Source organism: Rutidosis leptorrhynchoides, chromosome 4 (genome assembly GCF_046630445.1).
Source record: "Rutidosis leptorrhynchoides isolate AG116_Rl617_1_P2 chromosome 4, CSIRO_AGI_Rlap_v1, whole genome shotgun sequence".
Lineage (NCBI taxonomy): Eukaryota > Viridiplantae > Streptophyta > Magnoliopsida > Asterales > Asteraceae > Rutidosis > Rutidosis leptorrhynchoides.
In genome coordinates this window covers 262,173,299-262,245,387 of record NC_092336.1, presented here as the reverse complement: position 1 = coordinate 262,245,387, position 72,089 = coordinate 262,173,299, and the positions used below count along the sequence as shown (strand labels likewise).

Sequence of the window (72,089 nt, the reverse complement as noted above, 5' to 3'; positions counted from 1 at the left end):
TCAAACACAAAAATGAAACCCTAAGCTAGAGAGCTTGGATTCCTAACAACACTTATGAGATTTCAAGCTAGTAAGCTTGTATCTTTTGTTTAATGAAAACACAAGTCACAAATCTAAAGTACAACAAATTAAAGAAGATCATAAGTTAGTAAACTTTGATCTTAACTAACTTTTTGTAGAAATCTTAAGCTAGTAAGCTTGTATTTCTAATGTTCTTGAAGATCCATAAAGTAAAAAGTTGGATCTACAAGTTACATGAAGATCATAAACATGAGTTTTGATCTTTTAACACAATTAAAGAGATCTTAAGTTAATAAACTTAGATCTAACAAGATAATGAAGATTCAAAGCTAAAAAGCTTGAATCCTTCATGTTCTTGAAGACTTTTCAAAACAAAGTTTGAATCTTACAAGAGTTATGAAGATTCAAGTTACAAAACTTGAATCCTTGATTATGATGATGATGATGATTCACGAAAATAAGGAAAGAAAAGAAGAAAAGAAAATCAAGAACACTTACAAGTTCTTCAAAACTTTGGAGAGAAGTTAGAGTGAGAAGCAACTAGAGAGAAAAGTGTGTGTGTTTGAGAAAATGAAGTGAAATTTGAAAAATGAAGTGGTGGTGGTGGTGTTAAATAGCCGACGGCCAAAGAAGGGGTGGGGAGACCGTTTCGACCTCATGTGGTGGTGGCATGGTGTGGTCCATGGTGGTGGTACAAAGTAGTGTTGGTATGTTGGGTGGTTTGAGACAAAATGTAAGTATTAGTACACAAGGCATGCTAGTTACTTGTCTCATTATTTACATGGGCTAACCATTAAATAAATGGCCTAATTAGTCCACTAAGTTGAGTAGGTTGGGCCATGGGAGTCCATTAAGATAAAAGTCCATTAAGGCTAACTTGTGAGCATTAGTAAACACTAAGCGAAATTAATAAACCATCAAGCCAAGTAATTGTCATTAATAAATAACAATTATGTTTACGTAGTCATAATATTCCAATTACGACAAAATTTTAACGTGTACCAAGTACGTAGCTCGTTTTAAACAATGAGTGACACTAACGGTCGTAAATGCATTCAAGGATCATGTTAAGTGATTAAGCACTTAATAACACGTTGTAGATATTAATGAAGGTAATTAACATAATTAATGATCCCAGAATAAAATCTAACTCAGTACGTACAAATACGCAATTTCGTGAAAGTAATAAATATAATTATAAGTCGAAAAAGTCGAGTCGTTACATTACCCACCTGTTAAAGAAAATTTCGTCCCGAAATTTAAGCTGAGGTAGACGGTATAGTCGTGAAGAGGTGAGGATACTTCTGCATCATTTGATCCTCTCGTTCCCAAGTAAACTCAGGTCCTCGTTTAGCATTCCAACGGACTCGGACAATTGGAATCTTGTTGTGCTTTAAAGTCTTAATCTCGCAGTCCATGACTTCAACAGGTTCTTCCACGAAATGGAGTTTGTCATCAATCGTAAGCTCCTCTAGTGGTATGACAAGTTCTGCTTCAGCAAGACACTTCTTCAGACTCGATACGTGGAAGGTAGGATGAACGGAGCTCAATTGAGTCGGAAGATCCAAACGGTAAGCAACGGGTCCAATGCGCTCCAAGATTTCAAACAGACCAATATATCGCGGATTTAACTTCCCACGCTTTCCAAAATGGATTACATCTTTCCAAGGTGCGACTTTCAACATTACGCGGTCACCCACTTGGAATTCGAAATCCTTGCGTTTAAGGTCGGCATAGCTCTTTTAACGATCACGGGCCGTCTTGAGCCTTGCTTGGATTTGAACGATCTTCTCGGTTGTTTCATGGATGAGTTAGGGTCTGGTGATTTGCTTTTCACCTACTTCGGCCCAATAAATAGGAGAACGGCATTTGCAGCCATACAACGCTTCGAAAGGTGCGGTATTAATACTCGAATGATAACTGTTATTGTAAGAGAATTCGGCTAGCGGCAAATGCTTTTCCCAAGCTTTTTCGAAATCAATAACACAAGCAAGCAACATGTCCTCCAAAGTTTGAATCGTGCGTTCGCTTTGTCCGTCGGTCTGTGGGTGATATGCGCTACTCATGTCGAGACGTGTTCCCAAGGCTTCTTGCAAGGAATGCCAAAATCTAGAAGCGAAACGGGCAACTCAGTCTGAAATAATCGATAAGGGTACACCGTGATGAGATACAATTTCCTTTATGTATAGTTGCGTGAGTTTTTTCATCGTATCAGTTTCCTTCATGGCTAGGAAGTGAGCAGATTTGGTAAGACGGTCAATAATAACCCAGATGGTATCATATCCGCCCACCGTCTTTGGTAGTTTTGTAATGAAGTCCATCGTTATCCTTTCCCACTTCCATTGCGGGATTTCGGGTTGTTGAAGTAACCCAGATGGTCTTTAGTGTTCGGCTTTGACCTTTGAATAAGTCAAACACTTTCCAACGTAAGTAGCAACATCCTTCTTAAGGTTTGGCCACCAATATTGCTCCTTGAGATCATGGTACATCTTACCGGCTCCTGGATGAATCGAATACCTTGACTTATGGGCTTCGTCTATGATAAGGCTTCGCAAATCCCCATATCTTGGCACACAAATTCTTTCGGCAAAATATCGGAGTCCAGTCTCTTTAACCTCGAATCAAGAGACGAGAATGTTCAAGTGTTCATGAGAAATATTCTCCTCTTTGAGAGCCACATCTTGGGCTACGTGGATTTGGCTATTGAGATTCGTGTGAATGGTGATGTTCAAGGCACGGACACGAAGAGGTACCATTCTCTCCTTTCGGCTCAAGGCATCGGCTACAACATTTGCCTTGCCAGGGTGGTAACAAAGTTCACAATCATAATCGTTCAACGTCTCGATCCATCGATGCTGTCTCATATTCAGTTGCTTCTGATCAAAGATGTGTTGGAGGCTTTTGTGGTCGGTGAATATAATGCTCTTGGTTCCATAAAGATAGTGTCTCCATAGTTTGAGCGCAAAGACGACAGCTCCAAGCTCGAGATCGTGATTCGTGTAGTTTCGCTCGTGAACCTTCAGTTGCCGGGAGGCGTAAGCAATAACCTTTGTTCGTTGCATCAATACACACCTAAAACCATGTTTCGAGGCGTCGCAATATGTAACAACCCGACTTTTTCCGTTTACTATCGTTAGTTGTCCGTTAAGTATTTAACGGTGGTTACTTAGACTTGTGTATTTAATTAAATTAAATACATACTTAATAGAGAAATGTTTGAATTAATATGTTATATTAATTTACGATTTATTTCGGATAACGAAAGAACTAGAAAACGTTACGATTAAGTTTATCGTCTAGAAGACTTTTCAGTTTGCGGAACTCAGAAAAACGACACAATAATTATTTTCGATAATTATTGACTTTAAGAAAATTATTTTTAATTTATTATTTATTTAATGAATTAAACTCGGTGATTGCGTTTCAATGACTAGTTAACGTTCCGGAGGCCCGGTACGGTTAACGGCACTCGAAACGAACCATGCACGTACCAAGAGTTAAGCAAAAATGAGCCCGAACAGCCCTAGAAGGGCCATTCGGCCGACCCCCCCCCCCCCCCCACATGGACACCTTAGTGGACTTGTTTGATTAAGTGGGTCATTAGTTTAATTAATTTAGGCCCTAAACTCAAGGTATAAAAGGCTAGAGCTCTTAAGGAAACCCTCATTCTTATTTTTTTTGGCCGATTGCTTCCCCCCCCCTCTTTGTCGTCGATCACCAACCCTACCACCATAGCCATCAAAACTCAAAATTAGAAGAAAGCTTGCATACGAACGTTGTTCGAATCGTCGTTCCCAACGCGATAGTATAAGCAATTTGATTGTTTGAGGTATAATTGTTAACCCTAATTTTATTAATTCAGTTTTTTGATCAATTACATGGTGTATTAGAGTCTAGTGCTCAATTAATGGTGTCTAGTATTGCTAATTGTTGATTGATTGCGAAATTAACGTTGTATGATTGAAAAACGAATTTGTTTATTGATGATCTGATTAAATTTATATGATATCTGACTTTGTAATATGTTTAATTAGAAAGATATCGAAAAGTTATTAATTTTAGACTCCGATTTTGCGTGATTTCGATATCGTATGCTCAAGAAATGCGTAATCGAAGTTTACGTTAGGGTTTGCATGAAATCCGAATTTTCTGAGTTGCATGCTATGTGTTTTAACTTATGAAAGTTGTTCTACTGTATTCCTTGTGAAAAGTTATGCAATTTAGACTAAATATTTGGGTTAAAAGGTTATGTAATGCTTACGATATGATTAAACGAAGTTTTGGTTCGTAAAGAATGCTGAATCTGTTTTTAAGTTTACATAAAAATAGAATGAACTAGGAATTGTTTTAGACTTTGAAATTCTGGAATATGCTACTTTAGATGTTTCTTGACATGTTTCATTTGTATACAAACTTGCGAGAACGTGATTTTCCATGAGATAAATGCTCGTCCAAATGATATGTTCGGTTGATGGTCAAAAACTGATGAGTCTGTAATGTTTTTCAAATCTGTATGAATTGGCTAAATCAATGCTTCTGATTATTTTATCACTTAAATTTTGAGATGTCTTGAGATGATACCAATTGGCCGTTCATTAAAATCTATTTTCTATATTTTATGAAAAATGTTTAAAAACTGATGCGCGAGCAGAATTTTCTGTAATGAACCAGAACTTGAGCCTTTCTGATATTGGACTTTTATTTAACGTATGAGGCCCTGGCCAGACTTTTTGGAATCGATTTTAAGTCTAGTTAAGATCTGGAGTTGATCATAATTTTATGAATTATGTGCTATGCGCTATGAGTGTATTTCTTTACGACGTATCATTTTCGAAGGTTTACTTTAAGATGTGGAAAATGCGATTTACTAAATTACAAGCGATAACATGTTATATGACTTAAGTATGATTCGTTGACTATATTTGCATGAATTACTGAGATGTTTGACTTTAGTTGACCTATTTGACCGAGTTGACTTTTGGTTTGACTTTGGTTGACTTTCGTTGACTTGCTTGGATTAGTTGACTTTTACATGTTTGTTGAGTCAGTCTGAGCACTAGGACTTTACGTACACTATGGGTTGACTAAGTTTGACCTATTAGTGTATACTTAAGATGATTTACTTATTTAGGTTGCGTTGTTCAGTCGAGAGTGTTCGACTACAGTACAGTTTGCTAAGATCTTTACGAGTGCTTTTGCTAAGGTGAGTCTACAGTCCCTACTACGTTTTTACAGGGATGAGATGCATGCTTTTTACAAATGTTTTACGTATTTGGCACAAGTAACTTACTAAAATTATACATATGAGTTCAGATCAAAAATCCCTTAGCTTGATTATATTAGTTACTTTGTAAGCTCGACTTATAGGGACGGTACCGTTAGGTTTGACAAACCTCACCGCAATGTTAAACAAGTGCTTATGTAGTTGTTACACGTGCACTTGATCGGTGTATTGCCAGTATAGGGTAAATGAAAGACGTGGGCTCGGCCTACGCAAAGGTTAAAGTTTTATAATCAAGTGCTCATGATAATGTATACTTTTCCTATGATGTTTTTCAAGAAAAACTTGTGGCCTAACTTACGAAATGATTTACTAAGCCTGTAGATTCACTCAACGTTTTTCGTTGACGTTTTGCATGTTTCATCTCAGGTACATAGAGCTAGTGCTTCCGCTTTATTTGAAGTTATGTGCTGTTTGCTGCTAGAACTGGACGGCGTCCAGCATGATTTCTATTTTTATTTCAAGAACAAATATTCGCATTTAAACAGTTTTCTCTGATGTTTTGGGTTCATATACTTTAGTCATTGATGTCAAATGTTTCCAGTTACAATTTCTTAAATAAATGACTTGTTTTCATGATTAATGCGAATACTTTTCGGAAACGTCTCATATAGAGGGCGTAACCGCTAAACTGTGGGACCAGGAGTTAATATTCCGTTAGGGAATTCTGACGGGGTATTACACAATACACAATGAAGTCGTCACTACCTCGGAATTCCAAGTATGGGATACACTAGCTAAAATTTAAATTATGCCACATCCTAGCTTATCACTAAATGTGAGATTCCAACCCAAATAAACACTAGACAAATTCCCATTACACTAAAACTCCTAAGTGTGGAATACACTAGGAACATTGGGGACAATGTTCTTCTAAGAGTGGGATGTTGGTATAAGCTTTTTATCTATATTAAAATAACCACATTACAAAGATTCCTAGTTCTTAAGCCAAATTTTAAAAATTTTAACAAAGGAAAGCCTTTGCGAAAAAGTACTTTCGAAAACCAAAAACGTTTGTAAATAAAAAAGGCTTAAGTAAGGTAGAAATCTTGTTGGGACGAACTGAATCTCTAATAGAGCATTGCATGACAAGGCATTATCGACCTAAATTAATTATGGTGAGGCACCCAAATAAGACCATATAAGCATTCATATTTAATGCTTCACTATTTTCCATTGAGAATGCCGATGTTTGTGCTCAGAATTAGAATTTGCTCTAGATCTGCATTTCCGAGTAACGAAATGTGATATAGGTACAATCAGAAGAGCTAGCCATTTGTCAAAGAAACCCTTCACACCTTCCACCTCCACCACATCTACCATCATTCACATCATCTTTACTATCACCCGAAAAACCTAGAAAATGAGATTCTTTCCGAAAACCTAATGTTATAAACATCTCAAGAATTACGGCAAAGGTCTTGCAAAAAATTTACCGGCAGAAAGTTTCTCGAGATAAAATCTCAATATATATATATATATATATATATATTCTTTTCTCATTGTTTCAAAAGTTCTGAGAAACGGAGCAGAACTTATAAAGAGAAACGCTGAAGAAGAACTTGACTGGAAAATGCCTCTTACTCCAAAAAGAGAAAAGTTCACAAGTGCTTCTAAAAAATTCAGCACTCCTATCTATCTTTTCCGAAATTCAGAATAAAAGACTATTTTACCCTTTCACACCCCTTAAAACAACTTCACCACCAGTCTAAAATTTCTTTTTCATCCTTACAAACTGACAAATGACCTAGAAGCTATGGTTATTTGTAACACCCCATTTTTCAGTTACGAGTTATTTCGAACGACATTCGAAATACGAGGCATGTAAGTTTATATTTGGATCCCAAATAAAGTTGGAGTTGATGTTCTAAAACCTTACCATTGGATAGTAAATCTCATTACGTTTCCAACGATATTTGATTCGTCGAAAACGGAGTTACGGTTTGAAAGTTACGACCAAAACAAGTTCAGTTTCAGACTCAGTTCATTGGGACTCCGTCCAGACTTTGGGACGCCGTCCAACAATGAAGGTCAGGACGCCGTCCAAGCTTTTTGGACGCCGTCCAGAAGGCCTGACAGGCCAGCAGCTCTATTTTACTCAAATTAAAAGGGGTATTTGGGTCTTTTCACTTGGGGTCGGTTTGGGATCATCAAAAATGATCTAGAACTCCATTTGAAGCTCATTCTCACCCACACAAAACACTCTCATCTTATTTTAGAGAGAGAGGGTTAATTTAGAGTGAGAAAGCTTGGTTTGGTGAAGAAGTTGAGCGTTTCGGGTCAAAGCTCGAGAGTTAAAGTTGTTCCTTTCGTTCACGGCTACATTTTGGTAGTATTGGTAAGTCTCAACTCCGAATTTCATTGTTATGATTCTTGTGTACATTTAGGGTTTGAGCTTGTTATTTGTAAAACCCTTTTAGATGATGAAGAGGGTTTATGGAAACCCACTATTTTGATATTTTGCGGGTTTTGGGTTGGTTAATGATTTAAGCATGTTTAAGGTTTGTAAGTGGGGTATAATCACTAGTATTAGTGATTTTAGGAGTGTTGGAACTTGTAAGACCCATTTGGGGGTAAAATGGGTGAATTTGGGTTATGTTGAGATAAGGAAAACCCTAATAGCTATGATCTAGGGTTTGGCCATGTGAATTGAAGTCGTAAGTGTTAAATTGTGTTGATTAGTCATTAACACACTTGTAAATGATGGAAGAATTGTAAATGGGTCATGTTTGGCTAAAATGGTATGTATAAGTGTTGAAATGGGTCAAATGAGTTAAGGTTGACCTAATTGGGTGAAATGGGTATGAAACACCCTAAGTTTGTGCTAATTGGTGTTAGTAGACTTACATCACTAGTTTTAGTAATTAAAGATGAGTCTTGGCCATCTTATGGGCGGTTTTGGGTGTGAGTGAGTATTGTGGTTAATTCCACAAGTTGTGTATTAAATGTGTACTTATGTATTCGGTACCTTGCTCGAAGCATACGGAAGTGCTAAATCACCACCGACGTGATAAGGTGAGTGGAATAATTATATGTGTAGGTATATAATGTATCTATTTGTTGTAGCGTGAAATGTGTAGTGTCGAGGTGCTAAGACACCATGTTTCACGTGAAGAGTGTAGCATCGAGGTGTTAAGATGCCACTCGGGTGTAGCATCGAGGTGTTAAGATGCCACCTAGGAGTGTAGTGTCGAGGTGTTAAGACACCACTCCGTAAAATAATGAGTGTTGCATCGAGGTGTTAAGATGCCACTCGAGGTGATGTGCCGAGGTGTTAAGGTGCCACCATAGGGGTTAGTGGTGCGAGGTGTTAAGTGCCCTAACGGATGTTATGAACACCGATGGCGTTTTCGCGAGCGCCGTTCCCTTGTACTATTGGTTAACCATGGTTATTTGTGTTGTAGCGTAAGCATATTATATTTGTTCATATTATATATGCTTTTGTTATGCTAGCTTGATTATTGGAGGTTATAGCTTGTAATTGTGATGATAAGCTAATTGTGTTGCTAGCATGTATGCGGTATGTGAGTAAGTGTTTGCAAGTAGGTATATTATATATCTATGTGTATAATTATTGCATTCACTAAGCCTCGGCTTACCCCTCTCATTGTTTACCTTTTTACAGGTATTTTGTTATGAAGCTAGCTAGTTGTTAGACTAGAGGCATAGGAGCGCTTGGGCTCGAAGGGGTAGCTTTTGGTTATATGGACGCGGATTGGGGATTTGGTAGTCTCCGGGATTATGCTCTTGGTATTGGGTTGGGTTATAGAGTCCTAATCCATATAAAGAGATAAATGGGTCGAAATTGCTACTTTATTTGTAAAACGGGTCATTGTGAGCCCGGGGTTGTAAAACTTATTTTTATGGTGGCAATATCTTAGTTTTACTTAATATGTCATATTGTGAAAATGGTTTCGTTGAAAAGTGTCGGGGAGCGAGTTTTTCGCTCGCGTGTAAACAATAACTGATCAGTACTTTTTAGTTCATTGGGACGCCGTCCCAAATCCTTGGACATCGTCCCAGTTGTAAAGGCTGGACGCCGTCCCAATTTCTGGACGCCGTCCAGATGGGAAGTCACAGAAATTTTTTTTTGTGTTGTGTTTTTGGTAAATCAATGTCGGGTTGTTACAAGTGGTATCAGAGCATAGTCTAAGGGAATTAGGTGACCTTGGGATAGGTGCCTAGTCTTAGACTTATTGGCGATTGTGCGTTATTTGCGGGGCTTGTAAGAGTACGGGTCGGATTGAGATTTGTTAGTGCCTTAGAGTAGGTGACTAACTAGGACTAGTGCTTGTCCAATGTGGGATTATGTGGGGCCTTATTTCGTGAGTAAATTAGTGCCTTAGATTGTTAGTGCCTAAGGTTAGTAGGCGAACGGGGACGTTGTTTTAGTGATAGTTACCTAGGCTGTAGGATGACGTGTTATTGCGGTGTACTTGTGTATATTTATTATTATGTTGTATATAGGTGTATATATACAGGTATCTTTTGTGCGGTATCCTAGGGATGAATCTATTGGGGAGATTCGTATGTTTGGCGGTTTTGAGTGATCAAGTTCACGGTAAGGACTTTGGTCATTCGGGTACTAGGAGTTATCGCGTGTTATTTTGTGTGAATGTTGCGTCAGTCCGGGTAAAGTACTTTGCGTGACCATGTGGAAATGGTAAGGTACGCATTTGTAATAGTGACCGATCACCATTATTACGAAAGTGTATCTTGACATCAAGCATGACATGACGAGTACCGAATGGAGGAAACGTGGCATGGTTGGGGTAGATTCGGGATAAATGAGGAATCTTTATTGGTTCCTAAGTGATAGTTTTCTCAGGTGATGTGCTTGTAGTCGCATCGGGTTCGTTGCGAGTCGTGAAGTGTTACGATGGATTCGGTTAGTTAAGTGAGTGAGCCAACTCACAAGTTTGGTGCGTGCTTAGCCACCCTAAGTAGTGGGTGCATTATTGAGATTGTAATTGGTTTTAGTTACCCATCGTAACTAGGATGACCGATTTACGCTTGCGTGTGTGCGACGAGGACTTGAATTCCGTAATGGAATGCGACAAGTCTAATGATTGTAGTTTTGAGTTACACTCGGTAGAGTGTGTGGGTAGAGAATCGTGTTAGGATTCTAATTGTGAGTCGCCTTGAAATTGGCGAATCGAGGAGTCTTCGGGTCATTAAACTCATGGGAGTGGGACCCATATGACGATGTTTACGATAGTGCGCTAGTGTGTTGTAGATTATAGGGCAACATTCCTAATGGAATATCCCTTGTAGTAGTGGTTTTATCGAGATGTAGAAGGGTGTAAGACTTGGTATCCCCGAGCATCTCCTTGTGTTAGATGAAGGGCCTCATTAGGCTATATCGTTTGGCCTTGTGGAAACTGCGGGTGGCGTGTGATCGCTAGGAACTTTCGATAAGACAATAAACCGTAAGGTTGTCGGGTAGGTATGACTTCGGGTTATTATTATAGAGAGATGGGTGACATCGGGTGTATGGAACCTAAAGATCGATTTTCTAAAATTCATTTGATTGTGGTGGGAGTCTGTATGACACTGCGTCAGGTGCCTTTTTATACCTGCTAGTGTAATGTTCAACTCCGGTAGTGGTGTAATCACTTTGTGTTTAGGGTGCCCGTGAGATACCCTTGAAAGCATCGGAGATTATAATAGTGATCGACGGGTGATGGTAATTCGACGGTTGCGAAAGTCGAAGTTTAAGAGCATTGTGACGAATACTTCTTATGAAGTGACGGTGAGCGAATCTTGTTGCTCTTAAGTGATAGACGGGTAGAGATGACCGGTGAGCCGGTGACAGACTTAATGGTCGGTTAGTCCGAAGGATATGATGAAGTGTTGACATTGTGGTGGACGCAATTATGGTGTCGGAATTGGTCACTCTTCTCCATAAGAGTGAGCAATTGTTGAAAAAGTTCGTTGCGTGGAAGGGCGGGTGATCTCGACTGAGATGCACGACTGAGTAAGCGGAGTGACATATGCCTAGGCTTAGAGGCATATGTAGGACTTTGGTGGAGTTTGCTTTTCAAACAATTAAGGTAGTTAGTTGTGAATTGTGGTATGAATGTGCGATGTCATCGCGTGTATGACGTCTCAAGTGATTGTGCCTGTCGGCTCTGAGAGCTTAAAGTGAATTTGAGGTGAATTGATGTTTATGACCAACGGTGACAATGGTCAGGTGTGACGTGGAATTTCAATTCCGCGGGATGTTATCATCTTGGCGGTGAGAATAGGGAGATAAATCCTAAGTGGGGGAGTTTTTACTGTCGCCCGAGGAAAACTCCAGTGGTGTTATGTATAGTGAAATGTCGGAGCATACCGTGCTAAGCCTCAATGGGTATTCGGAGCTCCTAACGAGGAAGAGTGACGGGTTGCTAATGTCAACTCGAGATCGTGCTTTACGATTGTGAGTTACAACTCGAGAATGTTATGCGTGAAGATTGTGATGATGGGATCGAAGGAAGTGTAAGACTTCCTATGTAAGGTGGTCGTGTAGTACCAATGTGCGGTATGAGACCAAATGTGAAGTTTGAGAACCCGGAGTGAGAGAATGAATTTGTCGTTGCGGGTGCTCCCGTAGTGAAAAATCTGGGTTGTCATGAAACCCGGACAGTATAATTGAATGAGAACGAGTTCGATATCGTGGCGAATATCGTATTTTCCCTATCGGGAAACGCAATCGTGAAGATTGTCAGTGGATTATTCCACTTTATGGACGAATGTGAGGCGAAGAGTGTCGATTCTGATTGTCTCACATCGAGACACGCGGATGTTGTTTGTTTGCGAGAGTGTGTTCCCTAGTAATGCGACTGTTAGTTGCATTGAAATGTCGAGACCATCTTTAACGGACGGTCTAGGTAGGAAGGTCCACCCGGCGTGGTGAATATTTTTGTAGATCGTGTGGCGAATTTTGGAATTTTTTTGATGATAATTAGCCTTGACGGGATTCTAGTATATGATTAGTCTCCATGCTAGTACTAGGAAGCCGTCTGGTGTGGTTGTGTCGTAGGGTTTAGAGGAGGAACCCTCGTCGAGTGTTGATGTTTTGCTCAGCACATGGTGTATTATTGTTGTCCTGGATTAATCCAGTGACGGATTGGTCGTGCGCGGATTAACTGATTGAGTGATATGGTTACGGACGTAGCTTGTGGCGAGTTGTAGCCGAGAGAACTTGAAGGTATATGAAGTGATTTTAGTATTTTCCTAAATGGAAACTCTGGACGTTGAGTGTATGAGTTATCGCTTGTTGCGGTAGTGCACGCTAGTGATTATTAGCGTATGGTTAGATCTTCGGATTTGTAGAAGAGGTTATGGATGTCGGGCTTGGTTGTGTTTCGTAAGATCGTGAGGCGTGACGACGATGTTTGTCGGTAAATTGTTCTACTCTTAGGACGATTGTAAAGTGGATGGTACGAGTTTGGATACTCGGCGTAGGAGCAGCGGTTACGGTTGTTTCGACTCATGGGTTGATTACCCAATATTGTTGTATTATGATGCATTAGTGCATGAAGCGAGAGTGCGGATGCAAGTACTACTTGTGTGACTCCGCATTGGAAGCGTAGATGTTCGAGGGAGAACTGCTTAACTTCTATTATAGGTGCGGATCACGAGGACGTGATCCAATTTAAGTGGGGGAGAGTTGTAACACCCCGTTTTTCAGTTACGAGTTATTTCGAACGACATTCGAAATACGAGGCATGTAAGTTTATATTTGGATCCCAAATAAAGTTGGAGTTGATGTTCTAAAACCTTACCATTGGATAGTAAATCTCATTACGTTTCCAACGATATTTGATTCGTCGAAAACGGAGTTACGGTTTGAAAGTTACGACCAAAACAAGTTCAGTTTCAGACTCAGTTCATTGGGACTCCGTCCAGACTTTGGGACGCCGTCCAACAATGAAGGTCAGGACGCCGTCCAGAAGGCCTGACGGGCCAGCAGCTCTATTTTACTCAAATTAAAAGGGGTATTTGGGTCTTTTCACTTGGGGTCGGTTTGGGATCATCAAAAATGATCTAGAACTCCATTTGGAGCTCATTCTCACCCACACAAAACACTCTCATCTTATTTTAGAGAGAGAGGGTTAATTTAGAGTGAGAAAGCTTGGTTTGGTGAAGAAGTTGAGCGTTTCGGGTCAAAGCTCGAGAGTTAAAGTTGTTCCTTTCGTTCACGGCTACATTTTGGTAGTATTGGTAAGTATCAACTCCGAATTTCATTGTTATGATTCTTGTGTACATTTAGGGTTTGAGCATGTTATTTGTAAAACCCTTTTAGATGATGAAGAGGGTTTATGGAAACCCACTATTTTGATATTTTGCGGGTTTTGGGTTGGTTAATGATTTAAGCATGTTTAAGGTTTGTAAGTGGGGTATAATCACTAGTATTAGTGATTTTAGGAGTGTTGGAACTTGTAAGACCCATTTGGGGGTAAAATGGGTGAATTTGGGTTATGTTGAGATAAGGAAAACCCTAATAGCTATGATCTAGGGTTTGGCCATGTGAATTGAAGTTGTAAGTGTTAAATTGTGTTGATTAGTCATTAACACACTTGTAAATGATGGAAGAATTGTAAATGGGTCATGTTTGGCTAAAATGGTATGTATAAGTGCTGAAATGGGTCAAATGAGTTAAGGTTGACCTAATTGGGTGAAATGGGTATGAAACACCCTAAGTTTGTGCTAATTGGTGTTAGTAGACTTACATCACTAGTTTTAGTAATTAAAGATGAGTCTTGGCCATCTTATGGGCGGTTTTGGGTGTGAGTGAGTATTGTGGTTAATTCCACAAGTTGTGTATTAAATGTGTACTTATGTATTAGGTACCTTGCTCGAAGCATACGGAAGTGCTAAATCACCACCGACGTGATAAGGTGAGTGGAATAATTATATGTGTAGGTATATAATGTATCTATTTGTTGTAGCGTGAAATGTGTAGTGTCGAGGTGCTAAGACACCATGTTTCACGTGAAGAGTGTAGCATCGAGGTGTTAAGATGCCACTCGGGTGTAGCATCGAGGTGTTAAGATGCCACCTAGGAGTGTAGTGTCGAGGTGTTAAGACACCACTCCGTAAAATAATGAGTGTTGCATCGAGGTGTTAAGATGCCACTCGGGGTGATGTGCCGAGGTGTTAAGGTGCCACCATAGGGGTTAGTGGTGCGAGGTGTTAAGTGCCCTAACGGATGTTATGAACACCGATGGCGTTTTCGCGAGCGTCGTTCCCTTGTACTATTAGTTAACCATGGTTATTTGTTTTGTAGCGTAAGCATATTATATTTGTTCATATTATATATGCTTTTATTATGCTAGCTTGATTATTGGAGGTTATAGCTTGTAATTGTGATGATAAGCTAATTGTGTTGCTAGCATGTATGCGGTATGTGAGTAAGTGTTTGCAAGTAGGTATATTATATATGTATGTGTATAATTATTACATTCACTAAGCCTCGGCTTACCCCTCTCGTTGTTTACCTTTTTACAGGTATTTTGTTATGAAGCTAGCTAGTTGTTAGATTAGAGGCATAGGAGCGCTTGGGCTCGAAGGGGTAGCTTTTGGTTATATGGACGCGGATTGGGGATTTGGTAGTCTCCGGGATTATGCTCTTGGTATTGGGTTGGGTTATAGAGTCCTAATCCGTATAAAGAGATAAATGGGTCGAAACTGCTACTTTATTTGTAAAACGGGTCATTGTGAGCCCGGGGTTGTAAAACTTGTTTTTATGGTGGCAATATCTTAGTTTTACTTAATATGTCATATTGTGAAAATGGTTTCGTTGAAAAGTGTCGGGGAGCGAGTTTTTCGCTCGCGTGTAAACAAAAACTGATCAGTACTTTTTAGTTCATTGGGACGCAGTCCCAAATCCTTGGACGTCATCCCAGTTGTAAAGGCTGGACGCCGTCCCGATTTCTGGAAGCCGTCCAGATGGGCAGTCACAGAAATTTTTTTTTGTGTCGTGTTTTTGGTAAATCAATTTCGGGTTGTTACATTATTACCGCTTTCGCATTAGTGGCAAGGATTTTAGTCTTTATCAAGCCTATGACGATGGGCGAAACATGACTGCTATGAGTGAATTCATATCTTAGATCTATAGGGAACCCTAAACACTTGTATGATTTGAGTGACCCGTGAAAGCTAGCCTAAGTCATGTAACCTCCCTGCATGCTTGCAGAGATAGTTTCAACCCTAACATAGATGACTTACCTTATTTTTCGCTCTTATAATAAAAAGCAAACCGCTTAGGCCAATAGAAAGGAAACTCCGAAAAGATTCCTCGAAGTTAAAAACGAGTGTTTGCTTGAGGACAAGCAAAGTCAAAGTGTGGGATATTTGATATCGGCTAAAAAGTCACATTTTCACCGCCGGTATTAAGGCCCAAAACAATAAAGTTTCAAGATTTATCGCCAAAATACTCGCTTTGTCGGTTAAAAATGAAGATCAAGTAGTTACAAAGACGGTGCAAAAAGAATCAAGAGAATCGGAGCTAAAAGGAAGATTCTAGAGCGAAAACGGTGAAAGACAAGTTACGACCCTGAAAATCAAATTACGATCCCGGAAACAAGCAAAATGATCCAAGCAAAACAACAAATCAGGGTTCCATACGGCCTGCCATATGGCCTGCCACATCAAAAATGGCCTGCCAGCCACCGGGCACCCAAAACGGCTTGACCTTGCCACCGGCCTGTCCATACGGCTTTCCATACGGCCTGCCAGCCATATCCCATCAAAAATTCAAGTATAAATAAAGGGCATTTCCAATTTCTACACACTTCAATTCACTTCTCTCTCTCTCTTTCTACAATATTAGTCATACTTTCTAGGTCTTCGACTCCGTGCGAGAAACCTAGTACTCGGAGAAGAATGCCAAAGATTGTATTAGGAACGGTCTGGAGTTTGAAGTTGTCACTTTTGTATTCGGAACTTGTTTAATCTACTGGTACTTCTATCCTTTGTCTTTATATAATGTCTTTCATTATTATGATTTGTGATATTGTTACCATGATTAGCGAGTAGTTATCTTTAGTGTATGATATGATGTAGTTAGTTATAATGCCGAAATAATGTTATGGTTTGTGTATATTGTTGAGATGCTTTCCGATTATGCTTTAAACTCAATCTCTTTTCCAACTAATAGAACGTAGTTATCGGCTCTGTTATTGGGAAGTCGTGAACCCTAATTCAGAGTACACTATCTATGTCACCCCTTGGTAAGAGAAGTCTATTGGATACAACGTAAGTTTGACTGAGGCACACCGATAGTAGTAAGTCCACCGAGCCTTAGATTCCGACTGAGGACTCTTTTGTAGTGAAACATCTAACTAGGCCCATAGTACATTGTCGGTCCTAGACCATGCTAGTGTAGTCACCAAGCATATAAACTTCGTGCGTGCATGCTGAAGCACAACGGTTGTTGTAAACTTCGTATGTCCATGCTAGTAAGGCCATGGAACTCGGTCAGTGCTGATTAGTACACTTCACCATAACGTGGTCTCAAGCATTGCACCCCGCTTGAGGGATTCTTAGTTAATTAAGGAACTGTTTGTTTAAACACATAAAGGATTGGACCGTTAGGATAACCAAACGTGTTCATGGAAGTCAAACCGACTTGGACATGGTGTTCTTTATGGTTGAACTCTTTTTAAGGGCCTAACTATCTTTTTAAACCCAATCATTAACAAAAGCATCGAAACACATCACGTCTCTCAGATATGGCATACCTTGTACTTCATTGTGTTTAAGAAAGTTTAGACCCTTGTGGAATGTTAATACGTCACCCAACCGAGTCACTCAATTGGATGAGCCATTTGAACGTGTATGCCTGTAGTCAGACTGCACGGGCGTCGAGGGTAAGGGACATTGCTATCTATTCAGTATCTTCAAGCCTAACACATTACCCAGTGACATGTCTTACGACAGGGGCGGTAGGACCAGTGTAGTGAATACAAGGTCACTACCTATTCATGAGCCATCATTCCATAATCTCGGTAAAGTAACTAACGAATCTTAGTATGCACTTGCTTTAACCTTATATGAATTACAAATTTTATCGCATTTACTTTATTTTATCTTATAAGCCAGAAAACCCAAAAATTAGGTATTACCCAACTACTCCTTCACTTTTAGATTATCTTAAGTTATAAATATAGGTTCGATTCTACTGATCTCTTAAAAATTCGACCCTAGGTCATACTTCCCTTACTCACCATAATAAGGAGTAATACAATTTAGGCCCCGCTAAATATAAATTTAAAACTATTGCTTCCTCTCCTGGTAGCTGATTCTAACGCCTTGCGGCCTAACAACACTGCATAAATAAAACCGTGTGTTTGGGTGATATTGTGATGACCCGAAAAATTTCTACTAATTTAAACCAATTCTCTTTATGATTTAATATTATGTAAATATACATATATGTATGTATATATATATATATTATAAGATGTACAAGTAAAAACGACTTTCCTACAGTAAAACATTAATTGCTACAGTAAAAATGAATTTGCTACAGTAAAACACTATTTGCTACAGTGAAACCGTATTTTGCTACAGTGCTACAGTGAAAACGAGTTTGCTACAGTGATTTGCTACAGTAAACACTATTTGCTACATTAAACACTATTTGCTACAGTAAAACACTATTTGCTACAGTACACTATTTGCTACAGTAAACACTATTTTGATGTCGACGAACTAGCAAACAAAAACGGAAAAGGCGGCCATGCGATCGCATGGCAAACACACTGAAAACTCATGCGATCGCATGAGCTACAGTAAATCGAAAAGTAATATAAATACGCAGTTCGTTCGACGAATTTTTTTCAAATTAAACTCTCAATATTTTTATTTATATTATAATTATAATTTTAAATTTAAGTTTAATAATAATAAGTTATATACGAGGGTGTTTTAATTCGGGTTTCAAACCGCTTTAAGCTAAGGAAATATTAGGTATTATTCGGGGTATTGTTCTTGAATCCAAGGCCAACCATACAGTCGTCTACCATCATTACGTCTACGCAATTTGCCTACAATATTGAATCGCAATATTGAACTGTGAGTTATAGTCTCCCTTTTTAAATACTTTAAATATTTTTGGGCTGAGAATACATGCAATTTATTTTAAACGCAATAAGACACAAGTACATACAAAATTCTACACTGAGTTAAACCGAAAATCCCTTAGCTTTGGTAACTAGTAGCTGCCAGTACATAGGATATGGACTGGTGGGCGCGAATAATTGTATATGGATCCATAGGGCTTGACATCCCCGTCCGAGCTAGAGCGCTAGCCTTTTAACGGACGTATGTTATTTGAGTTTAAGACACGTTGGTTTGCGTGTATTAAAACGAATGGGGTAATTATCACTATAGCGTTAAGTTTAGTTACCAGGGTGCTCTGTTACGTAGAATCTATTGATAAACTTTTGATGAAATCTTGTGGTCTATCTTTATATATGTTTATGACTCGAGCAATTAAACCTATAACTCACCAACATTCGTGTTGACTTTTTAGCATGTTTTATTCTCAGGTCCTTAGAATGCTTCCGCTGTGATGTGCTTGTTGCCTGCATGGAGTCTCTCATGCTTTGTACAAAGTTTATTGCATTCAAAATAAAACTGCGTTGTGTAATAAATAATTGGACTGTGATGTCAACCTGTAAATTAAAGACTTATGTATTTCGGGGTTTTGCTTATACCTAAGCACTTGCCCACATGTTTATAACTTTCTATGTTTAGAAAGTCACTTATTTTAATGAATGCAATATTTTATCAAAACGTATCATATAGAGGTCAAAACCTCACTGTGGAATCAATGATTAACGTGCCGCGTCAATAGCGATTTTGACGGGTCGTTACAGTTGGTATCCGAGCTTGAGGTCATAGGGAACTAGAAATTACATTAGTGTGTTTAACTGGTAATTGTTAGGATGCATTAGTGAGTCTGGACTATGACCATATCTGTTTTTACTGATTTTTGCTTATTATTTGGTCAAAAACATTATATGTGATATATTTATATGCTAACGTAATTGTTGTTTCAATTATGTGATAGATGACTTCCTCTAATCCTATCATTTTGTACGACTCGGAATCGGACACTGAATCTATTCTATCCACAACTGAAAAGGGCGTTCCAATACCTATTAAAGAAGAAATTGTGTTAGCCGGGGAATCTCAACTCCCGGTAAACCCAGAGGTGGTTCCAGCTCCACCCAGCTTTAGTTTTCCGGAGCCACAGTATCGTTGGCATGGACCCATGATCCCTGGAGTAAACGAGGATCGTCCATTTCTAAACAAATATGGACATTGGTCCAGATATACCGCCGACGGGCGGGTTGTGCCGATTACGCCTGGCAGATTTCGGTTCATGACCACCGGTACATATTCTTGCAGTTCGTCATCATATTCTCCTACACATGACTCAGACAGTTCGTCATCAGACGAGATCAGTAAGGAGGAGGATTTCGCTAATGAAATAAAAGAGATCACTAAGGAGAAATTCCAACTTGCTATAGATAATAAAAACAACCACAATAATAAAATGTCCTTAATTATTAAAAAAGAACAGGACCATTCGATCCGTAACCACCCATATTGTATTAAACCCACTGAGGCAACGGGTACCTCAAAACCCCAACTAAAAATAAAATACACTGCCAGAATGTCTGTCGGACCATGTGCACACAAACAATTGGCAGAGAGAACCAAATGGGAAGAAGTTTCTGATAGTTCTGAATAAACGACCTCGCAACCATAAATCTTCCATGCGCTATTTTATTGCTTATGTGTGCTACTCTATCTTGTTATGTAAAATAAGCATATGTAAAATATCAGTATTGTATGGTATTGTATTATTTTGGTTTATTAATAATAAATGCATGGAATGATTATTTGTATTATTACTACTTCTTATTATTATTATTACATAATAATGTAGTAACTCGCTATAATTTTTCATAGTGGAATATTATTAGGATTTTAGTAGTTAATTCCTTGTACTAGCTATTATGTATGAACTTAACGGGTAGGTAATACCCTAGAAATAATTATAAAATGCTAATAAGAAGAAAAGGCTTTTATAATAATCGGTTCATATTATTAATATGCTACGATTAACTATTGACAACTCATTTTACCTATAATATTCTATATGATTAAATTATATCTGTTGTGTTTATTGAAGAAACATGTCTCAAATGTCGGATGCTGAGTTTGAGCAACTAGTCGAGAAACGTGTGAATGAAAGAATTGCTGCAACCGAAGCAGCAAAAGCAACAGCCGAAGCAGCAGCTAAAGCAGCAGCCGTAAACACAAATTCACGAAACGGATGCTCATACAAAACTTTTCAAGGATGCAAACCACAGACGTTTAGTGGAACTGAGGGACCAGTCGGTCTAACCCGATGGTTTGAAAAGATGGAGTCCGTTTTCAAAATCAGTAATTGTGCGAACGGAGACAAGTCAAAGTATGCTTCGTGCACGTTGCAAGATGGTGCACTTACTTGGTGGAACAATTATGCTAAAGCAGAAGGAATAGATACGGCATATGATATCTCTTGGGAAGAACTGAAAAAGATGCTAATCGAGGAGTACTGTCCTCGAAACGAGATCAGAAAAATGGAATCTGAGTTACGTAATCTGAAGGTTATCGGCGCGAATCTCAATAACTATGAAAAGCGTTTCATGGAACTAGCCTTGTTGTGTCCCGAATTGGTGCCAAATGAGAAACGAAAGATAGAAATGTATATTGACGGTTTATCGATCAATATCAAAGGAAATGTTACATCGTCCAAACCGAATACGATGCAGGAAGCCATGACAATGGCACACCAACTCATGGACCAGATCACAGAGAGTTCGATTAAGGCACCAATTACCGAAGTCAAGACAACTGAAGGAAAGAGGAAATGGGAAGACTATAAGGGCAAAAGTACTCATCTGAAGAAACAAGAAACTTTTAAAGGTAAACAAGATGGGGCAACTGCAAGTCCAAACTATAAGGGACCTCATCCGTTCTGCAAAAGATGTTACACACATCATGCAGGCTATTGCCAAGTGGTCTGTGATAAGTGCAATAAGAAAGGACATGTGGCGAAAGATTGTTATGCCACCGTTTCTGAAGTAAAGACAAAACTGACCGATGTCAAGAAATGTTTTGGATGCGGGAAGTCTGGTCACTTTATAAATCAATGCCCTGATAAGGAGAAGAACAAAGAACCCGCGCGTGGGAGGGCATTTAATGTTAGTGCCAGTAAAGCACGTGAGGATCCTAATCTTGTCACGGGTACGTTTACCGTTAATAATCAACTAGCTTCTATTATGTTTGATACGGGTGCTGATAGAAGTTATATGTGTAAAGACTTTAGTTTTAAACTAAAATGTGCATCATTACCTCTAGACGATAAATATACTATTGAATTAGCTAATGGTAAACTGATAAAAGCCGATAAAATTTGCCATGGTTGCGAAATGAATCTCGCTGGTGAAACCTTCAAAATTGATTTGATACCCGTAGAATTAGGAAGTTTTGATGTAATCGTTGGCATGGACTGGATGTCCAAAACAAGAGCGGAAGTTGTTTGCGCTGAGAAAGCAATCCGCATCCCTCGTAAGGATGAAACGTCATTAATGATTTATGGGGAGAAGAGCAACTCAAAGCTGAACTTTATCAGCTGTATGGAGGCCCAGAAACTTATAAGAAAAGGTTGTTATGCTATTCTGGCACATGTAAAGAAGATCGATACTGAAGAAAGAAGCATTAATGACATGCCGGTTGTAAGAGAATATCCCGGAGTATTTCCAGAAGAATTACCGGGGCTACCTCCACACAGATGTGTAGAATTCCAGATTGATCTCATACCAGGAGCTGCACCTGTAGCCCGATCTCCATATAGACTTGCACCTTCAGAAATGCAAGAATTACATGACCAGTTGCTATCGGACCGTGGATTTATTCGTCCTAGTTTTTCACCTTGGGGTGCTCCTATTCTGTTCGTCAAGAAGAAGGATGGATCTATGAGAATGTGCATAGATTACAGAGAATTAAATAAATTAACGATCAAGAATCGGTACCCATTACCGAGGATTGATGATTTGTTTGATCAATTGCAAGGATCAAGTGTTTATTCTAAGATTGATCTACGCTCCGGATATCATCAGCTGAGAGTGAAGGAAGAAGATGTTCCTAAAACAGCGTTCAGAACCCGTTACGGTCACTATGAATTTTTAGTCATGCCTTTTGGATTGACTAATGCTCCAGCAGTATTCATGGATCTAATGAATCGCATCTGTAGACCGTATTTAGACAAATTTGTCATTGTTTTTATCGACGACATATTGATTTACTCGAAGAACAAGGAAGAACATGAGCAACACTTAAGACTGGTACTAGAGATACTCAAGAAAGAAGAATTGTACGCAAAATTTTCGAAGTGTGATTTCTGGTTACAAGAAGTACAATTTTTGGGCCATGTTGTCAGTAAACATGGAATTAAAGTTGACCCCACCAAGATCGAAGCCATTAGTAAATGGGAAACACCGAAGACTCCAACACAAATTCGCCAATTCTTAGGTCTTGCTGGTTACTACCGAAGATTCATTCAAGATTTCTCTAGAATCGCCAAACCCTTAACTGCATTGACTCAAAAAGGAAAGAAGTATGATTGGTCCACAGAACAGGAATCCTCATTCCAGTTATTAAAGAAGAAGTTAACGTCTGCACCCATTTTGTCATTACCGGAAGGAAATGATGATTTCGTGATCTATTGTGATGCTTCACGCCAAGGTTTAGGATGTGTATTAATGCAGCGCACAAAAGTTATCGCATATGCCTCACGACAACTAAAAATTCATGAAAATAACTATACGACACACGATTTGGAACTTGGAGCTGTAGTTTTTGCACTCAAAATATGGAGACACTATCTATATGGCACCAAGTGTACAGTGTACACCGACCATAAGAGTCTTCAGCATATTTTTGATCAAAAACAACTCAATATGAGACAACGTCGCTGGGTAGAGTTGTTAAACGATTACGATTGTGAAATCCGTTACCACCCCGGAAAGGCTAATGTTGTAGCTGATGCCCTAAGTCGAAAAGAAAGAGTAAAACCTCTTAGGGTCCGAGCTTTGAATATTACAATTCGTACTGATCTCACAAAGCAAATTCAAGCAGCACAGTTAGAGACTTTAAAAGAAGAAAATGAAAAAGGCGAAATGAGCAGAGGGTTAGAAAAGCAGCTTGAAGTAAAAGCCGATGGAACCCTGTATTTTGCTGATAGGATATGGGTACCAAAACATGGTAATCTAAGGCAACTAGTACTAGATGAAGCACACAAAACGAGGTACTCAATTCATCCAGGAAACGGGAAAATGTACCACGATCTCAAGAAGTTTTATTGGTGGCCTAATATGAAGACAGAAATTGCTACTTATGTAAGCAAATGTTTGACGTGTGCAAAGGTTAAAGCTGAGCACCAAAAGCCGTCAGGATTACTGCAACAACCAGAAATTCCACAGTGAAAATGGGAAAGAATAACCATGGATTTCATTACGAAATTGCCAAGGACTGCAAGTAGTCATGATACTATTTGGGTGATAGTTGATCGTCTAACTAAATCAGCTCACTTTCTACCAATAAAGGAGACAGACAGTATGGAGAAATTAGCACGCCTATATTTGAAGGAAGTAGTTTCCAGGCATGGTGTACCCATCTCTATCATATCTGATCGCGACACCCGATTCACATCACGTTTCTGGCAGTCATTACAAAAAGCATTGGGAACTCGATTAGATATGAGCACCGCTTATCACCCACAGACAGATGGTCAAAGTGAAAGAACAATACAAACATTGGAAGACATGTTACGGGCATGCGTGATTGACTTTGGAACCAGTTGGGATCGACACTTACCGTTGGCAGAATTTTCATACAATAACAGCTATCATACGAGCATCAACGCAGCACCATTTGAAGCACTTTACGGTAGAAAGTGCAGATCTCCTATCTGTTGGAGTGAAGTAGGAGAAAGACAACTTACTGGACCAGAAATTATTCAAGAAACCACCGAAAAGATCATTCAAATACAACAGCGATTGAAAACGGCCATGAGTCGCCAAAAGAGTTATGCTGATGTAAGAAGAAAACCGCTAGAATTTCAAGTGGGCGACAAAGTCATGTTGAAAGTGTCACCCTGGAAAGGCGTTGTACGATTCGGTAAACGAGGAAAGCTAAGTCCTAGGTACGTAGGACCCTTTGAAATCACCGAAAGAATTGGAGCAGTTGCTTATCGATTAAAGCTACCGCAAGAACTTAGTAGTGTTCACGACACATTTCACGTGTCAAATTTGAAGAAATGTTTAGCTGAAGAGGATGTCGTAATTCCTCTTGACGAAATACGAATTAATGATAAACTCCATTTTATCGAAGAACCTGTTGAAATCATGGACCGTGAGGTCAAACAATTAAAACAAAGCAAAATACCGATAGTTAGGGTTCGTTGGAACGCAAGACGAGGACCCGAGTTTACTTGGGAACGTGAAGATCAAATGAAGCAAAAGTATCCACATTTGTTCACTGATATCGCTCATGAAACAGGTACTACTCAAAATTTCGGGACGAAATTTTCTTTAACGGGGAGGTACTGTGATGACCCGAAAAATTTCTACTAATTTAAACCAATTCTCTTTATGATTTAATATTATGTAAATATACATATATGTATGTATATATATATATATTATAAGATGTACAAGTAAAAACGACTTTCCTACAGTAAAACATTAATTGCTACAGTAAAAATGAATTTGCTACAGTAAAACACTATTTGCTACAGTGAAACCGTATTTTGCTACAGTGCTACAGTGAAAACGAGTTTGCTACAGTGATTTGCTACAGTAAACACTATTTGCTACATTAAACACTATTTGCTACAGTAAAACACTATTTGCTACAGTAAACACTATTTTGATGTCGACGAACTAGCAAACAAAAACGGAAAAGGCGGCCATGCGATCGCATGGCAAACACACTGAAAACTCATGCGATCGCATGAGCTACAGTAAATCGAAAAGTAATATAAATACGCAGTTCGTTCGACGAATTTTTTTCAAATTAAACTCTCAATATTTTTATTTATATTATAATTATAATTTTAAATTTAAGTTTAATAATAATAAGTTATATACGAGGGTGTTTTAATTCGGGTTTCAAACCGCTTTAAGCTAAGGAAATATTAGGTATTATTCGGGGTATTGTTCTTGAATCCAAGGCCAACCATACAGTCGTCTACCATCATTACGTCTACGCAATTTGCCTACAATATTGAATCGCAATATTGAACTGTGAGTTATAGTCTCCCTTTTTAAATACTTTAAATATTTTTGGGCTGAGAATACATGCAATTTATTTTAAACGCAATAAGACACAAGTACATACAAAATTCTACACTGAGTTAAACCGAAAATCCCTTAGCTTTGGTAACTAGTAGCTGCCAGTACATAGGATATGGACTGGTGGGCGCGAATAATTGTATATGGATCCATAGGGCTTGACATCCCCGTCCGAGCTAGAGCGCTAGCCTTTTAACGGACGTATGTTATTTGAGTTTAAGACACGTTGGTTTGCGTGTATTAAAACGAATGGGGTAATTATCACTATAGCGTTAAGTTTAGTTACCAGGGTGCTCTGTTACGTAGAATCTATTGATAAACTTTTGATGAAATCTTGTGGTCTATCTTTATATATGTTTATGACTCGAGCAATTAAACCTATAACTCACCAACATTCGTGTTGACTTTTTAGCATGTTTTATTCTCAGGTCCTTAGAATGCTTCCGCTGTGATGTGCTTGTTGCCTGCATGGAGTCTCTCATGCTTTGTACAAAGTTTATTGCATTCAAAATAAAACTGCGTTGTGTAATAAATAATTGGACTGTGATGTCAACCTGTAAATTAAAGACTTATGTATTTCGGGGTTTTGCTTATACCTAAGCACTTGCCCACATGTTTATAACTTTCTATGTTTAGAAAGTCACTTATTTTAATGAATGCAATATTTTATCAAAACGTATCATATAGAGGTCAAAACCTCACTGTGGAATCAATGATTAACGTGCCGCGTCAATAGCGATTTTGACGGGTCGTTACAGATATCATTGACCAATGTTGACTTTTGTCGACTTGCATGCACTTTGTTTACTATGTGTTGACTTTTACTACTTAATCGAGTCGGTCTGAGCAATAGGACAACTAATACCATGGATCAACATCTATTTTACAAAGACTTATGTGATAACCTATATATGTCTTTAGGTTGCTTTACACGGCTGTAACCGTCTTCTTTACTTAGACTTACTGCGTTACTTATTGAGCACTCAAGGTGAGTTCACAGTCCCAGATTTACTGTTTATAAACTTTTGGGAAGAGATACATTTTGTTTTGAAACTATTTACTTTTCACGATGTTTTAGTCTACGTAATGCATGAGTTCAGACTAAAAACCCCTTAGCTCGAATATATTAAATACTTTTGTAAGCATGAACCATAGGGACGGATCTGTTAGGTTTGACAGCCTCACTACTAATAATGTGGTGCTTATTACTTCTAACAGTATACACTTAGTCAGTGTGTACTTCATAGGGTAAAGGGAAACCGTGTAGTGTATACTACTCGTGGAGTTAAGCTTCATATTTCGAGTGCTCAGGAATGCATACACTTTTAATACTTATTTTTAGATTACATATCGTGGTCTTTAAAACTATTTATAGTTTGAATACAAATCTGTGAATTCACTCAACTTTATGTTGACCCATTTTGCATGTTTTATCTCAGTTACTTAGATGATTTGCATCCGCTATTTGCTTAGAGGTCGCATGCATTATTGCTACTGGAGTCGAGCTTTTTATTCGGACATTTGTTTATTCACATTTAAACGTTTAAACTTAAATGTTGCTATTTATTATCACATGATTTATGGTTTGTAAAGATTAAACGGGATTTTTGTTTTCGAGTCAAACTCTTCAGACAATAATAAATGCGAATACTTTTGAAAAACGTTTCATATAGAGGGCGTAACCGTTACTGTGGGACTGTTAGTTCATACACCGTTGGATGGATTCTGGCGGGGTATGACACTTCAGGGCTTACGCATGACGTTGAGCGGCATGTTGTGATCGGAGAACGCTGAACGCTATACAATAAAAAATTTACTATCTACTGATACTTTGGTGCGTTTCGAGTGCTTCTTTTCTATTATAATGAGGTTTTTGTGCGTGTGACCCATATGATACACCATTATTATTCTTTTACAATCCTAACCATATCTTACACTCTAGGTGGATACTTGCCATCTCCACATAATTAATGATGATGTCATAATTAAATAATACAAAAACTCAATTTTGCAATTTAAATACAATATAACATTTATTATTTTATTTTAATTGTTGAATTAATGGCCCAATTTAATAGCTAGACATAGTAATCATTGTTACTGATAAATTAATCATTTACTCTAATACATAATCTTCGTATTATTATTTTTGTTTTTATGCACGTAACAAAATTTAGTCGGTGATTAAGAATTTTTTTTTGCTAACATGTGCATGTATGGCACATGTTAAGAAGTAATAATTAAACTTATACTCCGTAACTTTTTGAAGAAATAATTACATTAAAATAAATAAAATATTTTGAAAACTGCTATGACCGGTTATTAATAAATCTTAACGTATTTATAGAAACATTCACTCTCCTATTTATAGAAACTTTACTGTTTATTAATACATATTTTGTTGAATATCACTACATACCAACTATGATCTCTCCTAACTTTCATCCCCTACCACCATATCCACCCTCATCCTAAGTCCTCCGACCTTCACCTCCAAATACAACCATTCGTTACCCACCTTTTTCTTCCAACCCTAAACCGAATATTTCTTCTTGGTAATCTATCGAGAATGTCGTCTCATGTAATAATCTCCAACGTTTTCCATAGATTTGTAAGAATTCAAGAAATCACTTGGAAATGAGAGAGAAGTTTCACGTTCATCTAGTACGATTGCCATCAACAAGCTGTCGATGCCTTACATGGAATGAATGAAAAATACCATTTGGTAAGAGAATCTACGTTGATTTCGTTAAGGTCGATACATATTTGATTAGGGGATTTTATCATAATAAATCTGAAGCTTCTACTGGTTCCCGCTATTCTCTTGCTAGGTTAAGTCTTAATCAAAAAGTAAATGACAGATTGGAGAGGTCAGCTTTAATTGTTGAAAAGTTACACTTTTCCATTGTTAAACTATTTAACTGGATAGCAACACATCAAGCAAAGGTTTTTAGATTTAGTCTTTGGGGGAAATACGGGTGTGTATAGTTGTATGCAATGATGACACTAGTTTACTGGAAAATTATTCGTGGCCTGAAAAATGTAAGGAGGAGTTTGTAAAGGTTCCATCGATTGTCAAGAAATGGGAACTCATTCTAGATGTGGCTAGATTAAGAGGTATTTCATATGAATGTTGTTGTATGGAGAGCGTTCACGCCATTACAAAATGATTTGGCGAGGTAATATATATTGAAAAGAATTTGTATGAACTAGATCAATCATGTACGTTGTTTTATTTTAGGAAGATATTCGATCTCATACGCATTCAGAGATATTGTATTGTTAATCTTCCGGGGTATCTTCAACTTTGTTTTTGGTTTAAAGAGATAGGTGATTCCTAGAGGATTCATCCCGAACAATCTCGAACAAATATCTAAACATGTTTCCCAAAGGATTTCATCGAAAATTTGAACCCATAGGGGCTAATAAGCTTCATGAGATGGGATGAGAATAAGTCTATGGAGGATTTGGTGATCATGATCATGGGGATCAGGTTCATGAGGATCAATTTCATGACAATACGAATGAATGGGGTATCGGTATTCTTTCCACTTATGTAGAATCTTAATTTTAAAATTTAAATATAATATTAATGGGTGTGGAAACTACTTTTCCTGAGACCTGAGATTAATGTAGCATCTACCATCTACTTCCACATTCTTAATATGATTAAATATGCTCTATACATAAAAAAAGGTGTTGGGCAAACAGATGAAAAAAGCTGACTAATAGTCAATAAGGCTCCTAATAAGGTTCCCGACCCTTTATTTTACAGTGTGGAAAAAACTGGACATGGAGAAAAGGAAGTTTGGAGGAAAAGCAGTCGAGCTCATTCCCTTTGCTTCCTGGGCCCAAAGCAGTGTAGTCTTTTTTGGCCTTAAGATCGCACTTCATGCTAAAAGAGGATTTGAAGAAGTTGATGGTTGGGAAAGAAGGATTAGATGAGTACAAAATTAACCCATACATAAAAAATGGGTCCACAAATTTCGTTGGTCTACGAGGGCCCTTGCGAAGAAATTGCAGGGTACTTCTAATGATGAAGTTGGTTACGATGAACGACTCGATAAGGCAAGAAATTATCATATGTTGTTAAGGTCCAATGTAAATCGATTAGTTCTAAAAAAGTTGTGAGCAAGTATACGCAATTTCATTGAGGAGTTAAGAGAAGGAATTAAACCGTTTTGTATAAAAAGTCTTGAGGATAAGCTTTCGTGTTACGCTTATCATCTGGGTTAAAATTTGTCATTCGGCCATTCTGGTTATAATAGGTCATTACAAAATTTAAAAGAAGTTACCTTAGACAATCTTTAACCCTGATGAGCGTGTTGGCGTGTTGATGGGTATGGATGAGGTACTTGGTGAGCGTGCCGGTAAACTGGTAGATAGTGGGGTGGTGTGTTGAGTGGTGTGTTGGATGATGTGTTAAAATATGATTAGAAATTCGGTAAAAAAAGGATATAAAAATTAAAAAGAACCAATCAAAAGTGAGCACATCACAACACGCCTTGAACTGTGCCACCATCCAGCACGTCGGTTTCATTCCCCCCAGCACGTCGTGTTAGCCGTGTGCTATAGGCGTGTTGGGTGCACATTGAGTACAGCACAGGCGCGTTAATCATGGTCTTATTTCAAGTAGGTAATGTTTTGTGTTTCAATTCTATTCATGGTGATCAAGAGTCTAGATTCGGGCAAAGGAATATTGTGTTTGGTTTTAATTAATTGGCTTCGATCAGTCTGAGCACAAGTAAAAGAGTAGTTTTGTTTTCGGTTATTTTTTATTGTAAGTTAGTAGTTCAGGTCATTTAGTTTGCAGCGGTTGGTGGCTTGCCTCCTTTAGGGGAAGTCAGGAGTTCGACCCCCGTTGGCTACATATTAACCCACAATTTCATCTCTGCCATGAAGTTCCACCCATGACACCTTTTCCACATCGCGTTGGGATGGTAAATGGGAGGGGGGATTTTACCGTCCATGCCCCGTATGAGATTGGTGCGGGTTACCTCCTGGGCACGCAGTTGGGGGCGGGTATAGCTGAATAGGAGATGAACGCGTTGGTGGTTAAGTCCCCCTGAGTGATCCTAACAGCTGTAAAAAAAAAAAGTCAAAAGTTTTTGTGTTGTAGTTTCAAATTTTCTCATAGTGATTTGAGCATGTTTGCAAGCTACTTCAATCCGATGAAACTTTTTTATTTCCTTTTTTTTAAGATTTTTTTTATCTTTAATGAAAAATATTACTCTCCTTATTTATTACTCGTATGTTTTGCGGGAAACAAAATTTACCCTCATTACCATATTATCTATTAGACAAAAACGATGAATAGTAACAAGGGTAAAACAGTCAGTTTGTACAAAAAGGGTACACTCGTCTTTTCACCTCTCCTTCTACACTCTTCCACCCACATAAAAACCACCACCACTATCTACCCCACATCCATCTCTCTCACTCTCACCATTTGGGCTCCAATCGTACGCCACCGCTACCCACATCGCTCACCTTCTCACCGTCATCAGATTTTTAGTTCAACCACTCGCCACCGTCACCAGGTCCCACGACCCACACCAAAGCCGCTATTTTCATCTAAAGTTTTCTTAAAACTAATAACTAACCCATACATCGTAAAAAAACAGAAGTAACATATAAAAACACCGTCGGCAACAACCGTCTTCCACCACCTTCTGCCACATAAATCAGCGTAAAAACGAAAAAAACATAGTTGAAGACCACCGTGACCAAATCTAAAAAAAATATAACACAATATTAGATATAAAAAACAAACATATATCTAAAGATAACAACATTTAAGTAAACAAAAAAAAAAGATATAAAGTTGGAACTTTTGTTGTTCATGAAAGAAAAGCTTAGATTTGCACATGTGGCAGTTTAGTAGTTAATAAAACATAACCACATACTTAAAAGTTGAGGGGATATCGTCTATGAGTGGTGTTTTTCATGGCTGTGGATTTAGATGGTAGCAAAATCGCCGGAATTAGACCGGAAAAGCTCGAAATACGCCGGAAACAAACCACTAAAATTTTTGCTGGAAAATTGTTTGGCGCGTCGATGGTCGATTTCAGGTTACCGGAAAATTTTTCGGCGCGTGGATCGTCAGTTTTTGTTGAAAGTTGGTGCAACAGGTTCGTACGAGCAATTTGCGAATTATAGTGACAGCGATGACTCTTATTTTGCAGTTTCTTAAATGGAAAATTAAAGATCAAAATTTTTTGGATGGTTCTTTGAATGTTAGAATGTTAGAGATATAGACGGAGAGAAACAGGAAAACTGAAAAAGAATGATTGGGAACATAAGTTTCTTAATCTATAATTCTATAATACTCCGTAATATAAAGTGTCAAAGTTATTAGTTACCTACTCACATGAATTGACCTTCAGATTCCAATTGGTATAATTGAGTTTGAGATTTTATTGAATTTAATTCGGAATGAGAAGGTCTAATAATAGTGTACCAATTTATAACAAAAAAAAAAAAAAAAAAAATAATAATATATGCGTAGTATATATATATATGATATGATATATGATATTTATATAGAAAAAATAAAGATAATTAATTACTCTAAATATTGAAAAATATTTGGTTTTTTATGCACTTATTTTCTATTTTTTTTGACAATCGAATTTAGAAAATGTTTTCCCGCCGCGAAGCAAGGCGCCCAACTAGTTAATTATTACAGTAATTATTAACAAGTAATTAACATTTAATAAAAAATATTCTTAATATCATCGACGTAGGGTCGGATTCGGAATACAAATTCTTTTACCTAATGCTATGGGGGTATAAATTATACAGACTCGCCCATTTGTTGCATTGCACCAACCCTCTTTTCTCTCAAATACCATCCTCACTATGTACGTAAACTCCTCTTTCTGTTGACCTAATTTCACAATTTCTATAATCCAGATTCCCTTTCAATTATCCGATCAAACTATTGTGTCCTCAATCGATGATCTGTTTATCGTGATTACGTGCTCTCAAATTCAGCGGATTCAACGAATTCGGTGAGCGAATTTCATAGCTATTGATATCAGTTTCGATTATTCATAATATATTTTCGATCACTTTGTGTTATGCTTTTCTCTATTATTTGTAATGCGAGTAATTGTTCACACATGCATTCAGCTAAATGAAAATTTAGGTCAATAAATAGGAATTTGTTGGATTAACAAGGTGTCTGTATGAGCTAAATTAGTATTATAATCGGATGATTGAATGTATGGCCGGCCATATTGTGTGTAAATTTTTATACATTGGGGATTGGGGATGGGGATTATTGATTTGTTGACTTGTGAAGATGACCCGGTCAATTTTCTTGTTTTAGGTATACAATGTGTTCTACGTGATTTTATTCTATAATATAATTATTGAAAATTATTATAATCATAAGTAGACAATGACTTTTATTTATAATGATTTTAATGGAATTGATAATCTGGTTGTGAGATTTTGAATTGAGCAGAATTACAATTTAATTTCAGTTCAGCTGCAATGGCGGAGCTAGTAGGGGGGTTTGGGGGTGTCTAGCCACCCCCAACTATGGTGATAAATATAATACTGATTAGTACTTAAAAGATGAAAAAATGAAGTTGCAAATTGTTAAATCCAAGTTTGCAGGTTAGGTGGGTGAAAACGTTGAAGAAGATGAATTCTTTTACATTAAATTTCATTTAGGACCCTAGACTAGTATCTTTCGTACCATTTTAACCCCTAAAGTTTGATAAATAGCATTTCTGAATATTATTAGCAAACATGTTCAAAACATCGTAACAAAACCCGATGTTGCAATGAGTCTATAAATTATAAATATCATTTCTTATGATTAGATCAATAGAACTATATTAATCTATTATCTCATGAATATAAATTTTAAACAAATATTATTTCATTAGATAAATCTTGCAAATACCACCGATGTATTGTAGCCTCAAATACTAATTTAAATATATCAAATGATTGTTAAGTAAAGATTTTATACAATATATTTTTCTAGACAAATGTAACTTTAATATTTGAATAAACTACTACTGTACTAATATTTTTCTAGACAAAATGTAACTTTATGTATACAATAAGCTCCGAGAATTAATTATTATAAGTAACTCATATATGAGTTTGAGATGTAGGTTTTATATACATTCAAAAGAATTTCTCACTTTACTTTTTTTTAGCTATGAAAAAACTTATAATAATTTCTATTTCTATTTCACAATAAATCAAGCCACCCCTAATTCTAATTTCTAGCTCCGCCTCTGTTCAGCTGTATTGAGTGTTGAGTATATAATAAGAAAATGGAAGTGATACTTGATTGACTTTGAAGACATAAGTTTAGGAGGATTTGAATCAATAAATTTTTTTGTTTTTGTTTTTTTTTAATAATATATCTTTCTGTTTCATGTGTTGGCAGTGAAAATGGAGGTATTAAGTCATACAGAAAATCAAGATAGGAGAAATGGTACTAGAGAAATGAATGTGTGGCAAAAAGTTCCAACCAATGTTCTTCAACATGGAAGAAAGAGAAAGGTTCCAGATTTCACAATTTCACAGGTAAGGGATGACCGAGAGTCGTCAATGAAAAGGACAAAAACTTCTATCCAGAAAGAAAAATTCGGTATTGGATTTAAAACTTATCATCGTAGGAGTTTGAAAAAAACATGTATTTCGAGTGATTCAGAAAATATAATCAACACACAGAAAACTTGTAGAATCGATGACTTTTATGGGAAATCAAAATCTTCTTTAAGCAAGGATACATTTGGGAATGATGCTGATGATGCCAGTGACTCTGATGATGATTATGAAGAAGATGATGACAGCGATGATGATGATTTCAATCCACATTCATCACATGGAAGATCGAAAGCGTATAAAGGAAGGCAGAACATAGGCCGAAGAGGTTCAAAAGGGAAACGAAACTCGAACAAGAATAAAGGTGATTCAAACAAAAAAGAAACGTTGAACAGGAAGCAAGTTTCAGCAACTAACAGTTCAGAAGAAAGCCAAGAGGAAGAGGAATTCACGGGCAGCAAAGAGAGCAGACAACCAAAAACAAAAAATATAACTAAGACAAAGAAAACATTTGTAAATGTTGCTGATGATGCCAGTGACTCTGATGATGATTATAAAGAAGAAGACAATGATGATGACGATGATGATGACGATGACGAGGAGTTCACTCCGAATACATCACATGGAAGATCGAAAGCCTCAAAGTGTAAAGGAAACAAGAAACGAAACTCCAATAAGAACAAGGGCGATTCAAACAAAAAAGAAACGTTGAAAAGAAAGCAAGTTTCAGTAACTGACAGTTCAGAAGAAAGCCAAGGGGGAGAGGAAGTCACACGCAGCAAACAGTGCAAACAAGTTGATGTTAACGGAACCCCGCACGATAAAAAAATATCTAGAAGATGTTGTGCTGTTTCTAATAGAAAGTCACCTTTGGAAAACCGTTTTGTAGAATGGGAAGATGTGATATCGTCAGCAAGTGAGTACTCTGATGATGATGATGATGATGATGATGATGAGGAGGAGGAGGAGGAGGAGGAGGATGATGATGACGATGACGAGGAGGACGATAATGAGGATGAGGAGGATGAGGATGTTGGCGATATTTTGACCTCAATGGAGCATCATGACTTGAAATATAATGAGACAGAAGGAAGTTCAAGAAACAGCAGATTAGAAAAAGATGTTGACTTCACAGAAAATAAAAACCTGGCTTTGGTGAAATCTAATTCTAGTAGAAGCAGTAGTTCAGCTGATTCAAATTTGAAAAGAACAAATAAGGACTCAGGAGATTGCTATTCTGCTTCATCAGGTGGCACTACAAGTACTGTCAACAACATGAAGGTATATATATTTTCTTTAATACTCTGTATTCTGTACCATATTTAGTAGATATTCCTTTAAATTCACAACTACAATTCAACAGGACCAGAAATTAGTGAAGGAGAGTTTGAAATGTCATCAGTGTAAGAGAAATGATAGAAAGACTGTTGTTCCCTGCACCAATTGTAATGAATTAGTATATTGTATCCAGTGCATCAAGCAATGGTATCCTCAATTGTCGGAAGAAGAAATTGCCGATTTATGCCCTTATTGTCGTGGAAACTGCAATTGTAACTTGTGTTTACACTCAACTTTTAAGGTTTGTTCTGTGCTCTTCAAAAAGGAACCAGTCATTATAAAATGGATATATTATATATTATAACCATCTTATTTTGACACGTCTAAAAAACAGACATCAAACATAGATATCACTCCTAGCGATAAGTTGCAGCATCTTCACTATCTAATTGAGTCGCTCCTCCCATACCTGAAAGAAATGCGTCAAGAACAAATTGAGGAAATTGCGGTGGAAGCACATGTTCAAGGTAACAATTTGAAAGCAAAACCTTACTTTTTGTAATTTTGTTCAATTCTTTTAGCAAGATGTTCATTTGTATGTGGCAGGGGTAACTGAGTCATCAGTTATAATAGGGCAGACTAGCTGTCTCACTGATGAACGCGTCTATTGGTAATTTTCTTGAAAATATTTCTGTACAATCAATGACTAATTCCTCACCTATCTATAATTATGTGCATTTTTTTTGTGGAACAGTAACCACTGTTCAACATCGATCATAGATCTTCATCGAAGTTGTCCAAAATGCTCATATGAGTTATGTCTTGGTTGCTGTCGTGAGATACGTAAGAAAGGTCTTCTTGGTCCAAGAAAAGTCAAGTTTGGGTATTTTCACAGAGGTTTTGATTATATGCACGGGGAAGGTTCTTTACAAAATTCTCCTCTTGAAAATAATCCAAGTAGCCCCTGTAATTCTCTAATAGAATGGGTAGCTGAAGATGATGGAACTTTGTTTTGTGCTCCAAAAGAAATGGGTGGATGCGGGACCCATCAACCTTTGGAGCTCAAGCGTATCTTGCAAGAGGACTGGATTTCAAATTTGGAACTAAAAGCTGAGTGTATATTGGATAAATTTAACGGTCAGCGAAACTATATGAAAGATTCTAATACAACTGGTGGCGAGATATATTTTAAAGCAGCCAATAGAGAAGATTCAAATGATAATGAACTATACTGTCCTGCGCATAATGATGTCATCACCGGTGAGGAGCTCAATCGCTTCCGACACCACTGGGCTAAAGGCGAACCGATAATTGTTAGGAAGACTCTAGATCGGACACCAGGTTTAAGCTGGGAACCCATGGTTATGTGGCGTGCATTATGTGAACATGTGGATCCAAGTGTCAGCTCAAAGATGTCACAAGTGAAGGCTATTGATTGCTTGGCTGGTTGTGAGGTAATATTGGATTCTCAGGCTATAGGTGCTTTTCTGGTTGTTAACTCTAGTTTTAAATATATCTCGGTTTTCAATGACCAAGTTAGTTAAGTTTTGATCAGTTAAATTCTTTTTCATAGAGGTGGTAAGATGGGCGGGTCACCTGGCTTTGGTAACATGTGTTATTATGTTTTGTTGAAACAGGTCATTTTAGTACATTTTGTAGCAGGTCACCAGGTCAGGCTAGGTTAGGTTGACCCGCAAATGCTATTTTGGTCATTTATGATTTCTTTTAATTAGTAAGTAAAGTAATGTACTAGTTATGACTAGTTATGATTACAGAATCAATTATGTTTACATTGATAATCTGATATTTTATAAAGACAAGATTAATTAACGATTAGAGAGGTTTAACCATATGTCCCATTCCACCATTAACTAATTTATCTTAATTTGGCCAATCACAGAGGAAACACAACCCGAATTCACCCATTCATAAGTAAATGGGTTGAAATTGTTACCTCTAATGTTTCTCATACCTACTCTTATTTATTTTCTGCTCTATTTAACTTTTATTTTAATCTTCTGTATATGATAGGTTGAAATAAGTACCCGAAAGTTTTTTAGAGGCTATACAGAAGGAAGACAATATGTAAATTCGTGGCCCGAGATGCTCAAGCTGAAGGATTGGCCTCCATCCGATAAGTTTGATGATCTTCTACCCCGCCATTGTGAAGAATTTATAATCGCATTGCCTTTCCACTTGTATACTGATCCAAGGGCAGGTTTTTTAAATCTTGCTGTTAAGTTACCACCAGGTGTCTTGAAACCTGATCTGGGTCCCAAAACATACATTGCATATGGAATGGCTGAAGAACTTGGAAGAGGGGACTCTGTAACTAAGCTTCACTGCGATATGTCAGATGCCGTATGTTCACTTCTCATTTATTAATATTAGAGGTGGGAAGTTGGGCAGGTTTTAAAATGGGTCAAAACTTGGTCAAACTTGGTCAACATCCGAGTACTCCCCGAGTTGCTGAATGCTCCGAAAAGACCGACCGAGTACTCCCCGATTCACGAGTTTTCCAACCTTGGCTAATTCCTCGTTTGTTTTCTGTCAATAGAAAACAATATTATTGCAACAAGAATCTAAATCTTATGATAAAACCGATTTAGGGTTGGGAATACATTAAAGATGTTATGTGTGACTTGCTTGGTCTGTTCCGCTTTTAGCTAATCCTTTTATTTAATCTGTTTGAAAAATTACACGTCCCAAATTTAAGTATTTATAATTACATGAGTGGAAGTCATCACCTATAAATATAGTACAAGTCACCTTTATTCTGCATAATGTATGATCTACTGAGTGCAGGTGAATATATTGACACACACAGCTGAAGTACCAGTAAGTGATAATCAGAAGTTAGCAATCAGAGAGTTAAAGAAGCGACACAGAGTTCAGGATGAACTAGAAATGAAAGACGAAAGAGAAAAAAATGGAATATGTACTGATAGTATTGATGGATGCTTGGAAAGCGAAGATGAACTAAACGGATTTTCAACGGATAAACCTAATGATTTTGCTTTAGAAGATGAAGAGGAAACAGGTAGTGCTCTTTGGGACATTTTCCGAAGACAAGATGTTCCAAAGTTGCAGGAATATCTAGTGAAGCACTCCAGAGAATTTCGACATGCATATTGTTGTCCTGTTGATCAGGTATTGTAACGTATGATCAGCAGCTAATATATGCTACTAGAATTTTGAGTTTGTGGCTTTAACTCTCGGAACTAAGTGTTTTTATTTTTTTTATTTTTATGTTGTAGGTTTATCACCCAATTCATGATCAAACATTTTATTTGACAATGGAACATAAAAGGAGGCTAAAAGAGGAATATGGTTAGTATTTACCAGTTCTGCTTCTATCATATATATATATATATATATATATATATATATATATATATATATATATATATATATATATATATATATATATATTTGAAACTGCAACTAATGAAATTATTGTGAACTATTTAGGCATAGAAGCCTGGACGTTTGAACAAAAGCTGGGAGATGCGGTTTTTATTCCTGCTGGATGTCCACACCAAGTGCGGAATCTTAAGGTAAACCTCCTCTCTATATGTAAGGCCCCTTTTTTTTTATCTCACATACACACACAACATCATTTGCCTAATTGCTCATATTAAAAGTTAATACTTTATAGCATAAGATATCTACTCACTCCAACATGGAAATTCATATGAGGGATAATATTATACCGCGCATGAAATTATGGACATGTCGAAACTAGAATGATGATGCTAAGAATATGTAGATTCTAGGATCCTACCCTATTCTTGAATGCAAGGTTGCAAGAATCGTTAATCGGAGACCAACCGGTCCGGACCTTGTAAGGATAAATCAGACAACTTTGGAATAACCAACTTTGACTTCGATCAATTTTAACCGACTAAATTTGACTTTTCACCGATTTTGGTCCGTTGACTAGTGTTGACCAATGTTGATCGATTTTGACAAGTTTAATCGGTCTGCTCAAAAAACCGATTAACTGGAGATTAATTCTCGGATTATACAACCATGCTTAAATTTGAACAAGTGCTCCATTGTTTGTTGTTTGGTCTTTCAAGTTATCAACATGCACAAATCATTTGGAATGTGTCAAGTCTCTAGTAAGGGTGTTCTTCGTTAAACCCAAAAAATCGAACTGATTGAAAACCGATAAAAACCAAACCGCATATAATTTCGACTTTCGTTTCAGTTTTAGTTCGATTCTACTTTTTGAATTCGGGTTAAACTGAAAATCGGATTCAAAAACGATTTCAAAACCGAATTCAACTAACGAATTCAAAACCGAGTTCAACTAATAATATATTAAGTAGTAATAAATATAGACTACAAACTTATCACAAAACAAAGTCTAATTTAAATTCGAATTGATATGTTATTTTGGTTAGAATATGATTTTCTATGATTTATGGTTTAACCATTCAAATTTAGTTTTTGGTTTGGGTTTAGTTTCGATTTGAGTTTTGAATTTGGGTTTGGTTAGGTTAGGTTAGGTTTGGTTAGGTTAGGTTTGGTTGTGCTCCAAAACAAATTTTAAAACTAAACAAACGAACTCAATAAATCAATGAAGCCGAAAATTCCAACTGATGATGTGTTAAGTTCTCTGGTATATTTCTATTGAGTTTTGAATTTGGGTTTGGTTAGGTTAGGTTTGGTTTGGTTAGGTTAGGTTTGGTTGTGCTCCAAAACAAATTTTAAAACTAAACAAACGAACTCAATAAATCAATGAAGCCGAAAATTCCAACTGATGATGTGTTAAGTTCTCTGGTATATTTCTATTGGTACGACTATTTTTGTATCATAACATTTCCTAGATGACAAATGTTATTAGAAACTCCTCTCTTTTGAAAACTTATATTTGCAAAATTCTATTAGACCACTCCCAACCCTTAGTTATTCAATCGTGATTGTCGTCACAATCCATGACTGCCGCTGGCATTCACGTGTTATTGGTTCGTTATCCATGATCGGTGATTCACTATGTCATGATAAAGCATAATGGATGGCGAGAGAATTTGGGTTTATTTGTATTTTTTGTTTGTTTGTTTTGGGTTTATGAAAATAAGCTTGAAGGTATAAAGATGGAGGTACGTTGTTCTCGTATTCTGTGTACGTATATCATATGTATGTGTATATATGCAAAGGGAAAGAGGCCGTGGTTAGGTGGGGAGGCAACAGCCAAGTACTCCGTATTTGTTTTGCTTTTTTTTTTTTAATTAATTAATAATAACAAAAACAACAACAATAAATATAAATAAGATGGTTTTTTTATGGCGAAAAAATGAATTGTATTAAAAGCGATATCTTCATCAAAACGATGAATGAGTCAAGAAAAGATACAATGACGGAGATAAACTCTCGGTCATGAAGTCCAAATTACAAACAACATCACAAATTACTCTAATAACATAAAAGAAGAGGATGATATTCCCAAACATAAGAGTGTAATCCATGAAAAAAAAAATTGAGATTGGTAGCACAAAGAAACACCATGAGTTTAATATTCCTAACGAGGACCGAACGGCAAGTGAATTTACCATTAAAAATGAAGTCGTTCCTAGCCATCCATATTGCCCAAATAGTTGCGGGGCCTATTAACTTCTAAAATTTTGGAACCTTAATTCCCATGCCATGAAACCAATCAAAGGAAAAAGCTTCAATCGATCGAGAGATCACCCATCTAATGTTCCACCACTTGTACAAATCTGCCCAAATAAGATGAGACCATTTACAATGTATAAAAAAGATAGTTGTTACGTCAATTTTCTATGGAGTAATTTATAATAATAACATTAATAATGATATATATTATAAATAATAGTAATAAAAGTAATAATGATATAAATATAAATAAATATAAATAATACTAGTAATAAGTTTAATTATTTTAATAATTAAAATATAATGGGTCTCAGTGTGATAAGGAGGAAAGGTGTCATGGATGATATGTATTCTCGAGTTTATTTTTGCAAAAAAAAGAAAGGGTAGGGAAGGATAAAACACTAATCAAGCATTTCTGAGTTGTTTTCATGATAGAAAGAAGAGGAGAGGAGAGGGTTAGAGAGGAAATTTCACCGGTTTTTAATTACTATCTCAATTTTGAGGTGATTTAGGAAATCTCATAGGCCTTTCAGCCTGATTACTATCTCAATTTTGAGGTGACTTGAATGAATTATCTTTTTACTTACGGCCTCTCTCATTTTCACGAATAAAAAAATTGTAGCAGCTATCGTATATGAACCATTATATAATTCCACTTAAGACCATAGATAACACGGGCATTTGTCCCACACCCACTTTTACATGGCAATGCCCGGGCGTTTGTGATAAAAAAAAAAAAAAATTGGGTGTTTGTCAAAGAGAAACAGCAGTGTTTTTGATTTTTTTTATATTTTTTTTTAATCTTTTCCTAGAATTTTCACCACTTTTTAACTCAATCTTCAATTATATTTTACCACTTCACCCACAAACGTCCAACGACCTTCTCCATTATAACCCCCATACTTAACACATCACATGCATAACTCAAAAAAATCCCGTCATCCACTCCACATTAACGTCACCATTATCATTGGAAGGGATTATCATACATGTATCATTATACATGTACCATTATCGTACAACTATCGTACATGTACCATTTTCACTCATCACAACTATCTTTTCTACTAGGGATTATCTTAAGTTTTCACTAATAAATTGTACCGGCCTCCCTCATTATATCACTACAACAACAACAAAACTCAATCTCACAAAAGTGAGGTATGAGGAGGTAAGATGTAGACAATCTTTCTCTCATCATAAAATATAGAGAAGTCATTTCTGTACACAGAGTGAAACACCCTAAGAGTAGAGAAAGAGACTGTTTACTTTTTTTCCCATTAAGTATATGTATGGCAGAATGGATATGTATGGCAGTATGGGTTAAAGTTGTTAATAATTTGTTGTTGTTTACTTTTTGTGCTGAATAAAATATCTGAATGATAGAAAATTACCATTTTAACCTCGTAATACAAAGTGTACATAATATTAATTACTCCTATTAAATTTATGAACTTTTAACAAAATATATTGTGATTAAATAATTCCGAAAATAATGACCAAAAACATACCAATTGAATCCTAGCTTATATATCCAGTTAGTAAAAAGTGAAGAAAATAAATATTCTTCACACCAAGAAGATACGGAGTACTATAATTACATACGCCGCCAGCGAATCCCTTTTTCTTTTTTCTTACAACCAACAACAGATCCATGAGCAAACATGAACTTGTTCTCTTTTTCATTTGAACAAAATGGACCCAAAATCGAACAAAAAAAAGTAGGGTCGGTCGGAGAAGAAATTCACAGAATAAACACAGACCTGTTATTAATGATTAATTATTATTCTAACTATTGAGTAGATGTTGATTCTCAATTTGGGGATTAAAGAGTAATGGAGGAATATGATAAATGATGAAAGAGATGATAGGTACTTTGGTAAAATGATGTAAAATACTAGGGATTATCTATATGGGGAGGACATCACTTTCTCACATTAACCATTATCCTCTTCGTATGGATAAGTCAAAGAAATAAGCTGCAAGTAAACACACAGGCTTGGTGACAGAATAATCCATGGGGGACAATTAAGTCCATTAAGGCCTAAAGAAACAGGCCTAAAGTCATCTCTCTAAATGTTCTATGAATAAAGATTGCTTCCGAATGAACATCTGACCAATAAGTAGGTTAACAAAAAAGTGTGAGACACCATGAAAATGGTAGAATCAAATTTTCACATGTTTTAAACCTACCCGAAGTTCAATTTAGGCTCTAAGCGGTAGTCAATTGTTAATTGTTAAACATCATATCATCATGTTATTTATTATTTATTTTAATTTTAATTAATATATAATAATTCAACTGTATTAAACATAAATTCATAGTATTTCATAGTATCAATGGTTAAACAATACATATAATACTCCGTATACATGTTTCGTTTATTCAACTCAAGAATACATATAGATAGTTATTTTATCTTTTTTTTTTTCCTTTCACTCCAACTCACGAATACACAAACTATTTTGTATTACTATCCTTTCCATTCTTATTCTCTCAATCCATTTTCACCCATTCCTTTATGCTTAATAAAAACTCGAGAATACAGCATTAGTGATAGAAGAAAGTGTTGACGTAGCGCTGAGATGGAAGTCAGTTATAGAATAATATGTCATGGTTGGCAGTCGATGTGGCGATTTAGTGACTAGCCCGTCCGTATTTGAAGACAAATGTTTAATAAGTCGGGCGAATGTGTAAAGATGGTCAAAGCTAGGAGAAGTCTGGTCAACGTCGATCAAAAGTTGAGTTTTTGTCTGACCTTGTTCAAGTGTAAACCAAAATTCTAAGCTCATTTACAAATTAGATGGGAAAACACCGACTTGTGTCCTATTCATACCTATATATAATTCAAACTAGCACAACATCTTATTTAAGTAGATAATTACTCCCTCTGTTTAATATTAATAGTTCACTATTTTATTTTGAGATGTTTTAAACTAATAGTTCGTTTCTACAAGTAGATAAAAAAAATAATGAATTAAAGTTCTTATATGTCCTTAACACTTGCATCCAAGGTTGCAAAATTCGTATTCGGGGATTAATCGGTCAGGACTTTGGAAGGATTAAACGGCAATTCGGGGATAAATCGGATTGTACTTTATGCATTTAAATATTAAATTTAAAAAATTATATGTGTAAATATAGAAGAAAATCATAAACATAAACTTTAACATAATTGTCTAAATTTGTTCATTATTTTCAAAAACTATAAATTTCTAGTTTAAATTTAAATACATGTTAAAATGCTGACCTATTTTGATTTTGACCGATTTTGATTACAAATTCGATTTTGACCCATCAATTGACGTTGCCCAATTAATTAAACGGATTTTAGAAAATCGGAACGGGATGTTCTTAAAAATGATTAATCGAGGATTAATCGGCGAGTAATCGGGTTTTTTACAACACTGCTTGCATCTAAGACAAAAATATAGGTAAAAAGTAAAGAGTAAAACGGTAAAGTAAATAAAAAGTATAATGTAATAATTAGATTTCTCATGTAAGCTATATACTGGATCTTATGTTTTATGAAGTGTTTAGTAAATTAATTGAAGTTGATATATGTAAAATGATATATAAGGACACAAATAAATTGGCATAACGATATAATGGATAATGGTGTAGTTTCGTATATGATAAGCTCTTCTTGTTTTTTCAGAGCTTATATTTTTCATAAGCTCTTGAATAAGCTACTATCAAACAATGCTACTAGTTTGAGCTTATAAAAAATTAGGATTAAGTTCTCATAAGCTACTAAAAGGTCGTGCGCCAAACACACCCTATATCAAATTCAAAATATCATCAGTAATACTCCCCAATAGTTCATGAATAAAATGCACACGGATTAAGAAATGTCATCATCACAATATTTGTTTACTTTACAGTTTTACCTCTAACTTTTTACATATAATTTTGTTTTATATACAAAAATAAGGGGTACAAATAAACTTTAACTCGTTATTCTTATTAACTATTAATTTGAACTATTAAAAAATAAAATAAAACTATTAAATTGAGGACTGAGGTTCCCATCCCCTTGAATTAAAATACCCCTTTATTATGTTTGAAGTTATTAATAGGTATGGGATAGGTTTGAGGTTCCCAACCCCTTTAAGAATTAAACAAGCACGGTGGTCAGCCGCGATCTGTTCGGTTGCTGTGGGTTTGGTTCTCTCATTCCATTTTTCTCGTCGTTGAGTCTTTAATGAGCTTGATGTTGTTGCCGGCGTTGTTAACTTAGTTGACTTCGGCAAATAGTTCTCGGGTTAGGTGTTCTTGGGTTGCCCGGTGATTGGTTTGAATTTACGGTTTCTACAGGTCAAGTTGCGGGTTGAATTTGGGATCGGGTTTATGTGTATGTATTTAGGCTTAGGAGTGGTGGTTTTGTGTGTTTGTCATCTCTATTGTAATTCCAATGTGCTCGCTCTATATTTATTATAGTCGTTCATAGTGTTTAGAACGAACATAGCGAGATTTAATGTGTTTTGGTCGTTTGTGACCAATTACTTTCACTTCAGATCGTCACGATCTGCTTACTGTTGTTCCACCGGATCCTCGGGTCTTATATATATATATATATATATATATATATATATATATATATATATATATATATATATATATATATATATATATATATATATATATATATATATATATATATATATATATATATATATATATATATATATATATATATATATACTTTTGCCCAAAAAAAAAAAGCTGCGCGTTGCGGCAGCCACCCCTCGTTTACGTAAAACTTTTTTGTAGCATCCAATTATATATTCTAATAAAAATATATTAAAGCAAACCAGTTAACGTAACCTATAAGACAATAATTTGTTTTAATATATTAAACATCTAATACAATTGCAAAGAAACATAGTGTCATATATTACTATATGGGTTGTAACAAATTAATTATCCTGAGCTGTTCAAATTATATTGAATAATATTTTTTTAGATGTATCAAATTAATTGTTATAAATAATTACTATATAACACGTAAATAAATTTTTATACACGTAATAAAAATTACCCCGTATAAATTAGAAGAATGATTTAATAAGGTTTGAAAATTTAAGTTGGAAAAGAATGGCCCAATTTTGATGTAATTTATAATTGCAATTGTAATGTAATTCGTGTTACACATAAAAAAATTAAAAAGTATGACTAAAAATAAGGCTTTAATTGTTTGGAGCAAGGGATATCCATTATTGGAGCTAGGGCTATATCTATGTAGCTAGTATTAAAAAAAATCATCACGTGCTCCCTTCTCTATTCCTCTCTTACTTGAGAATCTACCCATCTCATTTTGCCTTTTCCATGTGATTCTCTGGTGTCCGGTCTTCTTTTAAAATAACCATTTACAATATCCTCTGAATATTTGTTCTATGGGTCTCTACATTTTTGTTGACTCTGCCTTCTCTCATGTGTCTCGCATAAAACATGATTTTTTTCGGCGCCGCTCCGGCTTCTGGTATCCTCCGAACGTCCGGAGTTTTCTTCTTTCTTTCCTTTTCCTTCGCTGATATCTTTTGTTCCCACTGAAGAACACATCTATACTACCTGGAAACCTCAGAAAAAATGGCGGGAGAAATTTTCGATGACCTATGTGTGTGGCGTGTGGCAGTGCGATTCAGACCGATTGCTGGGAAAAATTGTACTTTCCGGTTCGAAAATATGCTGCGAGTTAATCTGTGTATGTGGTGTCTTTTTATTTCGTTAAAAAAATGGAAGTATATGCGTTCAAATTTGGGGTGAGGGTTTTTAGGTCTAAAAACTATGTGAGTGGGTTCTAAAAGGTGTGTTGCCGGAGGTATGACGGTTAGATGTTGTTGGAACAAAGACGAAAATAGTTTGGGATGGAAAAGCCAAAAAAAAAAAAAAAAAAAAAAAGAAAAACAAAAGGACAAAATAGTCACTATTGAGAAATAGTAATTTTTTTTTGCTTGTAATATTATCAATGTATGCCCCTTTATTATGTTTTTATTTGTTCTTTCATTTCAAAAATATTACTCCCTCCATTTCAATATAAGCGTTTATTTATTTTTTACACACAACTTTACGAAGTCTCATTAACTTTATTCTCTATCATTAAGATATTTTCTCTCTCCACTATATAACCTCTTTGAAATACAAAGTGTACATTCGAATTGGAACGTCCTAAGATAGTAATGTGGACATTTGAAGTGGGACACAAGGAGTATTTGCTTGATAAATATTTAATTTTATTGAACTTTTTATTCTATCCTCCTGTATTATTTATTGGGTAATCTTGTCCCACATCGAAGTTTGAAAGAAGCTAATGTGTGCGTATAAGCAAATTAGAACGTTACTCTATTATCAATTGGTTTTGGAATACTATGGAACTCAATGTGCTTATATGTTGTACATGATTTTGGGCTAAAACGATCCTACAAATGGTATCAGAGCTACGGTTGTAGTTCGGATGTGGATGGCGCAACATCGACATTTGCAACATGTCGAACGAAGAAAAATGTAGCAAGTGATCACAATACACGATCATGATCAAAAAACAAATAGCTTGTAGCATGGTTGATCATAATCTGTGATCAACATCAAGTCTGAGCATGAAAATCAAGATTACGAGGGTCAATGTTGGGTAATCTTGTCTTGCATCGGAAGTTAAAAGAAGCTAATGTATGCATAATAAGCACTTTGGAACCTCTCAAGATTATGAGGAAGAATGTTTGTTAATCTTGTCCTACATCGGAAGTTGAAAGAAGCTAATATATGCATATAAGCGCTTTGGAACCTTCATCTAAAGAACTCAATGCATTTATATGTTGTAAATCTTTTTGAACTAAAACGATCCTACATTATTGTCAATCATTTATATTTTATTAATTTTCAGTCAAAATTACTTTAAATATATAAATAAAATTGACATTAGTTTATTAGTCTGAAATTTGAAAATAATTATTGTAGGACAATAAATATGTAAATAAAAGGGAAATTGGTCAAAATGCCCCCATTTTTTCAGAATTGTTTAACAATATGTTCTCAAAAAACGGTAATTGCAACAAATGCCCGCGACCACGCATCACACATCACACATGATGTATGTAAGCTGGTGTGTGATGTGAGTTTACGAGATTTTGTTTCTCGCGAACACGCACCATGCGTGGTGCTTGGTGTGTGGTGCTTGGTGTGTGGTGCTTGGTGCGTGGTGGGGCGGTTTGTCCCAAAAAAAATTTCGAAATTCATGTTCGAAGACCTTTAACTATTAACTTTTTCATTATGATTTTGACTTTATAACATACTTTGGCCGCTCATTACTTGCTATAGAACATTCTAATTTGTGATACGTTCAATTTATCACCAATCTTGACAAAAATTACTCGATACCCTTCATTCAATTTGAATAAACGGCACATTTCGCAAATCGAGTATTTTCTTGCTGACCCTTATACACAGATGGGGATATAGAGAAAATGGTTAGTTTAATTAAATAAATCGTAGTTGCGGTTCATGTCAAATTTAAATATTTTTAAGCGCTTCAACAGATAGATCTCGGATAAGATACACATTTTAAAAAAAAAAAACAAAAAAACGGTGAGTAAATCGGAGTTACGAGTCAAAAGATACGGTCACACAAAGTTTTTCTCCAATAAGCACCATGCACTGCATGGTGCATGGTGCGTGTTCGCGAGAAAAAGTGTTTGTCTCGCTGAATATCTCGGGTAGACGCATCACATACGGGCTTGCACGCATCATGCATGGTGCGTGATGCGTGGTCGAGGCATTTCTTACAATTACCGTTTTTTATGGCATATTGTTAAACACTAAGAAATGAAGTAATTTCCCTAAATAAAATTGACATTAGTTTATTAATCTTAAATTTAAAAATAATTATAGTAGGATGAGAAAAAGTAGGTGGGATGAGAGTATACTTTATTTCAAGTTTAGTGTTTTAATGGTTTTTTCACGGAAAAATAATAATTTAAATATAAATAGATTTGATTTAATTGATTAACATATTGAGCCAAATGCTACAATGATTTATTAGATCTGTCGATATAATTGAATCTTTCAATACTCTAAACAACATTTCACGAATTCTAAATTGATGTTAGCATACAGTTGTAAGGTTTTCTTGTTCGGGGTTAACCGGAAGGGTGAGTAATCCGACAATGTCAGCATACAGTTGACACATGAATGGTACAAATAGAACTCGTATCTTTGCACAACGCGACTAGAACGAATCATCGGAGTGGAATCACTGACTAGTGATTGATGACGTGGAAACTTGTGACAATCCTATTAATACATAAACCTCCTGGACCCGTAATTAACCCCTGATACTTCAAGCGCTTAAAAGCATATAATAGGGGCAAAATACCTTACACATAAGACATAGAAAGCATCCGAGTCATCTAAAGACATCCGACAAAACTGATCATACAACAAAGACATCCAACTCCGTCCTAAATTTCATGATGGTTGAACCCTCGAGAACAAAATAACTCTGAAAATGTATGCAATCTCTGAATAAGGGAACTAATCATTCGAGCGAGAGAAACACAAGAAAGCTTGCCATGTGGCGAAGGGACTGAGAGCATTACAGTTGAGTCGAGTGATGCTTCAGCGACACCAGAAGACTGAGAGCATTACAGTTGTCTCAACGGAGTCGAGTGATGCTTCAGCGAGGTGACACCAGAAGCGAGGAACGAGAAGTCGCTACGGATGGGTAGATTAAAACGAACATGTTGAGAAAAATGCTCGTAAAAACCCGAACAAACCCAATTTATTAGACCATGCAAGTTTGGTGTTTGTCAATATGTTTTCTAACATCATAAAAGTTAGGGGTTGAAGACCAATCACAAGCAATATAAACATCGTGAAAGATCGTTTGCAAGCACTAGCGAAACTACTTGGGGGCAGAGGCGGGCGGGCGGCCCGGCCACAGTGGATTTTTTTTTCGGTTAAAAATTTTGAGTTTTTCGAGTTTGCCCCCAGTGGATTTTTTTCCTCCAAAACCTACATATTTTGTTCCAAAACCTTCAAATTTTGCCCGAAATTCTCCAACTTTTGCCCAAAAACTTTCAAATTTTGACCCAAAATCTTCAACTTTTGCCCAAAATTCTTTATAATTTGCCTAAAAAACCTCAATTTTTTGCCCTAAAACATTCATATTTTGTCTAAAAAAATTTCTACGGTTTTAAATTTTTTTTTTTTTTTTTTTGCCTCTGGTAAAAAAAATCCTAGTTCCGCAACTGTTTGCAAGGCTAACAATATTTTTAGTAACATCGTAAAGTTATAAGTTAATAAAATGCAACAATGAATTGAACTAGCGAAAATGCAGTTTAGGAAACACATTATGAATTTATGTGACATGCATCATGAAAGCGTTGTTACAAATACGGGCCGTTTTTATGCATGGATCTCTTTTGTAGGTCCAATTGGAGAGATTCAATTGGTTTCTAAATTATGTCTCTTTCCCAATAAATAATAAATAAATAGGTCTCGATATAATAGTCTTTCCCAATCCGAATAATGGGAGGTGATCTTAACCATTTTTGTCCCACACACTTTTTATATAAATAGACAAGTTTGTGCTTGCTTTTTACATAAATAGACAAATATTGAGATGTTATTTAATACAAGTGTAGGATTCTGACTTTATGTAAAATAGTGTATATGGATCAAAAAGTGATTTGTGGGAATTACCCTCCATAATAAATAGCTCCCAATATTTATTATTCACTATTCTTTTTAAGGTTTCAAAATTGTTCAATCTCATAAATAAGTAAAAACATTTAAAGGTAAAGTTTTTTTTTTTTTTTTTTCTTGTTCTTGTTTTATGCACGATAAACAATAAGATAGTTAAAAAGTAAAAGGTGGGAAAGTTAACAAAATATAAATGTGACGGTCCATTTTTTTTTATAATATATAATTTTTGTCTGGAGATTAATAAATATAAAACTAAGGGAGTATATAATATAATACTCCATAATATATATAATAATAATATAACTAACATAAATTATATAAAGCCGTAAAAAAACATAAAAACATAAATTACATAAAAGAAAACTTATATAATATCATCTCTTGTCAAAAGGTTATATATTGATATTTAGGACGGGTACAGTCCTTTGGACCAAAAGGTCCAATCACTTTGACTTTTTTGAAAATTGTGCTATATTTTATCCTAAATAAATGTACTCTAATTTTTAACTGCACTTTATACGCAAACCACCACCACTATCTTCCTTGCATTCAAAATGGTCAAATACTAATTTTGACCATTTATGAAGTGTATATGGATCACTCATAAATCAATATTAGAGTTTGATTTATCAACACTCATAAATCATATGTGATTATATGTATTTTTTAAGGCCCAAAAAAGATTTAAAAATAACATTGTCAGTAAAGATAGTTTGCGGGATCCTTAATTATCGATAAAAAGACGCTAAAAATTTGTATGTATATTTTTATATTCCCCGAGTCCCATAAAAATGTCATATTTGACTATTTGTTTGATTTAAGATATATTATTAAATTATTTAATTTGTCTTTCATTTAATATTGTTATAAAGAGTAACTAATAAATTAATTTTTATATTTAATGTTAAATTTCCAATAATAAAAAGGGCATGATTGAAACTTTAATAATTTTTTATTGTTATTTTGATTAAAATATAATAATTTTGGGCAGTTTTTGTAAGACAGAGGGAGTAATATTTAGGCATACGATTAGTGATATTTATTTAAAAAGTTCTAAAAGATTCAAATAATCATAAACTAAAGCTCTTTTCAAAATTATTAACTTTTTGTTAATTGGAAACAAGGTTGTAAAAGTCACTGATTGGGGACGAGCCAAATTGGACTTTTTACGGACTAGTCGGCTATTGACTTACTTTGACTGATTTTGACCCGTTAACCGAATTTCATCACGACTCTGACCAACTTGGGCCTATTCAAGTCGGACTAGTCGCCAACTCAATTGGTCAGGGACTAATCAGACTAGTCGATTGACTTGACTTTTACAACAATGGTTTATATAAGTAAAGGATTATTTTTTTTTAAGAAACGCATGCTAACACACCCCGACACCTACATGAATGTTTCACTAATATTAACAAGTGTCCACCTCTGTACTCGAACTCATAACCTCTCAGTTGAAGGGGTTCCTAGATACCGCTAACGGTCCTTTGGCATATAACTAAAAGAAACTGAAATCACAATATTTTTATTAAGGGTTGTCTAACCTGTACTCAAAGAACACATGTAAAGGTGCTGTAATTGACCTTGAACATCGGGTTCTAACAAGATAATATAATTCACGCACTTTAATGATATGTCTAGCTTGATGCATACTAACATTTTAACTATTATCATCCTACTATGTCATTTGCCAGTGAATTTATAGAAACCTACTTGTTTATTGATTTCAAATGCATGATGATCCTTGCATATCAAAATGCTTACAAAGTGGTCCGTTTTGCTTGTTTTTTTCTAGTCATGTACCAAAGTTGCAGTGGACTTTGTTTCTCCAGAGAACATATCAGAATGCATGCGACTAACAGAAGAGTTCCGTCAACTGCCCATTAATCATAAAGCTAAAGAAGACAAACTAGAGGTAACAAAATTCCATACCACTCGCTTGGTCTAATTCACCATGTAAAACTAGTCAACAAATCTAAGTATAGTTTATATTTCTAATTCTAATTTTTGAAAATGCAGGTAAAGAAGATGATCATGTATGCTATGCATCAAGCCGTTACCGACTTTGAAAAGTTGTCAACTGACCAGAAATTATAGATTAAATAAAAGGTATTTATAGTGACGTGGTAGTATGCAACCCAACCCATCTGCTTCCAGACCCACCTGAACTAATTCAGTAGTGTGGTGTCGTTTTGAGTAGTAGAAATACAGTAAATCTTTCTATATCTTCTTTTGTTTTTTGGACTTGGTGTTTGTGGTGTCGTTAGCTATGTCGAAACAAGCATAAAGCTTGTATTATAGGTTTTGGATAATACAACTAATAAATGGTTGTTTGGGGTTTTGGTATTATGTTATGCTGGTAATATAACTTATTAAAGGGGTATTATGTTATATTTTTATTAAGCTTATATATGTTTTTTTTTTTTTTGTTTAGTTGATTGCTTTTTAGGCGTGAGCCTTCCCGTTTACCCCCCGTCTTCTTTTGTATTCTCTTTAATGACGTCTTCTTTTGAAAAATGTCCTCATTTTTCGTTTTTTCGCAAAAAAAAAAATAAAAAATAAAAAAAATTAAGGGGGTGTATATGCTTAATGTCAAAATGTGTCTGCGTGTTTATGCTAGATTTCCAAACCACCATTCCACTTGGGTTTGGAAAATTGTTTGAAATGGTGGGTTTGATTCCCATTTGTGAAAACCAAACCCGTTAAACAAATTAATAGTTGATCAAACTTGTTAGCATGATCATCAAACAGGTACTTCCCAAGTTTCAACCTATTTTTGATGTTATCAAATTTCAGGTTGTGAACATTTTCATTTAAGACATCATTGAGAAATTATATGCTCTTTTGACTCATTCTAAAGTCTGAGATACAATAAATTGTGGTAAAAAAACGATCGTGTGATTCAATCGTTCATCTATCATGTATGTTGCATTTTTTGCCCAATGAAAAGGTGTGAACCGAAAAGATAAATCTGATTCATTAAAAACAGAGCTTCTGCATGTGTTTTGGTCTAACTGTCTAAGGAAACACGATCTGGCATAAGCTATGTAATAAAGTCTATTAGACCACTCAAAACGGTTTGACTCAAAATTAAAGTTTCACTTGGATAGGCATCACCAGATGAAACACCAAGTGAAAGGAATTTGATGAGTGAGCTCACAATAGCTTCACGGACATGGGTGGGACGCATTACTTTTTTATTTTATAAATTGTGTTTGGTAATACATTTTATATTTGTGAGGTATATTCGTTGATATTGTTTAGAGAAGGATAAAAGAGTTTAGTGAAAGATATGGAGTGGTCATAAAAAATACGATTACACATTATTAGAGCACCAGGAGTCGATCAATTTTTTCGGCTTTTTCACAATTTAACACCGGGGAATGTGGGCTCCCCGATTCCGCGCCGGCGTTAAATCGCCGTTAGAGGCCGGCTTCGCCTCCCACCGTTGCTTGTGTAACGTTGTGATTTTAGTTGCTTTTTGAAAATATATCCGTTATTCAACGGATATATTCATTAAATATTTTTTTTTAATAATTATAATTGATTTAACACTGAAATTTAACACTAAACGATTTTTCCTGTTTTGACCTCAGTGTTAAATCTCAGAGTTAAGCTTAACACTGAGATTTAACACTGAGCCCAATGTTAAGCTAGCAACATTTGTAAGTAATGATAAGGCTCTTTGTACACCGTAGTAAATATAGCAATAAAATTGAATGTAGGGATTAGTCAATGTATTCAATTACAGTCCGACACTAAACTTTCAATAATGATAGTTTAATGTTCAGGCATATTATTTTTGTATAGTTACATTCATGGTTGTAAAAGTCCGCCGACTAGGCCAATACTTAGGATTTTTAAAAAGCCCCGATTAGTCCCTGAATTTGTCGATTAATTCGGTAAAAAGTTGTCAAGAATTCATTATAACCGGTCAACGGTCATATAAAGTAAAAGTTGAAGTTGGTCAACGTCCGAACGATCCTAGCTATTATCCACTTGACTGATTAGTCCTTACAAGGTTAATACCTAGTCTCCACTAGCTACTTTTACAACCTTGATCACAATTGTGATAATTATTTATTAATAACGTGAAAATTTGTTTTTACAACCTTCATCACACTTGGCATACTTGTTCTATGAAGCGTGACATTTTATACGGTTGTCTAAGTTATCACAAAATCTACCATTGATAAATTATTGATTAGGTATATATTATGTCCCGATGTAGGCTATATACACATTAAAAAATAAGATATAGATTTTTGTTAGAAGTTTCGCATTTCTATAATTTTTATTTGAGTTTATCGCCTGAATGCCCATTTTTCAACTTTTTTTCACATCAGAACTCACAAACTAGAGATTTTGAGATTTTGTCCGCGCAAGACGTAGGTACTTTTTGCCCTTACTCCCGGAAGACGCAAGGTGCTCTTGCGACCTTGCTTCTCGGCAAACGCAAGGTGCCTTGCTCCCACCTGCATATCATAATTCTCGTTTTTCAGAATTTTCATTAAACACCTTACGCACAATTTGGGTATAGCTGTAATAACATAACATAACATTGTTGAATAATCCACGATGGCTATTGCATGGGACCTCTCACCTTCGTGTTTTGCATGTATTATTCAACAATGTTATGTTAATTAAAGTTATACCCAAATTGCACGTAAGGTGTTTGATGATATGTCTGAAAGAAATGTGGATTATGATATGCAAGAGGAAACAAGACACCTTGCGTCCTTGCATCTGCCGAGAAGCAAGGTCGCAAGTGCACTTTGCATCTTGCTTAATTCGCGAAACGAAAGGGCAAAAGCACCTCGCGTCTTGCGTGGGCAAAATCTAAATTTTTTATTTTGTGCGTTCTGAGGCACAAAAAATTGAAAAAATGGATATTTAAATGTAATCCTTTTTTATTATTCTCATTTGAACCTAACCATATGTATTTAGGGGTGTAAATTTTTAATCAAATTCGAGTTCACAATCTCAACTTTAAAGTTCAAACAAAATATTTATTTTTCATATTCACATGATAAATAACCAGGTGTCATAAGTTTTCTAAGAGCTAAATAAATCTTTAATTTCTTTGACCAAATTCGAAGAATGAAAAATCTATGTTAATATATTAATAAAATAATTTTACTACATTTACTATACTGAATTTGGTTTTTGGTTCAAGCAAATTTGAAAAAATTGACGTCAAATGATATACATATCGTTTGGATTTTAATTGATTCAATAACCACTTTTCAAAATCAATTTAATTTTTAATCAATTTTAGAAATTCTAATTAAATGATTTTAAGCCGAGTTGAACATGGCTATTCGTGGTGAAACCTTTAAGTGTCACCTACAACAATAAACATGCCAAAGGATCAAATATCCTTGGAAAGCGCGTGCATACATATATCCATACCAACACTGGACACAAGCTATTCCGAAAGTCATATATATATATATATATATATATATATATATATATATATATATATATATATATATATATATATATAGTGGTAGGATCAAATGGGAAGTAACCAATTGAGGGGAAGCGGGGGTAAGCAAATTTTTCTTTTTTCGTTTTTTGAAAAAACTTTATTGACGAACATTATAGATTGGATGAAAATATGAACATTTAATAAAGACACTTTGTGATAAATGTTTTTATTTTGACGGAAAAACGCTCGAAGAATTAATATATACGGAGTAATAATTATCGTGTTTTTCGAGCGTATTTTGAGGTTTTAGATATTAGAGTTTAAAAATTTAGGGTTTAGGGTTTAGATTTAGGATTTATATTGAGTTTTTAACACGAATGGTTTAGAGTTTAGGGTTTAGGGTTTAGTGTTTTGGATTCAGTCCGTAAACCCAAAACACTAAACCCTAAACTCTAAATCCGGCTAAATTTTGACAAAAAGTACTTCACAAAACATGAAAAAAACGTTAACATTCTTCACGATCAACATTTTCTTGAATGTTATTTTTGTCGATCATTTTTTCGCCTAAATAATACTAATATTCATCACGAAGTGTCTTTTAAATGTTCATATTTTCGTGTGATCTTGATGTCTGAAAAAAATCCATAAAACGAAAAAAAAAAATTTGCTTACCCCCGCTTACCCCTGATTGATTACTTCACCATTGATCCTACCCCTATATATATATATATATATATATATATATATATATATATATATATATATATATATATATTGATAGTATGATAATTGTATGTTATTGTATGGTTGATTGGATGCGTAGAATTACTCGATTGCATATGTTTTCGGTTTGATTTAATTGGGACAGCAGCTTTTTCGTGTGTTTCTGACTTTGTAACTGATATAAAAGTTAAAATAAAGTATATAAATGAGTTCCTCTCATCAAGACATTAATTTTAGACTCCGGATTCATGTCGTTTCGATTCCCGGAGCCCTAGATATGCTTAATTTGATTTTTGGTAAAGATTGAAAGGTGTTATGGGCAAGAACAAGGTATGGTCCGACTTTGTGATCATCCTTGGTGTCTTTAGGGTGTGTCATTTGGTTAGGACTGATGGTGGGACGAATTTTCATGTTCGGGTCACCTAAATCCGAGCCACGGTTCACCCGTTGTGCCTAAATCACTGTTTTGAGTAAATTGAATTCCCAAGTGTTGTCATGGCTGATATCCACGACCTAGGGACTGTTCTTGGAGTGTTCTTGAGTACATAATTGTGTCGGGTGGTTTGAGTAGGCGGAGATGCATATGTGACTCGGAATAGCTTGTGTCTTGTGTCTGGTGTTGATAGGAAGTGAAAAAGTATGCTATATACCTTGGAAGATTTATACTGTATATTATATACATTATACCTTTCAATTTAACATTGTTTCAAAAAGCGGCCAAGTCATCGCCAACTAGTCGATCTTCATAACCAGCCCACCCCAGCAACTGAAAAAATAGTTAACAAATAAAAATCAAGTTAAAGTCGGATGAAAATCAAGAAAACTCAATCAAGGTCAAAATTAGCGCGTAGCTTATTGGAACTTATAGATGCTTATGAGAGCTTGAGCTTATAATTTTAATAAGCTCTAAGTTATAAGCTTCGTTTGGTAGACAAAAAAAAGTAGAGCTTATGAAAATCATAAGCTCTGAAAAAATTAGCTACTTGTAGTAGCTTATGAAAAAAAGTAGAGCTTATGAACTGAAAAATAAGCTCCAGCTAATTTACCAAACATTTATAAAAAATAATAAGCTCCAGCTACCAGCTTCAAAAATAAGCTCCAGCTCCTGCTCATAAGCTCCAGCTCCAGCTCCAGCTACTTTCGTCGAAACACACCCTTAATCGAAATTAGGGCTAAGTTTATTTGTGTTAAGGTAGCTCTTTTTTCCTAAAATATCAACAAACACATGAGCCAATTAACTAGTTCATCCGTTTAATTCTATTGTTCTTTAAAAAACAATACACAATTTAAAAATTATCTACTATTTTTTGCTTTCCATTTTTACCATTACTTAGTACACATTTTTTTTTATATGTTTACTTCTAATTAAGGATATATATATATATATATATATATATATATATATATATATATATATATATAACAACTTAATTTTATCTATTTATAAAATGAATAATTAATTTGAAACATTCTAAAAAAATTTTTTTTTCCATACCAAGGTTGCAAAAATCAAAAAAATCGGCAGAGTTTTCGCCGAGAAATTGTTTTGGAGTTGCTGCCAAGTTCTCGTTTTGAAATCGGCCAAAAATTCGGTCAACGACCGGTTTAATCTGTCAACGACCGATAAATTGAGTTTCTTGGCCAAAAATCGGTCAAATCTTGATCAAATCGGTCAACTCTCGGTCAAATCAGTCAAAACGTGGTCAAATCTCGAGTATCATAAAAATTATCCCAAAAGTTAACGAAAGTTAACCGCCTCCCCGAACTCCAAGAAATGTTTCCGCTGAGAACTACCCGAGTTCCAATTTCTTCAACCTTGCTCCATACTAAAAAATAGAATTAAGACGAAGAGGGAAGTGTTTATATAGCCTAGCAATACGTGAATAGCACCTTCTAACTAAGAAGTTCAGGGGTTCAAGCCTCGTGATAAACATGCATATATTCATGTTGAGTGTGTGAGTTTGTCATTTAAAAAAAAAAAAAAAAAAGAGGAGAGTATTTATTAATTACTATGAATATATGTGTTGGAAGTTGATCATTTACATATGAGGGTATATATCGATCATATTGTAAGCAAGTGCTCGTTTTGTAGTATGTTTTTAAGTCAATGTTAATCAACGTCCGACTAACTTCCAATTTGACCGACTAGTTCTAATCAATTAGTCATCGTCTAGCAACTTTTATATATTATAATTTAACTATCAAATGAAAATTTGTGAGAAAAATGCAAACATTGCATTAATAATTAATTAGATTAAATCTAACAGTTACTTTGATCCTAAAAAAGTAAACACAAACAAAGAAAGAAATTAAAACATGTATAAATATTATCTCAAACGAAATCAAGTAATATTGAGTATGACTACTTAAAATGTATCTATTTTTTTCTAATTTTTAATCTTATCTTATAATAAGACATGATACCCACAAATTTTTAGCCTACTTAAGATCTATGTAAAATTTAAATCATATGAAGCGTTAAATCTAAGGCACCTTAAATATTATCCTTACTTATTATCCTTAGGAAGCCTAATTAAAATCTATGTAAAATTTAAATCATATGACGCGTTAAATCTAAGGCACCTTAAATATTATTCTTACTAATTAAATTTAGGAAACGTACATTTTTTTATATTTCATCTGTCTCAATTTAATAGTTCAATTTTACTTTTTATATTATCATAAATTAATTAATAATTACTCCCTCGGTCATCCTAAGTCTATACTGTTAATTTTTAAAAATTTTTTTTTTTCAACTTTGACCGTAAATATTTTTATTTGTATTATATAATATTTAATGAAATGAAAATTATATAGAATGGAAACACATTTAAAATTCAATTCATTCATATAATTTCCATCAAGTATTATATAGTACAAATAAAAATATATAAGGTTAAAATTGATAAAGAAAGATTTTGAAAAGTCAACAGTAGACATTTAAGATGAGACGGAGGGAGTAACTTTTATAAATACATAAAAACAATAACGTAAAGTTCTTTTGGGGCAGGATCAATGGGGAAGTAACCAATCGGGGGAAAGCGGGGGGCAACAAATTTTTTTTTTCTTCGTTTTTTTGATTTTTTTTTTTCCGGCATCAAGATCACACGAAAATATGAACATTTAGTAGAGACACTTCGTGATGAATTTTATTATTTAGGCGGAAAAACGATCGACAAAAATAACATTCAAGATAATATTGTTCGTGAAGAATATGAAAGTTTTTTTTTCCATGTTTTGTAAAGTAAAATTTAGCCCGATTTAGAGTTTAGGGTTTAGGGTTTAGGGTTTGGTGTTTTGGGTTTATGGGCTAGATTTAGAGTTTAGGGTTTAGGGTTTAGGGTTTGGTGTTTTGGGTTTATTCCATAAACCCAAAACACCAAACCCTAAACTATAAACCGTTCGTGTTAAAAACTCAATCTAAATCCTAAATCTAAACCATAAATCTAAACCCTAAACCCTAATATCTAAACCCTATAAACCCTAATATCTAAACCCTAATATCTAAACCCTAATATCTAAAACCTCAAAATACGCTCGAAAAACACGATAATTGTTATATATTACTTCTTTGAGCGTTTTCCCGCTAAAATAAAAACATTTATCACAAAGTGTCTCTACTAAATGTTCATATTTTCATCTCATCTATAATGTTCGTGAACAAAGTTTTTTCAAAAAACGAAAAAAAAAAATTTTGCTTCCCCCCGCTTCCCCCCGATTGGTTACTTCCCTCTTGATCCTACCCCAAGTTCTTTTTATACCGTTACTCTATGTATTGTTAAACGAAAAAAACTATTGTTAATAGATTTTTCATCTGTTGACTATTAAATTTAAACCAATGAATATTTAATGATTATTAACCTTACAATCAAGTATTCTTTTTGACTTTCAAAAATTATTATCCAAATTATATATATATATATATATATATATATATATATATATATATATATATATAACACTTTGTTCTCATTCTACTCCATTTTTTTAATATTTCTTATTAAGATTTTTAAAAATTTATTCACATTCATAAATAGATACCTATATATTTCAATAAAATATTCCTCGTACAAAAATCAAATAATATTAATAATGTAATAATTACATTTACTTATTACTTAATGTTTTTTACGTGCATAAATTAACGATATAAAAGAATTTTATCTCATTATTCTTATCGATTTATGAAAATAGAAAATTAAATTAACATAAAACAAAAAAGAAATCTGAAATATTAAATTGAGACGAAAATAGTAGAATAAAGAGTTAAAAAGTTTTAATAACCTATGTAATATAAAATTAAAGGTAAAATAATGGATAAAATTGAAAAGTAAAAAAAATATACATTGTAATAATAATAATTAAACCGTATTTTTTTTACTTAGAATTAAAAGAGATGGAGTAATAAGTAGAAAAAAATTCTTTTACTCCTTAAAAGTATGCATTTAACATATATAAAAAAGTTCAAAATACGAGATAAAATCACTATAATATAAATTATATTATAATGAGTACATATTTGTTTTTCTGATGACAAATAAATTAAGACGAAAAGTATATTATTATCAGCCTAATTTAATTAGCAACAATTTTTTTAACTAATTATTATAAAGGGATCAAGTGATAAATGATAAGATCTTGAAGAATTAATACAATTAACCATTACATAGTGATCTTAAAAGATTTTATTTTCAAATTTAAACAAAAATTTTCTAATAACAACCTTAAAAGTTGTTATAGAGAGTTGTTACTAAAAAATTTAGACTTAAATGTAAAGTAACTATACATTTCATGGAAATAACTACGACTAAGTTAACAAATGTGCCATTATTTTATGCAACAATTTTTTTTAAACAATTCTAAAGTTGTTATTAAAAATTTAAATAGGAGTTTGTTAAACATAACCCCAAAAGGGTTATGAAAAATTACTCCGTATATGTTTATTTTCATAAATTGAAAAAAAACATAAGATTAGGTCATATTGTGCACTTAATGTATGTGGATATAATTAAAATTAGAGATGGCACCCGCAGGTCGTGGGCGCGGATCCACTACATCCATCACCCGCACCCGCGGATTTTTTGAAGATCCATTAGCTCGGAGATCTTGGTTATGGATTTATTTTTAGATCCGTGCTCGTACCTACGGATATTCGCGGGTTGCGGATTTACCCACGGATCTTATTTATGAAGTATATGGAAATTAAAGTATTCATAAATCAAAAATACATATCATTACATAATTCAAAGTGACATGAAAAACATCATCCAATCATATACACATGTTTAGGATATTATAAAATGAGAAAAGATATACTAACTATACCTTTTTTCTAATATATGTAAACCTACAATGTTTGATATTAACAATCAAAATTTAGTTGCTAAACTTAATCATACAGTAGGTTGGTTGACGAATTACTTGAGTGATAGTAAAAATTAAATTTATTAAGATGGTATAATAAACGAAACAAACAGCAACACGCTTTGATTATATAATATATGTAATGTGTAGTTGTAAGATGCTCTAATTACTAAAAAGTTCCGTACCAAAATAATATGAGAAATGTAGAAACTTACACAGAGTAAATTTTACCTATTGGCCATTTATTAAAGGTGCAGATTTTCACTCATTTAGAACGGGTATATCCGTGGATTATTCAAACGGGTATTACGAATTTTCGGATCGAATTTTACCCGCAACGAATCTATTACATCCATCATCCACCCGCGACCCGTCAGCGGGTACAAAATTACATCCATCACCCACCAACGGATAAAGATTTTTAATTTTATCCGCCCATCACAGGCGTGGGTATCCGCGGATCTTGGATTTTTTCAGATCCACTACCATCCCTAATTAAAATAAAAAGAATAAATAAGAGCAAAACTGAAAAGTAAACAGAAAATACAACACTTCTTCCGTCCCTAATTTATTATGAACTATTTTATTTTAGGATATTCCAAATTATATGTTTATTTTCATAAATAGAAAAAAATAAAATTAAGTCCTATTATGTACTTAATGTAGGTGAATATGATCAAAATAAAAAGAAAAAATAAAAGCAAAACTTAAAAGTAAACAGAAAATACAATACTTTTTCCGTTCCATAATAAATATACTGTTTGACTTTTCAATGTCTTATGTCTATGATTTTGACTTCAAATATTCTTTGTTGTGTTATATTATAATTGATAAAACTTATATCAATAAAAATACATTTTAAAATCGAGTCTATTCATATAAGTTTCATCAAATACTATATAATATAAATTAAAATATTTAGGATTAAGCTTTTAAAAGTAAGACCTTAAAACGGAGTACTTCTATTATAATAATTTTTTTAAATTGTTTATTTTTCATTTAAAAACAATTAAATTGACATGAAGAAAGTACTTTTTATCTACCATCTATGAAGGTTAAAATTTTTACTTAAATATAACCTTAAGGAAAATAATAGAAAATTTTCTTTAATTAACAAAAAAAATAACCACAAATAACTAAATTAAAAGAAATACAATAAAAATACTCACCTCACGAATCTAGAAAATGATGAAAAACTTCAAAAAGGTTCATCTGATCAATTTTCCTTTATTCTTGTATTTTCAATATCTTGTCCCGTGAAATTTTTTTGGGTAAATGTTAATTTCCTCTCTCCAAAATTATTTTAGATAGAGAATAGATAAGGCGATGGAATTTGATCCGTGGTGCCTTTTTTTTATAGTCGCCAAAAGGGCTGAATTTAGGGTTTCCACTAAAAAATATAGACTTACGAAACTACCCCCATTTATAGGTGGGCCCTGAATTATTGCTTTTTTCAGTAGCAAACAGTTTGAAGAACGTGGCTAACATCCGTAAAATCAGGGATGAATAGTTTGGTAACTCTTATCTCAAACGATTCGTTGATTTTATATTTTGAATACTAAATAATACTACCTCCGTCCCTAAATTATTGTCCAGTATTCCATTTTAGGATGTCCCAAATTAATTGTCTACTTCCATAAATAGAAAGGAAAGGAGATATTTCATTGGTGGATCTGGAGAGAGAAGATATTTCATTGGTGGAGAAATAAAGTTAGTGGGATTTTCTAAAACTGTGTGTTTTTTGTCTGGGGACAATTAATCTGGGACGGAGGGAGTAATACGTAGTAATTATTATTTCATCTATCAAATATGGGGATGATTCTAACACACCCTTTTTTGATCCTCACACATCTATTTTAACCTTTTACTCTTCTAATAATACTCCATTTCTTTAAATTGGTGTGTGAGGATCAAAAAAGTGTGTGTGAGAATCATCTCCCATCAAATATTGATGTTTCATTATTTTATTTTGATTTGTTGTAAATTAATAATAAATTTTTATAAATAGATAAAAAATGGTAAGATAAAATTCTTTAAGGCAGCAGAGGTAGAGTTGTTAACGAATCGAGCTTTTAACGAGCTATTCGAGTTCGAGCTTTAACGAGTTCGAACTCGAGTCGAGTTTGAACAAAAAATATTGTTCGATTAGTTTCACGAGCCGAGTATGAATAAGTTAATATTCGACTCGGATCAACTATGTTCATTTATATTCAAACACGAGTCGAGCTACACGAGCCGAGTTATAAAAAACAAGTAAAAAATGCAATATTGGAGCATGAATGAGGATTCGAACTTAAGACCACATATATAAATTACTCATATTTTTACTACTAACCTATCAGATCCTGTTACATAATCTTGGTATTAATTATATTATCTTATATTTCATTTTTTCACATAAAAATATAATATAAATTACCACACCACATATCACTACCACTACCACAACTACTCACCACCACCAAATACCACCCACCACCAATGGCGGTACCAGAATTTTTTTGATTGGAGAAAAAAAAAAAATTAAAACCGTAGCAATTTTTATGGGCAAAATATGAAAGTTTTGGGACAAAAAATGAAGGTTTTTAGGCAAATTATGGAGGTTTTAAGGCAAATTTTGAAGGTCTGTGAGCAAAATTTGTAGGTTTTAGGGTAAAATTTGGAGATTTTTGGGCAAAATTTGAAGGTTTTGGGGCAAAATATTTAAATTTGGGGCAAAAAAAATCCACAAGGAGAAAAGTAGAAAAATTCAAATTTTTTACACTGAATTGCAAATCCACTGGGGGCGGCCGCCCCCGCTTGTCCCCTCATAAAATCGCCCCTGCCCACCACCAACACCAACACCACCCACCCATTACCACCACCCCACCGCTCACCCATTACCACCAATACCCGCCACCACCACCCACCACCTCTTCCACCCACTACTAGTACCACCACCAACCTCCATCAACCACCACACCTAATACCATCCACCACCACCACCATCACCCAGTACCACCACCCCCCACCACCACTCACTACCATCCACCACTACCCCACCACCACCCACTCATTACCACCAATACTCGCCACCACCAACCACCACCACTACCACCACCATCACTCTCCATCCACCACCACTTCCACCCACTGTCACCATCATCACCTTCCACCACTACCACCCGCCACCACTCACCACCATCCACCACCTCTACCACCACCACCACCCACAACCATCAATATCCACCACAATCACTACCTCCACCCACCACCATCGCCACCCGCAGTCACCACCCACCACCACCACCACCACCACCCACCTTTCACTGTCATTCTTCCGAAGCTCGTTGAAGAAGTCGAACTTTAGATGGAAAGAAGATGCCGAGAAAGCTTTCCTAGAAATGAATGTGCTCTTGAAAGAGTTTCCAACTTTAACAGCGCTGATAAAGCATAAAATAGTCCAAGGGGTTCGGTCTATGCAAGATCAACGAATAAGGAGGATTTAAGGGTTCTTTGAGTTTAACTCTCCGGTCCGGAGTATTGTGAGTAACCCTAATACGAGATGATGATGTCAGAAAGGGTGGTTAAACATGACCTACCATCATTGGGGTTGGTCGGAACTGATGGCTTAGGGATGGTGTTAGGGTTTATGTTCTAAGAACGTTACCTGAAACTGTGAAGAGTGCGAAGTGATTATTTCGGTCGCGCGGGTTAGTGAATATGAATTGTATACTAAGAAGATAACACTTTTGAGAATGATTTTGGTGGAAAAGAATACCCTCCGTTTGAGTCCAAGTTGTGTCTATTTATACATGTGAGTTTTTGTCCCTTAGTGCCACTTCAGGAGACAAAAGGACGTACCAGTGCCATGTTGTTTTATCCTTGTCATTTTATTCCATAAAGCTGTGAAAAGTACTACCATTATCTTAGTGATGTCTCCCAACAGTCTGCTGCCTTTATCCAGCCGTTACACATTGTCTGGATCGTGTCAACCTGCCACAGTGTCCTTTGCTTTTTAATGCCAATCCTCATGAAACAACCTAACCCTTATTTAAAACGATTTTTTTTTTTAAATTAATAAACCATAACGCCCAATTAAATGGTTACATAACGTAAACCATTCCATACACCCATTAAAGCATACAACGAGTTTAATGTTTATAAAAGGTAGCACAAGGCCTTAAATCAATTGTTTACAAGTTCGACCCATTAACATGATAGTTTTAATCCAAACAACACCCGAGCATGGTTTGTGAAATGTCCCGTTCTTATTGATTAAAAACGTTCCATATTAATTGATTTCATTGCGAGGTTTTGACCTCTATATGAGACGTTTTTCAAAGACTGCATTCATTTTAAAACAAACCATAACCTTTATTTCATCAATAAAGGTTTAAAAAGCTTTACGTAGATTATCAAATAATGATAATCTAAAATATCCTGTTTATACACGACCATTACATAATGGTTTACAATACAAATATGTTACAACAAAATAAGTTTCTTGAATGCAGTTTTTACACAATATCATACAAGCATGGACTCCAAATCTCGTCCTTATTTAAGTATGCGACAGCGGAAGCTCTTAATAATCACATGAGAATAAACATGCTTAAAACGTCAACAAAAATGTTGGTGAGTTATAGGTTTAACCTATATATATCAAATCATAATAATAGACCACAAGATTTCATATTTCAATACACATCCCATACATAGAGATAAAAATCATTCATATGGTGAACACCTGGTAACCGACATTAACAAGATGCATATATAAGAATATCCCCATCATTCCGGGACACCCTTAGGATATGATATAAATTTCGAAGTACTAAAGCATCCGGTACTTTGGATGGAGTTTGTTAGGCCAATAGATCTATTTTTAGGATTCGCGTCAATTAGGGTGTCTGTTCCCTAATTCTTAGATTACCAGACTTAATAAAAAGGGGCATATTCGATTTCGATAATTCAACCATAGAATGTAGTTTCACGTACTTGTGTCTATTTTGTAAATCATTTATAAAACCTGCATGTATTCTCATCCCAAAAATATTAGATTTTAAAAGTGGGACTATAACTCACTTTCACAGATTTTTACTTCGTCGGGAAGTAAGACTTGGCCACTGGTTGATTCACGAACCTATAACAATATATACATATATATCAAAATATGTTCAAAATATATTTACAACACTTTTAATATATTTTGATGTTTTAAGTTTATTAAGTGCGCTATCCTCGTTAGTAACCTACAACTAGTTGTCCACAGTTAGATGTACAGAAATAAATCGATAAATATTATCTTGAATCAATCCACGACCCAGTGTATACGTATCTCAGTATTGATCACAACTCAAACTATATATATTTTGGAATTAACCTCAACCCTGTATAGCTAACTCCAACATTCACATATAGAGTGTCTATGGTTGTTCCGAAATATATATAGATGTGTCGACATGATAGGTCGAAACATTGTATAAGTGTCTATAGTATCTCAAGATTACATAATATACAATACAAGTTGATTAAGTTATGGTTGGAATAGATTTGTTACTAATTTTCACGTAGCTAAAATGAGAAAAATTATCCAATCTTGTTTTACCCATAACTTCTTCATTTTAAATCCGTTTTGAATGAATCAAATTGCTATGGTTTCATATTGAACTCTATTTTATGAATCTAAACATAAAAAGTATAGGTTTATAGTCATAAAAATAAGTTACAAGTCGTTTTTGTAAAGGTAGTCATTTCAGTCGAAAGAACGACGTCTAGATGACCATTTTAGAAAACATACTTCCACTTTGAGTTTAACCATAATTTTTGGATATAGTTTCATGTTCATAATAAAAATCATTTTCTCAGAATAACAACTTTTAAATCAAAGTTTATCATAGTTTTTAATTAACTAACCCAAAACAGCCCGCGGTGTTACTACGACGGCGTAAATTCGGTTTTACGGTGTTTTTCGTGTTTCCAGGTTTTAAATCATTAAGTTAGCATATCATATAGATATAGAACATGTGTTTAGTTGATTTTAAAAGTCAAGTTAGAAGGATTAACTTTTGTTTGCGAACAAGTTTAGATTAACTAAACTATGTTCTAGTGATTACAAGTTTAAACCTTCGAATAAGATAGCTTTATATGTATGAATCGAATGATGTTATGAATATCATTACTACCTTAAGTTCCTTGGATAAACCTACTGGAAAATAGAAAAATGGATCTAGCTTCAACGGATCGTTGGATGGCTCGAAGTTCTTGAAGCAGAATCATGACACGAAAACAAGTTCAAGTAAGATCATCACTTGAAATAAGATTGTTATAGTTATAGAAATTGAACCAAAGTTTGAATATGTGATAATGCTAAAAATGAACATATATTTCATAGCATTATTTCTCAAGAAAGACAAGCTTTTAGTTCAATTGTCCTATTTACAAGTGATATTCGTTTAAATAATAAAAGGTGAAGACAAAAGACAGATTCGACGAATTGAAGACGCAAACGACCAAAAAGCTCAAAAGTACAAAATACAATCAATGAGGTTCCAATTATTGATAAGAAACGTCTCAAAATTACAAGAGTACAAGATTCAAAACGCAAATTACAAGATATTAAATTGTACGCAAGAACGTTCGAAAATCCGGAACCGGGACCAGAGTCAACTCTCAACGCTCGACGCAACGGACTAAAACTTACAAGTTAACTATGCACATAAATAAAATATAATATTTAAATAATTCTTATAATTATTTATATATTATATTATTATTTATAAACGTCGGCAAGAAAGAAAACAAAGAAATGTGACTTCTCCCAGCTGGCCATGCGATCGCATGGCCTGGAGGCACAAAAGCCATGCGATCGCATGGCTCTGAAATCCAGCCCAGGTCCTATAAATTTAACGCGTTTTGGCCAAAATAAACACATCTTTCTTCTCTTCATCATACGTAAAGTGTATATATATATATATATATATATATATATATATATATATATATATATTAATTTTAATTTTAATTTTAATTTCTAATAATAAGGGTGTGTTAGCGAATGTTGTAAGGGTGTAAGTCGAAATTCTGTCCGTGTAACGCTACGCTATTTTTAATCATTGTAAGTTATGTTCAACCTTTTTAATTTAATGTCTCGTAGCTAAGTTATTATTATGCTTATTTAATCCGAAGTAATCATGATGTTGGGCTAATTACTAAAATTGGGTAATTGGGCTTTGTACCATAATTGGGGTTTGGACAAAAAGAACGACACTTGTGGAAATTAGACTATGGGCTATTAATGGGCTTTATATTTGTTTAACTAAATGATAGTTTGTTAATGTTAATATAAAGATTTACAATTGGGCGTCCCTATAAATTACCATATACACTCGATCGGACACGATGGGCGGGGTATTTATATGTACAAATAATCGTTCATTTAACCGGACACGGGAATGGATTAATAGCCACTAGAATTATTAAAACAGGGGTGAAATTATGTACAAGGACACTTGGCATAATTGTTAACAAAGTATTAAAACCTTGGGTTACACTCAGTCGACATCCTGGTGTAATTATTAAACAAAGTATTAAAATCTTGTTACAGTTTAAGTCCCCAATTAGTTGAAATATTTAACTTCGGGTATAAGAATAATTTGACGAGGACACTCGCACTTTATATTTATGACTGATGGACTGTTATGGACAAAAACCAGACGGACATATTAAATAATCCAGGACAAAGGACAATTAACCCATGGGCATAAAACTAAAATCAACACGTCAAACATCATGATTACGGAAGTTTAAATAAGCATAATTCTTTTATTTCATATTTAATTTCCTTTATTTTATATTTAATTGCACTCCTAATTATCGCATTTTTATTTATTGTTATTGTATTTAATTGCACTTTTAATTATCGTACTTTTTAATTATCGCAAGTTTATTTTATCACACTTTTATTATTCGCAATTTCATTATCGTTATTTACTTTACGCTTAAAATTAAGTCTTATATTTATTTAATATTTTACATTTTGTTTTAACTACGACTAAAGTTTTAAAATCGACAAACTGGTCATTAAACGGTAAAAACCCCCCTTTATAATAATAATATTACTTATATATATATTTGTATTTTTATAAAAGTAAACTAATATAGCATTAAGCTTTGTTTAAAGATTTTTCCTGTGGAACGAACCGGACTTACTAAAAACTACACTACTGTACGATTAGGTACACTGCCTATAAGTGTTGTAGCAAGGTTTAAGTATATCCATTCTCTAAATAAATAAATATCTTGTGTAAACTTGTATCGTATTTAATAGTATTTCCTTGTAAAATTTAATAGTATTTTATACCCCTTAGCTTTGACATCAAGTATTTTTGGCGCCGCTGCCGGGAACAATCTAGCTTAAAAGCCGGAAGCGCAACGCTAATATATATAAAATAAAATAAAAGATTTTTCTTTTTAGTTTACTTTTAAAAAAAAATACGCTTTTGTAAAAATACGTTTTAAATATTCAAAAATATTAAAAGAAAAACAAAAATATAAATATTTTTAAGAGTTTGGTAAATATTTAAGTTTTATAAAGTTTCTTTATTTCTATTTTTTTTAGTTTATAAAAATATAAGTTTTATTTAATTTATAAATATATTTTATAAATATATTTTACAGCAAAAAAAAATATATATATATATATATTAAAACTCGAGTCCGGTACTGTAGCAGCCCACTCTGTGGCCCGAAACCCTAGTCCATGCGATCGCATGGCCGGATAGTTTAGGACTCATGCGATCGCATGAGCCCGTCTGACACGCCACAGTTGACTGCAGCCTGCATTTATTACGGATAATTATTATTATTATTATATTTAAACCCTAATTAGGGTTATATATTATATAATTTAAGTTTAGTTTATTTATTTAATTTGTATATTTAGTTTATTTAGTTTAATTAATGTAAAATTACTAGTTTTAATAAATAAATAATATAAAAAATAATATTTTTATAAAAATTGTAATTTTTACAACTTTTAATATATTTTTATATTCTGTCCCTTTTTAATAGTTTTAGCGTAATATTTGTATTTTTCGCTCGTATTTATTTTTAATTCATAGTTTTTGCCATAGTTATTTTTATTTCTAGATTTTTAGGCCTTGCCGTAAAATTCCTTAAGTGCTTTTTCTTTAGACTAAGATTTAGGTGCTTTAGAATTTTGCGACGCCTTTTTAAGTTTTAGTACCGTTTTAAGTTATTTCCATTTGGGATATAGTTTTACTTGTAAGCTTTAAGACGCAACTTTTAGTTTTAAATTTTTAGTTCCTTTTTAAGTTTAGACGCGCTATTTTCTTATTTCTCGACGCCTTTTACCTATGTATCAATTATCATTCCAATTAGTAATCTCAATTTGCGATTATAATTTTAAGTTAGTGATAGTAATAAGGTTGGGTTAGTCTAGTGTTTTTAAATTCTATAAGTCACTCTTTTTCTTTCTTATTTTTATTTTTCGATCTTTTTCCGACACGCTCTTTTTCTTTCTTATTTCTCGCTATTCTAGTTTTTAGGACATAGATTTTTTATTCTACTTCTTATCTAAATTTCTTAAAATTACGAAAATTTATTTTAAGTGGTTAAATTGATAGACATCAAAATTTTCTGGTTCGTGGTAATAGTTGGATTTGTACGTGGACCGGGTTA

General features: G+C 34.7%; 1 protein-coding gene and 1 long non-coding RNA gene across 9 annotated transcripts; one reads left to right on the top strand and one right to left on the bottom strand.

Moving 5' to 3' along the window:
• The first annotated feature begins 32,557 nt into the window (after positions 1-32,557).
• Positions 32,558-53,342, top strand: LOC139904535 (lysine-specific demethylase JMJ26-like). 6 transcript variants are annotated; one of them, XM_071886449.1, is made up of 12 exons: positions 32,558-32,720; positions 34,124-35,565; positions 35,648-35,863; positions 35,957-36,089; positions 36,169-36,232; positions 36,317-37,016; positions 37,594-37,923; positions 38,368-38,712; positions 38,820-38,892; positions 39,034-39,119; positions 52,680-52,799; positions 52,904-53,342. In XM_071886449.1, exons 2-12 carry the CDS (start codon positions 34,129-34,131, stop codon positions 52,979-52,981), a joined length of 3,582 nt encoding a protein of 1,193 aa, XP_071742550.1. In that variant the 5' UTR covers positions 32,558-32,720; positions 34,124-34,128; the 3' UTR covers positions 52,982-53,342. The 6 variants fall into 6 exon arrangements, with proteins under 6 accessions (XP_071742550.1, XP_071742552.1, XP_071742554.1 ...); XM_071886451.1 differs by lacking the exons at positions 52,680-52,799; positions 52,904-53,342 and adding an exon at positions 47,621-48,076; XM_071886453.1 differs by lacking the exons at positions 52,680-52,799; positions 52,904-53,342 and adding an exon at positions 45,255-45,740.
• Positions 51,061-63,710, bottom strand: LOC139904537 (uncharacterized). Of its 3 annotated transcripts, XR_011778857.1 has the most exons (4): positions 63,575-63,710; positions 58,537-58,867; positions 57,729-57,807; positions 51,061-55,359 (listed from the first exon to the last, which is right to left on the bottom strand). It is a non-coding gene; the product is annotated as an uncharacterized lncRNA (long non-coding RNA). The 3 variants fall into 3 exon arrangements; XR_011778858.1 differs by lacking the exon at positions 58,537-58,867; XR_011778856.1 differs by lacking the exons at positions 51,061-55,359; positions 57,729-57,807; positions 58,537-58,867 and adding an exon at positions 57,870-58,247.
• Positions 63,711-72,089: the final 8,379 nt, after the last annotated feature.

Bases quoted from the DNA above. Each gene is read 5' to 3' on its own strand.
- LOC139904535 (XM_071886449.1), top strand. From the start codon at position 34,129: ATGGAGGTATTAAGTCATACAGAAAATCAAGATAGGAGAAATGGTACT. The intron at 36,233-36,316 runs GTAATTTTCTTG...TTTGTGGAACAG, and splicing joins ACTGATGAACGCGTCTATTG to TAACCACTGTTCAACATCGA. The intron at 37,924-38,367 runs GTATGTTCACTT...TACTGAGTGCAG, and splicing joins ACTGCGATATGTCAGATGCC to GTGAATATATTGACACACAC.